The following is a 70,121-nucleotide window of genomic DNA, read 5'->3' on the forward strand; positions in this document are numbered from 1 at the left end:
CCCAGACCCAGACCCCAGACCCAGACCCCAGACCCAGACCCAGACCCCAGACCCAGACCCAGACCCCAGACCCAGACCCAGACCCAGACCCCAGACCCAGACCCCAGACCCCAGACCCAGACCCAGACCCAGACCCCAGACCCAGACCCCAGACCCAGACCCAGACCCCAGACCCAGACCCCAGACCCAGACCCCAGACCCAGACCCCAGACCCCAGACCCAGACCCAGACCCAGACCTCAGACCCAGACCCCAGACCCAGACCCAGACCCAGACCCCAGACCCCAGACCCCAGACCCAGACTCAGACCCCAGACCCAGACCCCAGACCCAGACCCCAGACCCCAGACCCAGACCCAGACCCCAGTCCCGGACCCCAGACCCCAGACCCAGACTCAGACCCCAGACCCAGACCCAGACCCAGACCCCAGACCCAGACCCAGACCCAGACCCAGACCCAGACCCAGACCCCAGACCCAGACCCCAGACCCCAGACCCAGACTCAGACCCCAGACCCAGACCCCAGACCCAGACCCCAGACCCCAGACCCAGACCCCAGACCCAGACCCAGACCCAGACCTCAGACCCAGACCTCAGACCCAGACCCCAGACCCAGACCCAGACCCAGACCTCAGACCCAGACCCCAGACCCAGACTCAGACCCCAGACCCAGACCCAGACCCAGACCTCAGACCCAGACCCCAGACCCAGACTCAGACCCCAGACCCAGACCCAGACCCAGACCCCAGACCCAGACCCAGACCCAGACCCAGACCCAGACCCAGACCCCAGACCCAGACCCCAGACCCCAGACCCAGACCCCAGACCTAGACCCCAGACCCCAGACCCAGACCCAGACCCAGACCCCAGACCCAGACCCCAGACCCCAGACCCAGACCCCAGACCCAGACCCAGACCCCAGTCCCGGACCCCAGACCCCAGACCCAGACTCAGACCCCAGACCCAGACCCAGACCCAGACCCCAGACCCAGACCCCAGACCCCAGACCCAGACCCCAGACCTAGACCCCAGACCCCAGACCCAGACCCAGACCCAGACCCCAGACCCAGACCCCAGACCCCAGACCCAGACCCCAGACCCAGACCCCAGACCCCAGACCCCAGACCCAGACCCAGACCCCAGACCCAGATCCAGACCCAGACCCAGACCCAGACCCCAGACCCCAGACCCCAGACCCAGACCCAGACCCAGACCCAGATCCAGACCCAGACCCAGACCCAGACCCAGACCTAGACCCCAGACCCAGACCCCAGACCCCAGACCCCAGACCCAGACCCAGACCCAGACCCAGATCCAGACCCAGACCCAGACCCAGACCCAGACCCCAGACCCCAGACCCAGACCCAGACCCAGACCCAGATCCAGACCCAGACCCAGACCCAGACCCAGACCCCAGACCCAGACCCGGACCTGGACCCAGCCCCAGCCCCAGGAGGCGGTTTAGACACTGACGAGGTGTTTCCGCTATTTTATGGAAATGCCGGGGACATGAGATAGCCAAACGCTCATTTCCTAAACTTCAAGATTCACTGAGAAGCTACAAGAATCAGGACAGCACAGAGCCAGCATGACAACAGATTAAATAAACCAATGCAACCGGACACAAGGCGCAAGAAACAGACACACGGTTGCACCATCATTTAGAAGTCCAAAATTAACACGGAGGAGGGAGTGATGAGTCACCAAAGACATTTTCTTTTCTTTTCCATTTATTTGTGCCTTGGGGGTTTGCATGCGTGCCTTGGTGCCCAAGTGGACATCAAAGGACAACTTGAAAGAATTGGTTGGGTCTCTGTTTTCACTATGTGAGTCTCATGGGTCAGATTCGGGTCACTCGGCTTGGTCACACGCGCCTTTACCTGCCGAGCCGCCTCTTGGTGGCTCATCAGAGACCTTTAGGAAAGGTGTGTGTGATCTAGTCTGGTTTGTATATTCAAGAAGCCTCTGGCTGCTGGGGAAAAAAAGGGCTGGAGGACAGTCTAGTTAAGCAAGGGGGCAGGCATGGAAATTGGAGCGAGAAAAATCCTGTGGTCTGTGTAAAAGAGGGTGGTAGAGAGTGTGGAGGAGGTGGAGATGCAGAGACGGCAGAAGCTGTTGAATCTCCAAGAGTTCAAGACCAGCCTGGTCTACATAGCAAGTTCTAGGCCTGGCAGGGATACAGAGAAAGAACCTGGCTTTCTTCCTTCTTTCCTTCCTTCCTTCCTTCCTTCCTTCCTTCCTTCCTTCCATCACTTACCTAGATCCTTAAGGAGCCCTGATCTTGGTGTGGGAAGGGGAAAAGTGAAGGTCAAAGGTCATGATGACTCATTCAGGGTGAATCCCTTTGGGTCGTGTTCCACCCAAATTCCAGAACTGATCTGAAGAGGGCAGACTGACTAGATCCAGTGTCCACCCCCAAGGTGGAGGAATGCTGAGAATGTGCCCCTTCCAGGAGCCAGCGTGGCCCCTGCACTTGACCTCTGCCCCCTGGTGCTCATAAGTCAAACTGCTAACAGTTTGGGCTCTCATTTTCTTCTCACTTCATATCGACAGTGCCTATGTGTCAGCCCCCTGGCCTGGAGTCATTTCTGTAGTAGGGAGTAGATGCTCCTGCTGCTTGTGGCCTTGGGATCACAGTTCCTGCCTCTACCAGCTCAAAGCGGAGTTAGAGCAAAGGTTTGGGCCAGAGCTTCAGCCACCAGATTCTGCTGTGCTCTGGATGCGCTGTGTGGCCTTGGGAAAGACGCTTCCTCTCTGTGGTGCAATGCCCGACGGTAGGATGTGGATTAAAAAGTTATGTATTTCAAGCCAGGCATGGTGGCGCACGCCTTAAATTCCAGCACTCAGGAGGCAAAGGCAGATGGATCTCTGTGAGTTCGAGGCCAGCCTGGTCTACAAAGTGAGTCTAGGACAGCCAAGGCTACGCAGAGAAACCCTGCCTCGAAAAAAATTTTATATATTTCATAAAAGGGAACAGTTATGATGGAAATAGCAGATTAACATAGACATTTGCCCTGCCCTCTGGGCCAGCCCTATAGAGAAGAAGCTGAGGCTGCAAGGGGGGTAGGGGTGGGGGTGGGGGGTGGGGCGGGAGGGAGAATGGCCTCAAAGTGGCTCAAAAGCTGCTGTGTGGTTTTTTTCTTGACCCTCACCGGTCTCTAGAGCTGGTCCAGTGAGTGTGCTACTCGCCTCTGGGCCAGCTGTCATAGTCTCTTAACAGGTAGGTGCCTCAGCTGCCCCTGGACGTGTAGTCCCACATGGCGCACTTGTTTCTAACCATCATGGGCCACATTTGGGTTGGAGGACAGGGCCAGCTGCTCAAGAGAATCCTGCAGCTAGAGCTGTGTTTATAGATGTACCTGGCACTTTCTCCTTCCCAGAAGCCCCCACAACTGCTGATTCTGGCTTTGAAAAAATCAGGAGTCAGAGTAAGGGGCTTGGGTGGACCTCAAAGGACACCCAGAGTCTAAGAGCGACGCAGTAAGACAGGCTGGGCAAGGCCTGCGTGTGGAGCTGGCTGACGGTTAGAATCTAGGACTCCCTTAGTGTCGTGGTTCACTGGGGCAGGGGCTGTGCTGTGTGGGCCAGGGCTCAGGCCAAGCTGAGAAGCCTCTGGCACAGCCTTCTGTGGATCACAACCCCCCCCCCCCCGCCTTTCATTTTACAAGCCAGCGGCTTCACCTCTGCAGACGTCAATCTTTCCCACCTTCTGATGGGTCAGCACACCGCCAGACTTTGATTCACCGTTCACTGAGAGCCCAGGGCAGTCTGGGCAGGTGCCAAGCTGAGGAGAGATATTCAGGACCTTAAGATGGCATCCCCGGCCTTCTTTGGCCAGCTCCTTTGCGTTTTCTCCTGTGGACCCTTGGCTCCGGCTTGGGGGCTATCGTTAGGGGAACGAGGGCCTCTGAGGGGAGATGCTTCAGTCACTTAATGAAGTGGGTACACATAGCCTCTGAGCCTAAGCAATTTGCATCTTCACTCTTTGCCTTGAATCGCTTTCAAGGGTTCTTGCAAGACGGCTGCGATCAGTCTGCTAGTCACGCGGGTTCCAGCCTCTGCCGCCCTCCGAGGCGCCACCAGCCGGCTAGGATCGAGGGACCTAAGCTGCAAACGCCCACGCCCGTGCGCCCCCGGGAGGCTGTGCTGGCGCCGAGGGAAGTGGGAGGGGTCAGCAGGGAAGAGAACCGCGGGACACGCCCACCCGCAGGTGGCCGCGAGCTCTGAGAGGCTCCGAGCGGGGGCCGGGCCCGAGGGCGGGGCATGTCGCGCGCCTGTTCCCACGTGTCCCCGGTTCCTGCCCCCTAGGCCCTGTGCTTATAACCCGGGATGCGCGCCTCTCCCGGCCCTGCTCCTCCGACTGCCACTGCTGCTTGGGCTCACTGGTAAGAAGTTCCGGGGCCTCTCTTGGTCTCCACTCTCTAGCCAGGGTCACGTCCGAGGAATCCCAGAGGGAGCGAGCAGCTTCAGAGGGTGGGCACAAGGCAGCCCCTCAAGTGACCGCGGAGTCGGTGGAAGGAAGCCTGATGCCCGGGTTGCTGTGACGCATACATTCCTCCTGCCTAGGGAACCCAGCAACGGGCACAAGTCCCAGGGCCTGGGGTGCAGGTGGAGTATCGAGGCGCCTTCTGGGTTTTCCTTCTTTGATCACCATTCCTGTGAGCTGCGAAGGCTCCTAGTAGAGACCCGGAGAGTTCAGAGGGTTGGGGGGGGGGGTGTTCCGATTCCTGGGTCGGATTCAGCCTGTTTCTCAAAGTGAGGCATGAGATCCCTTAGGGCTTTGGACATGTGGCTTTCTCCTGAATCTGAGGGTGTCCTGCTCAGGTAGACACGCGCCTGCGCCCAGATCCTAGGCTGTGACCTGTTTCCCTTCCCGGTGGGGTGCAGTGTGAGGCTCACTCTGGGTGGGGCTTCTCTAGCCAGGTTTCCTGCTGGCTGGCTGGCTCGCTCGCTGGTTCTTTGGGAGGAGTCCCATCACAGGAAATGTCTGCTTCTGGATTGTTAACGCCTTTGGGCCCCCTTCTCCAGGGAGGCACCATCATCCTAAAATGGAGGGAAATCCTCTCCAGGAGAGCCAGCTGCACTCTCAGTATTCCCCTCTGTAAAGTGGGGGCTGTCAGGCTGCCGACAACTGCAGCGCGGTAGGAGCAGACCTGCCCTCTCCCCAGGGGTAGACTAGGAAAACCCTTCCTTTGATCCCTCCCCTTTGCATCTCCTCCACCTGGCCTGTGACCTGGCAGGTGATGCCTGACGTCAGCCTCCCAGCTCTGGGGCTGCCAGCCTTGTGCTGCTGTCCAAGAGTTCAGTGAACTGTTGTGAGCTGTGGCCAGGGGCTGCTCACTTGCTCACTGGGTCTGGGATACAGACCTGAAAAGACGCGGTCCCTGTCCCCCTGGGACAAGGTGTTCCAAAAGAGGTGGCCAGCAGAGGGAACCAAGAGCTGGGCTTCGTAGAGACTGGAATAGTCTTTTCAAACTCCCCCCACCCCCACCCCTCTCTCAGGGTCTTCCACCACAATCTAATTCCTTGGGCTGCCCAAGGAATTCTGGCCCTACCCAGTGCCCGTAGACTCCATAAATGAAGAGTAACTTCTATCCATCACCCACCTCCCACAGCCTCTCTACAGGGGCCAAGCACTGGGTAGGACCGAACCGGAAGCCTACACTCTTAGCACCCTTGGTCATACACCGTGCCTCCACGGCCAGCCCAACTGCCTGCCTGCTCTGGGCTTAGTGAGCCAGACACTCCAGGAGCCTCGGCGTGGAGCCAAGCCCCGGCCCACCTGCTGCACCAGCGTTTTCTCATGGCCCACTTCACTTACTTTGAATGCCACTGGGTCAGCCAGATGCCTCCAAGGGGCTGTGGATACACACGTGCTCTGCTGAAGGCTTTGGGCTGAGTGGATTTCCCAGGACCTGGCTCCCTGCTCCTTTGAGCTGGTTCCTCCCTAGACCTGAGAAAGGCAGGACACCCCGAGACTCCTTGTTGGTAATGAATGGATCGCTGTGCTCTTTGTTCCTGGAGCTGTTAGCATCAGAACACGGGACCTGGCTGCCCCTGAAAAGCTATGCTCTGCCAGCTCCACCACCCCCACCCCCCACCCCACCCCCGCCAATTAAAGAGACAATTAATAGTAAGACAGGTGAATCTAGCCACGCTGGGAAGAGAGACGAAGAAGACCACCCTAAGCCCACTTTTGGCATCCTGACATAAGATTTAGGTTTAAACAGGGCAAGAGGCATGCATACTTGAGCAACCCTGTTCAAGGTGTGGCCCGGCCATCATCTGATCTCTAGATAAATGGGCAGAGCTGTGTGACATCGGCTCTCGGTTTGCTGGCTTTACTTATTTGTTCTTTTTGTTTGGTTGGTTTGGTTTTTTTAAGACAAGATTTCCCTGGGTAGCCTTGGCCATCCTGGGCTCACCCTGTAGACCAGGCTGGCCTCAAACTCACAGCAATCCACCCACCTCTGCCTTCCGAGTGCTGGGATTAAGTGTGCACCACCACGCGCCCCCCCCCCAACCCCCTCCCTTTTTTTTTTTTTTTTTTTTTTTTGGCTTTTTTGAGACAGGGTTTCTCTATGTAGCCTTGGCTGTCCTGGAACTCACACTGTAGTCCATGCTGGCCTTGAACTCATGGAGAGCCACCTGCCTCTGCCTCCCAAGTGCTGGGATTAAAGGCGCGCGCCACCATGCCCAGCTACTTATTTATTCTTTTTCTTTTTTCTTTTCTTCCCCCCCCCTTGGCCCCCCCTCCAAGACAGGATTTCTCTATGTAGTCCTGGCTGTCCTGGACTTGCTTTGTAGACCTCGAACTCACAGCGATCCTCCTGCCTCTGCCTCCCTAGTGCTGGGATTAAAAGAGTGCGCCACCACACCCGGCTTACTTATTTATTCTTGAGACAAGGTCTCACTATGTGTCCCTGGCTGATCTGGAACCAGGCTGGCCTCAAACCCACAGAGATCCCCCTGCCTCTGCCTTCCAAATGCTGAGATTGAAGGTGTGCACCACCAGGCCTGTCCTCTCTCACAAGTTCTTCAGCTTTTCCCTTCCCCCAGCTTGAAGTTCCTGGGAAATTCTAGTTCCTTGGGGCCCATCATTTCAGTAGTCTGAGAGTCAACAGGATGGATACAGGTGTCTTCACGCCTGCCAGGACAGTTAGACTAGATAAGGGTTTTCGGATCTCTCACCAGAGACTAGTAAAAGCTGCTTAGTCTTTCTACTTGCCTCTTTGGGGCATGAAGGTCAGAAACCCAAATCAATCAAAAGAAAATTTAGGCTGGATCCCGTAGGAGGATAGTGCGCCTCCTGCTGATCAGTATTGGGATTGCAATCTAGCTTTTTTTCCCCCCTTTTTCTTTTGAGACAGGGTTTCTCTGTGTAGCCTTGTCTGGCCTAGACTCACTTTGTAGACCAGGCTGGCCTTGAACTCACAGCGATCCACCTGCCTCTGCCTCCCGAGTGCTGGGATTAAAGGCGTGCGCCACCACCGCCCGGCTGCAGTCCAGCTTTATCAGCCCGGAACTTCGAGTCACCTCAGAGAATCTTCTGGGCCAGGTGAAGTTTAGTGTTTCAAAAGAAAAGTAATGACAAGGCAATGTGGACCTTACGGAAGGTAGCAAGCTGGGAGGGGGGGTGGAGGGACAGCCCACGTTGCTATCTGTTCGGGACAGGAAGTGAAAGGCACAAATTCCTAGGAACCAGGGAGTGGAGGGCAGTCTGTAGTCAGCCTGGGCTTGTTAGTTAGCAAGGTGAGCGACCTTCTCTGTGGCCTCAGCCAGAGCCAACTGGCCAGTGTCCGGGAAACACCCATCAGGCCAGCCAGGGTACTCCTCAGCACCGAGGAGGCTTGAGTAGCTTTTAAATACTAAAGCCAGAGTGACAGCAGCAGTCTGCTACTGACACCTACTCAGATGGAGACCCAAGATGATATGTGCCCAGCTCACAGCCTCGTGGCTTCAAGCCCAGCATCCTTACTGATTTCTAGGCACACGTGTTCGTGCACGCGCGCAGACACACACACACACACACACACACACACACACACACACACACACACACGAGCGTGCGCGCGCACGTGTACACCTCAAGTCCACAGAGACACTTTCTCTGGTGCACACACACTGCAAGCCTGCATGTGTGCTTCTAGGCACACAGCCCTTGCTGGAAACATCCTTCACTGCATAGCCCCAGCTGAGGCTCCCAGAGGGCTTGGCAGGCTATAGTGGACTTAGCAGCCCGCGTTTCAGGGCATCCCAGCCCTTTGTTTTTACAGCAGGGAGCAGACCTTCGAAGAGTAGCACCTGCGTTGAGGTGGTCATTGCCTACTACGCGCACTGTCCCATGCAGCTCATGGCAGAAGGAACAGATTAGAAGTCAGTGGGTTAGCTGGGCAGCACAGGCAGAGAGGCAGGCAGATCGCCGTGAGTTCGAGGCCAGCCTGGCCTACAAAGCAAGTCCAGGACAGCCAGGGCTATGCAGAGAAACCCTGTCTCGAAACCGAGAAGTCAGTTTTGTGAGTTTTGTGCCCTGATGGGAGTAAAAGCTCCACGGAGCCACTGAGGCTGGGCAGGCAGAACAGGCATCCGGCCGGTCTGAATGGAGCCCTATTCTCATGTCACCCTTGGGCTCCTGGTGTCCTTCCTTAGAAGGGGCCGGGAGGAAAAAGTCACCATTTAAGAGCTTGGTGAACATGCCAGCCATCTATAATGAGATCTGGTGCCCTCTTCTGGCCTGCAGGTGTATATGCAGGCAGAATATTATATACATAATAGTAAATAATAAATAAATCTTTAAGAGCTGGGAGAATCTGCAGGCAGTATCCATTCTCCAGACACCTTGAGATGTCTGAGAACTGCCCACCACCCTTTGCCTAGCTCTTCCCCTCTGGTACCTCCAGGGGGGTGTCCAAGCTTGCCCCACAGAATAGATCAATAGGGCACACAGCCCAGTTTATGTGGGCTTGAGGCCTTGGCGAGTCCCTTAGCCTGAGCCTCAATTCCGCTGTCTACAGTGGGGCAAGCGCCTAACAAAAGGATTTGACGTAAGATGCATGGATTTAATATCTGGTCTTGTATGTGAGGGGTGGAGTGCTGAGGTCCACATTGGATGTCTTTCTCAATCTCCACCTTTTCCCCATCTTCATGGATGGGTGAGTCCCATATGCATGCAGTGCTCACAGTGGCCAGAAGAGGGTGCCAGATCTGGAAATGGAGTTACAGATTGGTGTGAGCCTCCATGTGGGTGCCTCCTCTCTACCTAGCTTTGGGTTTTTTTTGGGGGGGGGGTGCGTGTTTTTGGTTTTTATTCGTTTGGTTGGTTTGGTTTTGGTTTTTCAAGACAAGATTTTTCTGTGTAGCCTTGGTTGTCAGGAACTCGCTTTGTAGACCAGGCTCGCCTCGAACTCACAGAGATACACTTGCCTCTGCCTCACGAGTTCTTGGGATTAAAGGTGTGTGTGCCACCATGCCTGGCTCCCACCTTGTTTGAGGCATGGTCTTCCACTGAACTCAGAGCTTATAGATTTGCCAGTGAGCGCCAGGGCTGCCTGCGTCTGCCTCTGGGATTACACGCCACCATACCCAGCTTTTTAAATGGCTGTCAGGGATGTGAACTCAGGTCTCGGGCTTATGCTGCAGGCACTTTGCCAACTGAGTTACCCCTTCAGCTTGTGAGCGCATGCGTGCCTGCCTCTCTGTGTGTGTGTGTGTGTGTGTGTGTGTGTGTGTGTGTGTGTGTGACACAATGGCTTCCCGGGTGATGTTTATAAAACTTGACAAACTGGGTGATGTACATACATGCAGCTAGGGGCTGAAGTGCAGCTCAGTCGTAAAGCGCATGCTTAGCAGACACAGGACTGTGGATTCCATCCGCAGCACCCCAGGTCTCCATCCATGTCTCGGGCAGGCCACTCACAACAAAGTGACCACAGGGGTCTCAAGATCACATTTGCTTTTACAGAGTGGTTCACCCAGCCAGGAAGACAGACTACGGACTCCAGGAACCTGCATCTGCAATCCCAGGTATTTTCCATGCTGGTCCTTCCTGCCTCTCTTCTCTATCCTTCCGTCCATCCTCCATGACCAGTTGCCTAGCTGCAGTTGCCATGGGCACCATCTTCTGGCTTTAGGGTCATGGCTTGCTGAGTCACTGGCAGCCCAGGTCCAGGGCAGCTGGCCGGGGATGGGCAGACAGGTACTGCCTGTTGGAGACCGTAGGCAGGAAGGAGAGTCGGGCCCCTGCACCAACCATACTGTTCCTGAGGTGTTTGTCTCTTTAAGTCCAAAGGGCAGCAAGGCCTGCTGGAGACCTCCTGGGATTGACTAGAGAGGGGGCCTTGGGAGTGGGGGTGGGGGTGGGGGCCCAGTATGGGGACCTTCATAGTCTTTGCTCAAGCTCCCAAGTCCACCTGCAGCTGTGACTAGGCCCTGCAGCTTGACACTGGATGGCCTGGGAAAGCCACTGGAGCCCAAGGGAGCAGTACTTAACATGCTTTCTGGTAGCTATAGCAACCAGGTGAGCCATAGCAAACCTCCCAGGGCTTGTGGAGGACTGCCCATCATCTTTCCCAGAGACATCTTAAGAAGCACCTTAGCTGACTTTGCCCCTAGGGCAGCGGTTCTCAACCTTCCGCCGTGGCCCTTTAATATAATACGGTGCCTCATGTTATGGCAACACCCCCACCCCCACCCCCCGAAACCATAGCATTATTTTTGTTGCTATTGCATCACTGTAATTTTGCAACTGTTAAGAATTGTAAATGTCTGACATGCAGCCCCTGGTTGAGAACCGCTGCCCCAGTGGAAATATGAGACACCGAGGAGGCCTGGGTCCAAATCTGGCCCTGCTACCCTCTGACATGTTATAATCACCGGGGTGGCGGCTGAGTTTGGGACCCTGAGCCTCCTCTTCGGCACGGTGGGCGCTATAATAGCATCTGCTCGCAGGGCCACGCCCAGGGCATGCTCCCGGAGAACCCTTCTGGATGGGGGAGACAGCTGTAATGGCAGCTGACAAGACAAGACAACCATAGCGCCTTAGATGAAGGCTGGGCTGTGGTTTGGTAGCACACCTACTGAGGCTGCAGGGCAAGAGCTCTAGGCTACGGAGAGGCAATCTGCCTGGCTCCCTCCTCTCTCTAGGCCTCTTTCCTCCATCTGCACACAAGAGAATGTGTCTTTGAGGCCCTCTATAAGAGTTGAAATGACAGAGATACCAGTAGTCTCTCAGGTCCCTTAGAGTTGCTACCCCTTGAAAACAGAGGGTGACAGGACACCTGAAATTCCAGGGGGTGAACAAAGGGGAGGAGCCTGGGACCAAGTATCCTATCCTGTGGCCTCCTGTCCACCCAAAGGCGGTGTCAGCATCACTTGCTGGGCACGGAGCCAAGTTCCAAAGGCTTTTCTCCTTGACCTTGAGTCCGTTCGTTTTATGACCTTGGCCACTGACCTCCCTAAAGCCCCCACTGCCCACCTACTTCTGGGGTCCTTGTGGAGGCTCAGGGTGATACACACAGCCCCCACCCCACCCCACCCCACCCAGGGCCCAGCCTGGCACTTCTTACTCTGCAAGAAACAGCTCTAAAGGAAGTATGTCAGCTGCCTGCAGCTCTAGCCCAGGCCGCTTCCGGGCCTCCCACTACACACACATCCCTTGGACGCTGGCCTTGGTCCAGCCACTCATTAAGGCTGGTAGGGTCCAGCTCCAAGATCGGCCTCCTTATCTCTAGCCCCGACTGTTGCCATCAGCGTTCTTGGCTTCCGTGTGGGACACGGTACAGGGCAGTCAGGTCAGGGTCCCAGGAGGGGTGCATGCAGGAAGGTGGACGTTGTGTTCCCAGCATTCCAGTGGTTTATCATCCAAGGGATAAAGTGTCCAAGGCCTCCCCCGGGGTGGGGCTGGAGCCAGGAGGGACTTAGCACGGTTGACCTTCCACACTATACTCACATTGCTTCTTGCTCCCTCCAGACACAATGTCCAGCAAGGGCTCTGTGGTTCTGGCCTACAGTGGCGGCCTGGACACCTCCTGCATCCTCGTGTGGCTGAAGGAACAAGGCTATGATGTCATCGCCTACCTGGTGAGGAGCTGCCCGGCATGCCTGTGGCTCCCTCGGTCCTTCTAGCCTGCCCTCTGTTGCTTTCTGTCCCCTCTGCCCACATGTCACCAAGCCCCGAGCCACAAGGAAAACGGCCTCTAACTCGCTTAGCTTTGGCCGTTCTTTGGCTTTGAGATGCCCCTCAGAGCCAGAGAAGCCTAGCTCTCAGGAAGGTTACAGGAAGGTTACACAGGCATGCCCTTAGTGACGCCACCGTTCTGCCTAGAGAGGGTCCCTGTGTTTTGACATGACATATAGTCCTAGCCTTTCCACGTAGCCACCTCCAAGCAGCCTAGGGCGCTAAGCTCTAGGATGACAAATAGGTCATGAGAGAAAAGTTGTGCTTGGAGCCACTTCCTCATGCAGTAGCTCAGACATCCCTAATGGAGCAGGCTGCAGGCACCATCGTCAGCTCCGTACAATGTTAGAAACTAGATTAACTCCAATCTAGAGCGAGTGAAGACAAAGAACAGCACAACCGGAAGGCGAATCTTGGCTCTCGCGGCAGTCTTCCAGGAGAAGGAAGGCTTCAGGCAAGGCTGGATCCAGGAACCTGCCCTGATCTGCCCTCACTTGGCTTCATTCAAAACTCGCCTCAGGCTCTCTGGCTAGGAGAGCCCAAGGCTCCTCCCACTGGCTGCAGTCAAGCCTTCCAGGCATTCCTCCTTAAGGCAGCACCTTGGGTACATGGGTCTTTCAGGGGAGGGGAGGGCATAGTGCGCTGGCTCCCACCATCCCTGGGCAAAGGATGTCTGAGGAAATGAGAGGAAATGAGTCTTGCTTTGGACCGTGAAGTTGGCCTCAGCCTTGAAGGGAAATCTTGTGGACGGTCAGCTGACCCTGTCATCTGTTACAAAGGACTAGGAGAGTGAGGGGAGGGAAATCCCTTTGCTCAAAGTTACCTAGTGAGTGGCAGGTGTGTGTGTGTGTGTGTGTGTGTGTGTGTGTGTGTGTGTGTGAGAGAGAGAGAGAGGGGGGGGGCGGTCCTAGCCACCTGCCAGACTGAAAGCAAGGCCATCCCAGACGGGGCCTTGGGAAGATCCGGGGCTTGGAGAGCTGCATCTGTGGGTCCAGGTGAGGCCCCGGGCAGGGGGCAGCAGGCAGCGGGCAGTGGGCAGCGGGCCTAAGTCCACAGGCAAAATAAGCTGAGCGCCTCTGATCAGGCCTGCTGCCCACCAGGGAGCTCAGATAAGCTGGTCCCTTCCTGTGCCCAGGGGAGGAATTGTGTGGGCTCAGGAAAGCCTCAGACCTGTGGATAATTACAACACTGTGTCCAGGGAAACCAGTGCCACGTGCACCCAGCAGCGCAGGGCCAAGTGTGAGCTGCCAGGGGCCCCACCCTCTCAAGTCCCCCTGCAGCCCCCTGTCCTTCCTTCTGCCACTTTCTGTGATGGATTGGGGGGGGGGGAGCAGCTGTGTTGGGGCGGGGGAGGGGGCTGGCCAGGTTCACCCAGGGTCCTTACAATCCTCTCGCACCCTCTCTGCCCTGGGTTTACCGGCCTCTGTTTCTGCTCCACAGGCCAACATTGGCCAGAAGGAAGACTTTGAGGAAGCCAGAAAGAAGGCACTGAAGCTTGGAGCTAAAAAGGTAGATGTGGGAGGCGGGGCTTGGGGCTGGAGGTGGGGATGTGGTGGGCGGGGCTTGGGGCTGGAGGTGGGGATGTGGTGGGCGGGGCATCAGACCATGTATCTTCGTGCACATCCCCCTTTAACTGTCTATCCATCTACCTAGCCTCCCATCCTTTTAAACAGACTCAGGAGACTCCCGCTAGGCTCTGTGTTGCTTGAGACTCTAACCTTTGATAGACAGGCCTGTGTTGGGTGTAGGCAATATGGAAGGTGGGTCCCAGATGATCATCTCTGAACTGTTCCCAGTGGGGTGATCTCGGCACCTGAACCCTTTCACTTGGGGACTGAACAGGAGACACTGGTCGGAAAGGCACTAGCCTACCTGCCTACCTGGTTAGAACCGATCCCTCAGCAGGGCACTTGCGGTGGCTTGACACTGCAGGACTCCACCGACAGGTCAGAAGGCAGTGAGGGAGCGAGGGGCATGGACCTGAGCCACCCCCTGGCTAAAGCCTGACGAGAATTCCCCTCTGTAGCACTGCCCAGAGGGGGGGAGGGGAGGATATAGGAGAGGAGGGGAGACCTGCCTCATCCTTATCCAGGCACAAGGAAAAGCACTCTTGAGTATGAAAGGCAAGGGTGAGCTTCAGCCAGTGTCTGCACAGGGACTTGTGTGATGGCCCCACTCCTCAGTTCTTTTGGTCTCTTTACCCCTTTGTACTCCGATATTGAGTTGGCTTGCTTGGACATTCAGATTTACCCGTTGTTATTTTTATGTTGCCTAAATGAAAGCTGCCTTAAACGGCAAATAGCATCCCGGTACATGATGCAATGTGTTATATATTTTAAATTTTATTATGTGTATGGATGCATGTATGTCTGTGCACGATGTGTGTACCTAGTGCCTGCAGATACAGGAAAAAGGTGTTGGATCCCCTAGAATTGTAGTTACAGATGATTATGAGCCATCATGTGGGTGCTGGGAATCGAACTCAAGTCCTCTACACGATCAGCTGTGCTCTTAGCAGCTGAGCCATCTCTCCAGCCCCCAATACAGTTTGTTTTCACTAGTCTCTCTGTAGGAGTCCTCATTCCTCAGGACTGGGGAGTTCACACATGGCAGCTTGGCCTGGACATTTGGAATGCTCATCAGTAAACAGCTTCATTCACTAGCTGTTCTATGCTCTTTCCCCTCACCAAATCCAGCGATTGTAACAACCATATCACCAGGTATTGCCAAGATCCTTCTAGGGATGCTCACCCCTGGTCGACAGCTTCTGTTCCATATCTTAGGGAACACCAGAATTTCGTCATGTTGGGAAAGATGCTCAATGGTATATTGGGATTGATTAGTTATGTCTGCCATGAGCGCAGAAAGGGGACATAGTATGGTTGGCTGAATTAGTGATCTGTACTACAGGGCAGAAAGAAAGGCGGGGTATAGTCTGCTGTGATCTTGCATTGCTGTTAGGATGACTATGGACTCCCTATGTCCATGTTGGGCCCCCCAATCCTTGCTAAGCTCCCTCTCACAGCTACTTTCCCTTTAGGTGTTCATTGAAGATGTGAGCAAGGAGTTTGTGGAAGAGTTCATCTGGCCTGCTGTCCAGTCCAGTGCCCTCTATGAGGACCGCTATCTCCTGGGTACCTCTCTCGCCAGGCCTTGCATAGCTCGCAAACAGGTGGAAATTGCCCAGCGTGAGGGGGCCAAATATGTGTCTCACGGCGCCACGGGAAAGGTAAGGCTAGGGATGGGTAGGAGGCTCTGGAAGGAGGGAAGGGAAAGCGGGCTGCTGAGGATTACAGAGCTGCCTGAGCAGCAATGGCGGTCCTTTTCATCCGGGTGTTGTGAGTTGCCTGTCTGTGCCCAGGCTTCTAATGGAAGCCTTACCATCTGCTTGGTAGACCTGACACGTGGTTACACGCATCAGCCCCAGAAAAAGTCACCGTATATGTCACCGTGGGATGTAATAGAAAGGCCTAAAACGAGTTAGAGAGCAGGGTAGTTCTGAAAGCCAGAACGCCAAGAACACAGTGTAACCTGCTCCTTCCAAAGGCCCAGAAGGGGACTGGGTTCGAGACCATCCCCCCCTCCCCCTCAGCCACAGGGACTCACTGCTTTGCTTGTAGAAGCCTCGGTGTTGTTCCTGAGTCTTCGTGATACTTTTTTGGTTGGTTGGTTTGGTTTTTTGTGGACAGGGTTCCTCTGTGTAGCCTTGGCTGTTCTGGACTCACTTTGTAGACCAGACTGGCCTTGAACTCATAGAGATCCGCCTGCCTCTGCCTCACCAAGTGTTGGGGTTACAGACGTGCGCCACCGTGCCCAACGTGATGTCTGTTTCTATTGTTTCTATCTCTTTTCCTTGGGGAAAGCAGTCTTCCTGGAAAACAGACACTTTTTTAAAAAAAAGATTTATTTATTTATTTATTACATATACAATGTTCTGCCTGCATGTGTGCCTGCGTGCCCGAAGAAGGCATCAGATCTCATTATAGATGGTTGTGAGCCACCATGTGGTTGCTGAGAATTGAACTCAGGACCTCTGGAAGAGCAGTCAGTGCTCTTAACCTCTGAGCCATCTCTCCAGCCCCGAAAACAGACACCTTAATGGCCTCACTGAAGCCCAGTTCCCTCTGTGAAGACCAAAGTCATATTGAGAGATCTGAGATTAGACTTGGTATCTGGCTCTGTGTGTGTGTGTGTGTGTATGTGTGTGTGTGTGTGTGTGTGTGTGTGTGAGAGAGAGAGAGAGAGAGAGAGAGAGAGAGAGAGAGAGAGAGAGAGAGGAAGGAGAGGTTCTCTCTATATAACCCTGGCTGTCCTGGAACTTTATGAAGACCAGGATGACCAGAAACTCAGAGTTTTGCCTGACTCTGCCTCCCCAGTTCTAGAACTAAAGGGATGTGCCACCATGCCTGGCTATGGCACCTGGCTTTGAGGCTTACCTTTGCACATGTGCAGCCCAGGCTAAAGGGGACCCCATGGGGACAGGCGGGGCTCCTAACAGCACTGATAACTCCTAAGATGTGAGCTCTCACATTTTGTGAATGCTGTGACAGCATCCTAGGGCAGGACGCAGCTGCCTAACCATCCTGCCGTCTGTAACCCATGAGGCTTGCTACCTGGCGGACATGGGGCTGGGGCTGGTGGAGGTACAGGAGACATGCCACTGAGGCTGACTTGAGGAGAGCTCACCTGAAGGTGGCCCTGGAAATAGCCAATCACCAGGATGACACCCGGTGTTTGTGAAAGCTTGGATTGGATCACTGTCTTGGATACTGGTTCACCTGGCTTAGGGACAGACTTAGTTGAGTCCTTCAAATCTGTTGCCTGTCTTTTAGAATGACGCCTGATAAGGGTGCCAAAGGGCAGGGGTCAGGAGCCTAGGGACAAAAGGAAGACCATTTCCTGTCTTCATGATGTCTATACTCTCGGTATGAACACAAGTCCACAAACTGCAGAACTGTGTGTCCCTGAGGCAAGAGGCCATGACAACAAATGGCCTTTTGGGGCTCAGAGTAGCTGCAGGTGAGGCAACAGAGTCTGCGCCTAGATCACACTGCTCCCCCAGAGCACACTGGGAGAGCAACTCTCCTGAGTAACAGCCTTGAAGCAGGGGTGGGGGGGGGGGTAGGGTCAGGGGAGTGGGAGACTGGTCAGCTGTCTTCACACCCCAGGAGGGTCCTAGTTTTCACTGGCACCCAGCCTGCTCAGCTGCATATTAAGGGACCAAGTGAGGAGAGGTGGATGTCGCAGGCTATGTGGGCAGCTCGTGTGTGCCCCCTTCCCTAAGATAGCCACGGTAGCAAAGGTGGGAGGTCAGACCCAGGGCTCAGAGCTGTGCTCGGCTCAGATCAAGCGCCATGATTTCCCCATCTGTAAGTGGGAGTGAAAATTGCACCCAGTCTCTGGGCTGTTTGGGGCAGCTGAGTGAGGACAGGCAAAGGCCATTAAGAACAAGCACCTGCAGGAAAAAGCTCTGCGCCGCCGCACCTTTTGAACAGAAAATGAGCTCCCCACCCTAGGAGGCATGCAGGCCGAAGCTGGGGTCAGGACTCTGAAAGTCCATCCTCTGGGGATCAGATGAGCAGCGTTCAAGCTGGTAGAACAAAGGGCGGGATTTCCTTTTGGTTCTGTTTTAAGTGGGGCAGAACCCTGCCCATCTCTGACAAGCTGCAGAGGGGCCACGTGCTGTGCTATATGCACATCGCCACCAGAGGGCACCAGAGGCTTAGGTTTGAGCAAGCTATGGGCACAGGGCACAAAGATGGTGGGGACAGCTACCTGGGGCTTGAGTTCACTGCAGCGGGTTTTTGCAGGACTTCACCAGCAGGGCTCTAGATCTTTCCACATGAGTCCTACAGCTGCTTGTATTGAGCCTGGGGGTGTCCCCGCTGTTCACAAGGGAGACAGTTCAACTTGAAACAATTCAGAGCCCCTAAAACCCAAGCAAGAAGGCCAGTGCCATTTCCGTTGTGCTATCCCTGGTCTGTGTATCCATAGGGGTACTCCTGTGCCCTTCTCTACATGTATTCGGCACCAGATAACACCAGTACTTGGTGGCAGTGTCTGCCTGTCTGGAGCACTTACTGGAGACTGCACATGCAAGGAAGCAGTTGTCCCAAGAGGATGGTAGAGAGGGTGACCAAGATGCAGAGCCAGGCTGGGGATGTGGAGATGCTGAAGGGCTGGCTGAGGCATGTCCCCACGGGACATCGGCAGAGTCCCGCTGAAGACAGGGGACTCCGTGGCCAAGGTGTGAGTAGGGTTGCTAGGGCCCCAGAGCAAAGAGGTCTCTGGATAACCTCCAGAGTGGGTCTCTGGCCTTTGGAGAAGGTTAATGACCAGCTTATTGCTGTCTTGACTTGCGTGGTCTGGGAGCCAAGGCCTGAAATTGTTCTAGCTCAGACCTTGCTGTGTAGACCAGCCTGGCCTTGAGCTCAGAGCCCCTGCCTCTGTCTTCTGAGTGCTAAAATTTTGTTTTTTTTTTTTTGTTGTTGTTGTTGTTGTTTCTGAGACAGGGTGTTTCTCTGTGTAGCCTTGGCTATCCTGGAGTCGCTTTGTAGACCAGGCTGGCCTCGAACTCAGAGATCGTTTGTTTGTCTTCAAGACAGGGTTTCTCTGTATAGCCTTGGCTTTCCTGGACTCACTTTGTAAACCAGGCTGGCTTCAAACTCACAGAGATCCTCCTGCCTCTGCCTCCCAAGTGCTGGGACTAGAGGCATGTGCCATTTCACTCAGATTTTATTTTGATTTTTTATTTTATATGTTCGTGTGTGTGTGTACCTGGGTGATGTGTGATATGTGCACTACATGTGTGAATTAACCCCCAGAGGTCAGAAGAAGCCATTGGATCCCTTGGAACTGGGATCACAGGTGGCGGTGAGCCACCACGTAGGTGCTGAAAATGGAAACTTCCTTGGGCAAGAGCAGCCAGTAATCTTCCCCACCCCCGACTACAGTCCTCTGGAAGCCAGTAATCTCAAATGCTGAGCCATCTCTCCAGTCCCAACACTGAAGGTTTTTTTTTTAATGACTTATTTTTATTTTACGTGCATTGGTGCTTTTGCCTGCATGTGTGTCTGTGTGAGAGCGTCCAGATTCCCCAGGACTGGAGTTACAGACAGTTGTGAGCTGCCCTGTGAGTGTTGGGAATTGAAATTCGGTCCTCCAGAAGAGCAGCCATTGCTCTTAACCACTGAGCCATCATACTGGCCCCAACACTGAGATTTTATATGTGCACCGTCACTCTTGACGTACTCAGTAGATAGTAACCCAGCACCCTGTATGCCGCGTCGTGGTGCAGCCAGCTGGAGGCACTGTGGGACTGAGAAACACCGAGCCGGCAGGCGCGCTGACAGGATGATGTCAAACACCCTGCAAGAAGAGCAAGTGTTGGCCAGTGGCACTGAGAGGAAGTGTAGCCCAGGCTGCAGGCATAGCCTGTGCAAAGAGCCAGCTGCAAGGCAACGCCTTCCAGGGACCCGAAGCCGAGAACCTCCTTAGAAAGGTTTTATTTCTTATCCTTGGCCACTCCGCTGTGAGTGGAGCCCCTGCCTGCCCGGAGAGATGCACAGAGCTCAAGTCCTCAGCCCCTAGATTTGAAAGAAAAGCCTGGAAATATGAGCCTAAGACTGGGGGGTGCAAGGGGGGGCCATTTTGAAAATGGCACCATCTGCAGGGCTATCCCGGGGCAGATGGGAGGCACTCCCCTTTCCCTGCCCTCCCATTCCCATGGGCGCTCACTGGGGTACACGCATGTGGCACGTGCACCAGTGTGTGGACATGTGTGTGATAGGACACTGTCCTCCTCCTCCTCCGCCGCCCCCTACTTGGGGATGCTACCAGGAGCCGCGCCAGCCCTGCGAGTACCAGGGCCCGTCAAGGGAGTGCAGGGCCCTAGGCTCTTCTTGCCTAGGCCAGCGTTTGAATCAAGAAAGCCTGTTTGTCCAGCTTTTCCAAGTTTCTTAGCATCTGAACAGATGGGTGTGCATCCCCCTGCCGTGTCTGGGTCAGCAGACAGCAGCCCAGCCGGGCCTGGCTCGGGAGGCACAGGCTGCCTTTTGTGTTGGTGAAACATGAGGCCGTGGGGAAAGAGCGGCCAGGCCAGGTAGCACTTGGCCGTGGGCAGCACAAATCTAAGATCGTGTTAGAATGTTCTGGCTTCCTGAGGGTGTTGGCGTGTGGGTCCGGGGGGGGGGGGGCGGGGGGGGGGAGAACGCTGCTCTCCTTACCTCAGTGTCCCCATCTCGCCCCACCCCCACCCCCATGGGGCTGCTTCTATAGAGCTAATGGGCTCACTGCACCTACCCAGCTGATAACACTCAGGATAGCTGTGTTTTGCCTGTGTGACCCTAGGCACTGGCTTACCATCTCTGGCCTTTACTTTGTTCATCTATAAAATAAGGTTAAAAGGCCCATGGTCCCTGCGACTGCCATTGTGACAGTAACAGTAGGTACTCGGTGTAGGGACTGAATGGAGACTTGAGGGCCTGGCTGCGGGACACGGGGCCCAGTGTCCGAGAGGCTCGGCAGCAGCTCTCTACAGCTCCCGGCTCCGGGGAGGGGCTGGAAGCAGGCTTTCCGCACCACCTGACAAGACTCTGGAAAATAACATGTTATTCCCACTGCTGCCTGGCTGCGCCCGTGCAGTTTTCACAGTAGGCGAAGGGGGCCTCTATTATTTCACAGTGCCTGAGCCTCCCTCTCTGTGAGTGGCAGAGCAGGCAACACAGAGACAGTAGCCCTGTAGCCTGTGCCCACCCTGCCCCTCTTCCTCTTGCCTCGTGGGCGTTGGTCGAGATGACCGAATACCGGCTGTGGGACCTGTCCAGTGATGCTGAGGCCCTGTGGTTGGGCGTCTGACCCTGCCGGGGGTTGGGGTGGTGCGGGGTGGACGACCACGTTCTCATACTGTGCCCCTTCAGGGCCTCAGTCTCTCTGTGCAGAGAGAGGCTGAAAGCAAAAGGCCCTTCCAGGTCACTTAGCTCTGTTGCCCCCTCCAAACAACCACTGTAGAACTGGGGAACCTGAGCCTCGGGGAGTGACAGGAATTACCACTTTGTGGCTGTGGAAGGTCAAAGCCTGTGGCTGTGGCAGCTTGGGGGCCCGTGTTTTCCTACTTGGAGTATCTGGGATACCAGTCTCCTGGACCAGAGGAGCAGCACCCTCCCACATGTATCCCCTAGGCTGTGCACGCATGCACACACATGTATTCCTCGAGGCCCCCACCCTGTCCCCCACAGCGCACACACTTAGACGTGTCTCTATATGCATGCGCTCCGCCCCTAATTTGAACTATGCCTCTGTGCTGTCACCTGTGCCAGCCTTCCTTACATAAGCATAGTGGCCCATGCATGCTGAGTGGGCCCCTCACAGGAGCTCTCTGGTCTGGGGGTGCCCTGGGTTCCAGTCCTGGCCCCTCCCATGGAGCAGTGCCTGCTTCTTCCATCTCTGTCCTTAAATCAGGCCAGCACATGTCAGAGGCTGCTATGGGGCGAGGAGAAAGCCGTCTGCCATTTTGTCTTCCACCCTCTGGTGCCATCTGGGGCTCTCATTAGCCCTTGTTCTCTGTTCCAGGGCAACGACCAGGTCCGTTTTGAGCTCACCTGTTACTCGTTGGCACCCCAGATTAAGGTAAGACGTGGCTTCTCCCTTTGTTGGGCGTGGGGAGCAGGACACAGGAGGCCAGGGAAGTGACAGGGGCAGGGTCCTTGTGCTGCTGGCTCCGTGGCTCCTGTGGCTTCTGTAAAGAACACCAGTGGACAGAAGGTGGCAGTCTCTAGGAAGGTCGCAATCTTCCTAGCCATTCTCTCTCCCTGGAGGTGCAGTCCGGGCCCTGGGAGGCAGGGGAGGAAAAGGGGGGTGCAGGGGATTGGTGTCTTTGTCATTCTCTGGGCGCGCAGGCCAGAACAGCTCTGAGCTTCAGCCTCCTGTTGCCACCCTTTCCGGATGTTTGTGGCTGACCCCCCTCCGTGTCTCAGACCTTTCCCCCAGGGTCTCAGTAACTGGCTGCCCCTGCCTTTGCGAGGCACCTGGGTTGCACACAGGAGTACGGTCCAGGCCGTTCCCTTCAGTCACCCTTGCCCCTCTAGCCTGCTGTAATAAAAACTGGGCATAGTGATGCACATCTTTAATCTTAGCACTCAGGAGGTACAGGAAGACAGATCGCTGTGAGTTAAAGGCCAGGCTGGTCTACATGCTCAGTTTCAAGCCAGGAGCCTGTCTCAAAAAAAAAAAAAAACAAAACAAAACAAAAACAAAAACAAAAAAAAAATAGAGAGACACAGACAGACAGACAGAATCGAGTGACATAATCATTTAATACTGTGTTGAATCCCATGCGTTCAAACGTTATTCAACACGGAAAATCAACATTTCTCAAACTGCTAAAGAAGGTTTTGTGTCCTTTCTTGGTTCTGATCCTCCAGACCCGGTCTCGTTGACTGTGGCTGCGTTCTGATTTACACAACCTCGAGTTGTGCGCCTTGGGAAAGCCCAGGAGACCTAATCCTCCCCCTCCCCCTCCCCCTCCCCCCTCCCCCTCCCCGCCCCCCGCCCCTCCCCCTGGGCTTCTTCATCTTTCCCTGTCCCTTGCATGGACGGCCAGCTGTCCCCAGCCTGGGGACGGGGCTGGCCTGGAAGTGAGCTATAATGAGTTCTGATACGTTTGACCTCTACAGGCCAGGCCTCCAAAGGCGACTCCCAGCACAGTAGCTGGGTAGCTGCGCCGCAGGGCCTGTGGCAGAGCCCGGCCCCTCCTTCCACCTTTGCTTGGTGTTCCCACGGCCACTTGTCGGGGCTAGCATAACTATTTTCTGGGTCTTCATTTACAGAGGCCAAGCCCAGGGGCTGTGGCGGGCTAGGGGCAGGGGCCCCAGCTAGTTGTCTCTGGGAGCCCCTGCCGAGCAGCGAGTATTCTCACGGCTGAGCCTGATCGCCTAAGGCTGCTGGGCCTTGAGAAGTGTGCCCACCCACGTACCACGACACCAGTGACATTGCCCTGGGAGTTCTGTTTCTTGGAGACCTGTCCCTAACCCTGCGTGCCAGCGGGGGCCCAAGCAGAACGGGTGTGGCTGGAACTCTCCCTCTCTGACCTGCCACAACTCTACAGGAGGCTGCGGCGGCGGTGGCGGCTGCGGCGGCAAATGAAGCTATGTCATCTTGCTTCTGCGCTGTTCAGTTCGTTCAGGGTCGCTGAGCCGTGAGGCTTCCTTACTTCAGACACTCAGGGCTCAGCTGGAGAAACTGAGGCCCAGAAGGATGCATAGCCGTTTGGTCACGAAACACAGGCCTTTCTCTACGACCCAGTACTCTTTCCGAGGCCCCTATTTGCTCCCCAGATTAAATCTTCCCAGGTTTCACAGCAGGAGACTCCTTACCTAGAAAGGTGTGTGGCTGGCCCCTCCCAGGTCCTGACCCCTTTGTCCCGCCCCCAGGTCATCGCCCCCTGGAGGATGCCTGAGTTTTACAACCGGTTCAAGGGCCGAAATGACCTGATGGAGTACGCAAAGGTAGGGTCTCTTTGCCTTTGCTGAGCTGCCGGGGCTGTGGGAGCCAGTGGGCAAACTGATCCCCACCGGATACAAGATGGAACCCCATCCCGACATCAGCCTTGTAGAAGTGTGGTCGTTTCCCGGTGGGCATCCCAGCTCACTGAGCCGCTTGCTACCATCCTGAGGGAGATAAGAATCCTGTGTGCTACTGCCAGAGCATGGAGGTGTGAGTCCCCAGGGGACTGCCAGGAAGGGGGACCCTGAGCAGAGATGCTGTTCTCCGCACCTCAATTACCTGGCCGCTAACTGTCCCCAGTGCTTTCTTTGGAGCAGGTAGAAGCTTCCAGGCCAATGTCTGTCAGACAAAGCCTTTTGTGGTGCCAGCCTTTTTTTTTTTTTTTTTTTTTTTGAAATACAAGTTGCAATAAAACATATTAGAAGTTTTACATCAAGATCCTTAGCCGCTCCCCAGGGCACCTTTCTTTTTAGCGACTCGATGGCAGCACTTGACAAACAGCCTCAATCAATCAGACAGGGGGAAAAGCAAGTCTGTGCACACACCAGAAAATTGCTCAGGTTTTTAAATAGCAGTCGCCGGGGCTGGCTGTGCAAGTTCGCTGCAGCCAAGGTGCCGCGTGGTAGGGGACGCTGCGGGGGGAACACAGGGCTGCAGGGAACGCAGCCCTGCCCCAGCCCCAGCCGCCAGCATCCCATTAGGCCCCTGAGCTCTGGGAGGGAAGGCGTCCCCCACCCTCCACCATCTGTTGTTTTATTATTAAGAGTCGAGTTTACAAGAGCAAACCCATATGTTGCCAAACAAATCGTCAAATAGTGGTGCTATTAAGGGAGTGGAGGTTGGCGAGGCGTCTTTCCCCCCCCCCCTTGTCTCCTTGATGAAGAGGAATATGAACCAGGCCCCGTCTTTAGGGATAATGAATTACAAGCCCCGCGCTTGGCCTCGCTCCCTCCCTTAGTCCAGTTGGAAGCAAGGGCCAGGCCGACCTCCCTCCCAGCCCCACTGGACAGAGAGCAGCCCTGGCTTTCCCCTAGCAAAGCTAAATTTGTGTGGTTCCTTTTTTATTTTTGCGGGGTGGTGGTGGTGGTCAGGGGACAAAGTGCTTGGCTTCTGCCACCAACAACTTTCAGAACAGGAAAAGTTTGTTGGGGAAGATTGTGACGCCCACCCTTTTCCTGGGAGCTAGGTTTAGGTTGGGGCTATGGGAACGCTTTAGCACATCCACCCAGGAAATGACCAGGAGAGCCCGAGTAGCCAGGAGGCTTTGTGAGAAATTCACAGCCAGGCAGGGTCTGAGACAGATGAGGGGGGAAAAAAAATCAATGGGGCTTTGAAAAAAATCTCTGCTTTCAAAACCCTTAAGTAGCCAGGGTCAGAGAGCGCTCTGGAGGCCCGGGGAAGCTTCTCTGCCTGGCTTCTGTCCCTCCCCAGACCACAACCCAAGGTTCGAAACTGTCCCATCATTATCGCTATCACAACTAATTAGAAATAGCAAGGACTTGATGGTGCTGACATAGACTCCCAGTACTGAGAGTGCGGAGACAGGAGGATCTGGAGTCCAGGGTCTGCCTGGGTAAACCAGTGAAGGTTTGCCTTACATAGACGAAAGGGGGCTGGAGACTAGTTGCTCATTTAATGTGGTGAGTTTGACCTTTAAGAAAAAAAGAGTATTAAAAGTAGCTGATGCCAGCACTCGGGAGGCAGGAGGCAGGCGGATCTTTGTGAGTTCGAGGCCAGCCTGGTCTACAGAGTTGAGTCCAGGACAGCCAAGGCTACACAGAGAGACCCTGTCTTGAAAAACCAAACCCCCCCAAAACAAAACAAAACAAAATAAAAAGCTGATGTTAAACCAGAGTTCAAGGTGGTCACTGCAACAGCATCTGCCCGCCTCCCCCTACATCTCCCCCCTCCCCCCGCTACAATTACCCCCTCCCCCCTGCACCAGCCCCTTGTCACCAGCAGGCAGTTGTTTTCTATCCTTAGCTACCCTGGGAGTCTTTGCTCAGGACAGAGTGGAGTCAGGTAGAGCTCCCCAGCCTGTAATGTGCACTAGCTGCCATCTATGGCTCTGCTGGGCATAGCCACCTGCCCTGCCTGCCCTGCCTGCCCTACCTTCCTCCCCTTGCTCTGGAATGGAGCCTAACTGAGAAGGAGAGTGAGTGTCCCACCCACACCACCCCAAAAACAAAGGCTCCAGGGAATCTGGCCAACCACTTTCTTAGCAAAGAGTTGCCATCAGGTGTCACTTGCACTGTCTTCCAAAGTCTTGGTCCCCAACCTGTCAGCACCACATGTAGAGCAAGTGTGGATATTGGATCTGGATGGTTTTGTCTTTTGGGGGGGCATTGTTTTGGGGGGTTTTGTGGGTGTTTTGTTTTGGTTTTTGACACAGGATTTCTCTGTGTAGCCCTGGCTGTCCTGGACTCACTTGTAGACCAGGCTGGCCTTGAACTCACAGAGATCCAGCTGCCTCTGCCTCCCGAGTGCTGGGATTAAAGGCGTGTGCCACCACGCCTGGCTAGATCTAGATAGATTTAGGAGACACATTCCCCTCAGCACTGAGCAGCTAGGAGATAAAGTGCTCTGGTTGCCTATACTGTTTAAGCCAAAGGCCAAAAATTTCACGGGCAACTGTGGCTTTGCTGTGGGGGTCATTGCTGTCGGGGGGCTTACTACACAATCTGATCCGACATTCATCTTCCTGCCTCGGCCTCCTGCGTGCTGGGGTTCCCACATGGACCACCCAACATCGCTTTTTTAAGTTTTTAAGTTTTAGGTTTTTGAGTTTTTTAAGTTTAGCTAAAGGGACGGCCCAGGGGGCTTTCCTTCTGTTCTTTTAGCATCACGTTAAGGTTAGGACTATAATGAAGGACTCTCACCCAGCCCAGCCCTGCCTTAGAATCTTAGGCACTGGCCTGTGAGCCAAAGAGACAGTCCCTGAGTGGTGCCAATGGAGGGGCTTGAGAGACACTGTCTGGCCTCGTAAATTCAGGAGCCACTAACCTGAGCTACTTCCTGAGCTCCACGCCCACCAGAGTCCAAGGGTGTAGCAGTTTCTAAGCTAAAGAAACTACAGTCAGGTGTCTGGACCAAGGGACAACTAGGACAGCCACTTCCTCTTTGCCCTGGAAACCGAGCAAGATAGGCCTTCAAGGGTGGGCGGCCACTGGCTGGCCTGGAGTCTGGACAGATCTCCTTCGGCGGTGGTGAGGGTCATTTGGAGGGGGTTGCTCCCAGGAGTCACTGTGATGGAACCTTCTATGAGGGCCCCTCCTTTCTTTCTCCCCCCCCCCTTTGGTTTTTTGAGACAGGGTTTCTCTGTGTAGCCTTGGCCATCCTGGACTCACTTTGTAGACCAGGCTGGCCTTAAACTCACAGCGATGCCCCTGCCTCTGCCTCTCGAGTGCTGGGATTAAAGGCGTGCGCCACCACACCCAGCATGAGGGCCCCTCCTTTCATTAGGTCCACATGAAGTGCTGCAGGCTCAGGATAGATGCCTCTGGTCCATTGTGGCTACGTGGTAATATTAAGGCTATTATAACCCCCAGCTGTTAGGATACGGTGAGTATCCGTAGCAGGTGCCAAGAAATGCTTAGCCAGTACCTGCCGCAGCCGAGGGCTTCTGAGGGCCCGGGAGTGTGAGCCGGTGACATCTTCCAGAAGAAACTCCAAGGTTAGCCTCCATTCTGCTGACTTGTGGTTAATGAGGGTCATTAAGGCCCTCCCTCGAGGGGAGGGGGACACGAGTGGAAGCCAGAGTTGGGGGCTAACTGGCACCTCCTCGAGGGATCCCAGGCTGTGAAGCATGACCTTCATGTGCCCTTCCAGGTGCCTCACCCTGTCCATTTTGCCTTTGCCTACAGCAACATGGAATCCCCATCCCTGTCACGCCCAAAAGCCCCTGGAGTATGGATGAGAACCTTATGCACATCAGGTGAGTCCAGTCCCTCCTAGGACTGAGGAGACGGTCCAGGGCTGCTGCTGCCCTTTTTTTTTTTTTTTTTTTTTTTTTTTTTTGGTTTTTCTGAAACAGGGTTTCTCTGTGGAGTCTTGACTGTTCTGGACTCACTTTGTAGACCAGGCTGGCCTCGAACTCACAGCAATCCGCCTGCCTCTGCCTCCCAAGTGCTGGGATTAAAGGCGTGCGCCACTGGCTGCTCTTGCAGAGAACCTGGGTTTGGTTCCTAGTACCCACATGGTGACTCATAGCCATCTCTAATTCCAGGAGATCTAGCGCCCTCTTCTGGCCTCTATGGGCACTGCACATATGTGGTGCACATACATACATGCAGGCAAATGCTTATCCACATAAAATAACAATAAATCTGGAAAGAATGAGAAAGCACAGCCCCTCTGTTCCTGGGCTTGACTTTGCCATGCTCTCTCCCACTCCTGTGTGTAGGCAAGTCCTCCTATTGACCTGGCAGGCCTGGTTTCCTGAGGTATTAGGAACAATTTCTCAGAGGACAAAATCCTCAAGGATGAAAAAAGGCCTGCTGGGCGTGGTGGCACACGCCTTTAATCCCAGCACTTGGGAGGCAGAGGCAGGTGGATCACTGTGAGTTCGAGGCCAGCCTGGTCTAGAAAGCGAGTCCAGGACTGCCAAGGCTATGCAGAGAAACCCTGTCTCGAAAAATAAAATAAATAAATAAATAAATAAAATCAAAATTTTAAAAAGAAAGAAAGAAAGAAAGAAAGAAAGAAAGAAAGAAAGAAAGAAAAAGGGCCTAATGGGATGAGTGTTTGAGGTCCCCATGTATGGAGTCCTAGGGCTGCACCCACAAGACTGAGTTGGGGGGGGTCACCCACCTGTTCCTTGTATCCTGCAGTTCCCACAGCTAAGCCGGGTGGCTCAGAATGTTCTGGGTAGGATCGGCAGCGGGTGCTTTGGCAGACAGAAAAGGCAGAGCGAACTGGGGGCAATCCACAGGATTGGGGGGTGGGAGTGCGTGGTATTATTACGTATACTCAACTCACCTTTCCCCTGCAGCTATGAGGCTGGGATCCTGGAAAACCCCAAGGTAAGCCCCTTTGCCTGCAGTATGCATGCTATCTGATGGATGTGAGGCCTAATTTGAAATTTCACAAGGAGCCAGAGTCACAGCGTGCTCTGCCTCTCAAACTCTCCCCACGGGCCACTCTGCCTGCCCTCTTCATGCTGCTCTCTGAGCCCCATTCCCTACCTCTGCCTCCCCACACACCCCACTTCCACCCTTGCCTCCCCCCCCACCCCTTCCCTGGCATTCTTTTTCTAATTGCTGTAGAGATGTGTGGTGGAAGGGACCATTTCAGGGAAGCGGAGAGAAAGTGATTGAAAGACAATGAGGAAGTGATTAAGCAGATGAGGCACTTTGTGGGAGGGCTCAGCTTGTGCCCACCAGCTCTGGGCAGGCGCTGGGCCACACTGGCTGCCTGCATTGGGGGTGAGGCTAGAACCCAATGACCCATGATGCCAGTCAGCAGCCTCCTGGGTTGGCCAGGGTGAGCCTTGTAGACCCACTTCAAATTTAAGGTTTCTCTCCCCGGAGGCTGTGTCATCGCCTTCTGCCCACTGTAGGAAAGGGGGCGGCGGGGGGGGGGGGGCGGGCAGGCTGAGCGAAGCTTATCGCTGGAAGAGAAAAATCTCTTTGTCCCCAAGGAATGACTCCAGTTCCTGGCACAGCCCCACCCCCAGGGTGGCTGTTTTGGGGGGTGGGTTTGTCTGCCTGGAAGACACTGGGGAATTTGGGCAGTTGGGCTTTGGGGGTTCTGAAGGGTGTCAGGCAGATTAGGGCAGGAGCTGCATGCCAAAGTGCCTGGGTGCCCCACCCCCTCCACCCCTCCAACCCCCTCCCCTCCCCCCACTTGCCCAGGTCCCTATGTTCCTTGCCCTGGCTGCACCGGGTCCACCCACCAGTTCGTGATGGCTCTCTCACCCCCAGACCTGGCTCTGGCATTTTCCTGCTTTGGTTTCCTTGGATTCTGAATGAGCAGTCTCATTCTATGGGTGGGAAAACTGAGGCCCAGCGCAGTGACTCACCCTTCATGCAGCTGCTGAGCAAGAACTGAAGCCGGGGCTCCCAGTACCCCTGTTCTCCACATACCCACAGGTGGCCACCCTGTCTGAGCCCCCAGTTCCTCTTGCACAAAGAAAGAGAAAGTGCGTAGGATGGCATGGGACAAGGTCTGAGGCAACGGCATGGGGGCCTGGCGCCCTCCTCAGGCCACAGTTAAAATTAAGTGTCCTAGGTCTGCTCAAAGCTCCCCATTACCCAGCAGTCAAAACAGGCTGGACTGGCTACCAGTGCAGAGGCGATGGCATTGCTGAGCCCACGCTTGTCTCTAGGGAAAAGCTGGTGCCCTTGCCCCCCACCGCTCCCCTGGGGACTGATGGGCCCATGGGGCTGCTGCCTGCTGGCCACAGGTTTTTCCAGTTCATGCTCTGCTGACCCCATGACACTCAGGCCAACCACTGCTCATTAGCCAGTCAGTCACACCGAGGGGGGCCCAGGACTGAGCACTCATAGGTACTTTCAGGCTGGGCTCCTGTGGGCCAGGTACACTGGGGAAAAGTCCCCGGCCTTCACTCAGCAGCCTGTTGGCTTTATCCTCACTAGAGAAGTAACACCCCCAAATTGGCCACCCCAGAACTGGGGAGGCAGAGCTGAAGCCACATGAACAGCCTGGGGGCCTGGTGTGATTACCATGGCTGGGTCAGATCTGGGTCCCAGGGCTAGCATGTCTCCATCTACAGTACTGCCAGGGGCTCAGGCCCCAGAGAAAAGTAGGTCCCTAAAACTCTGCTTCTCACTGTTGTACACTCTCCAACCAGTCTTCCCTAACCCAGGACTAGGAACAGAATGGGGCTGGGCTGGGTAGGAGGAGTGCAGATGCAACAGCTTGGTTGCTGGGAGACACCCAGCATCCTGGCCAGGGCGACCGACAACATTGTCCTCTCTGTTGGCTTGGTCATGGAGGGCTTTCCCCCCACCCTCCAGCACCCAGATGCTTCTGTGTCCATGCAATGTGTCGTGTCCTCCCCGCCCCCCCCACCTTCCCTTCCCTCCTCCCACCCTCAGAGAGGAGCACTGAGAGCTTCAAGGGGCCCCTCCCCCCCCCAAAAAAAAAGACCCGAGGTCTGCGGAAGGGAGGGTTTGAGGCAGATGGCTGAGCCATTTTCTGCCTCCGCCAGAGCTGATTGAGGAGCAATGAGGCAGCTAACACGAAGAAAGATAGAAATTTACTTGCTTTAACTTCATACGGCCCCACAGTGAAAGAGTTCATTCAGCCGCCGGCCGCCATATCTGATGGGTGAATAAGCCACCCTCGCATCCATCATGACTCTACATCATGGGTTAGTTCATGGGCCATTTGCCGCAATCTCTCCTTCTAGGGCCCTGTTTCATGCTTTCTTTTGCTGCCCAACCCCAACTCCCATCTCTCTCTCTCTCTCTCTCTCTCTCTCTCTCTCTCCCCATCCCTTCCCCCACCCAGATGACATTGGAAGTGAGCCCTCCCGCCGGGGTGGATAAATGGCACCAGATACTCCTCAACGGAACTATTTGTCATTTGAACTGGGCTTTTAGGACTGAGAGTTAAAAAGAAGGCAGGCAGCTCAGAATGCAAAGCAAACATTGGTTTATTTCTCTTCAGTTATTCGATGGCCACCTCAGCCAGCACCCCCCCCCCCCACTACTGCTGTTGGAGGACAGGACGTGAGCTCGTCCTCTCCTCAAGACTTTCCTGTCCCTTGTGTCCCTTCCCAAGGCGTCCGTCTTCTGCTGCCAGGCAGTGTGTCCAGAGAAAGGACAGGCTCAAACCTGAAGCGGCTGCCATCACTACAGCCGGGCATAGCACAGCCAGCAGCGGGAGGGGAGGTCTGAGTTAAGCCAAGGCTTGGGGAGCTCTGGGCAGGTGGGGAAGTACCGTTGTACCGCTCGCTCATCCTGAGGTCCAGCCTCAAATCATTTAACCTTCGAGCTGAGTGAGCCTCAGACCTTTCTATGCCCAAGGAATGGTGATCTTTGCATTGCCCAGAGGGGGATCTGGGAACGTGGCATTTCTCCGAAGTCGGCTTCCTGGTGAATGGTGTGACACTCAACCATAGGCATCAGATTGTTTCTCGGCCCAGGTTACCATAGCAGCTGAGAAGCAACGTGAGATGCTGGAAAGAGCACTAAGCTGTGACTTGGACCAGCTACATCTCTGAGCCTTACTTTCCCTCTGCTTGCTGGAGGGGTGTTTCTTAAAGGACCCTTCCCGCCTCCCTAGGTCTGTCCTTCAGGCCACCTTGTGTGCCTACCACACAGAGAGCACTTTAGGAGGGTATGGCTGCCAGCCCAGCGTCCCTTGGAGCTCAGTTGTAGAGTGCGAAGAGTAAACCTTCCCGTTGGGTGTGGCACCAAGGATTCTTAAAATATGGCACTTCTGATGTTAAATCCAGAAGGGCCCAGGGGAAGAAGACCATTGGCCACTCCAGCACAGAGCTGATGGGTAAAGTTGGCCCAGGGTACCTTCCTGTGGCCTCTTTTAGAGGGAGTCACAGCGCCCGTCACCAGGCTGTGTCTCCACCTTCAGAGGGAATGACCATTCACACCAGGCCTTGCTTAACATGTAAGTGTTAATTAAGACAGTCAGGGGTAGCCGGGCCGTGGTGGCGCACTCCTTTAATCCTAGCATTGAGGAGGCAGAGGCAGGTGGATCGCTGAGTTCGAGGCCAGCCTGATCTACAAAGCGAGTCCAGGGCAGCCTAGGCTACACAAAGAAACCCTGTCTTGAAAAGCCAAACAAACAAGACAGTCAGGCACAGACCCTTTCCCTAAGTGGAAACTGAGGATCAGAGAAGTACAGCCACTTTCTGAAGGCTGCACAGCCTGTCATCTGGCTTAGGGATATTTCCCCCATTCTAATACAGTTGAGTCAGGTGGGTAACCCCAGCACTTGGGAGTTAGGGGCCAGGAAGATCAGAAGTTCAAGGCCAACCTGGGTTACAAAAGAGTTCAAAGCAAACTTCACCACAGTTGTTGAGGTCCCACATGCTGGGTGGCCAGGAAGGTTTTGGGGCTGCCATTGTAGAGCATGGTTCGCGCAAAACTCAGCAGTCAACAGTGCCTCCCTGAAGCGTCCGTTTCTGTACCCCATAGATGGGGTAGTGGCATTTGTTCCTACCAGGCAAGGCTGCTTGGAACTCCAGATGAGCAGTGGGGTGTGAACGGGCTGGAGGTTTGGACAGAAAGGCGTTGCCTGCGGTCCCCAATGTCAGCTGGTGGACAGAGCAGCTGGGCACAGGATGCCCCCCCACCCCACCCCGGGACAAACTTGAGCAGTCAGGCCCAGCCATTCTTGTCCTTATGGTGGCAAGTATCCAGGCTTCAGGCCCAGGTTCAGGGGGAGCTGGAGCCTCTAGAGGCGAGATGGGATTTCGAGTTAAGTCCTTGGGCAGCGAGCGGCCCCTCTGCCTCCGAGCTAAAGAAGAGAGGCCCATTTTCTAACGCACCCAAGAAAAAATATACATAAAGGTTGATGTGTTTTCAAATGGTTTTTGCTTTGTTCTTCTCTTTTCTCCCCAAGAGTATTAACCTCAGGGACCCCAGGGACGGCTCGGCCCGCTAGAGCACCTGCTGGGGTCACGCGCAGTCATTAGCTTTGCGGTCAGTGCAGAATAAACCCCAATTCCAGGCACTGACGCGAGCGAGCGAGTGTGCGTGCGTGTGTGTGCAGCTCCCGGGAAGCCTGTGCACCGCAGTCCTGCGGAACTCACACTCTTTCCTGCCTGACTTGTTTCTCTCCTGCTATTCTGCCTCCAGCTGTGGGGGCGTCAAAGAAAAAGATGAGATCAAGTTGAGGGGAAAAATTGTCTGATTTCTTGAGCCCTTTGTTTCTCAGGCCCCTGGCAGGCGGGGCTGGCTGGGAGCCGGGAGTCCTCTGGACCCTCTGGCTTGATAGGGAAATGCCAGGGGCCAGCAGTCCTAGACAGGGGCGAGGAGGGCCAGGTCCCTGCGGGAGGTAGGAGGCAGGTGCGTTGCTTGGTGCAGCTCATGATGACCCAAAGCCCTACTCCTTTCTCTTTTAGAATCAAGCACCTCCAGGCCTCTACACAAAGACCCAGGACCCTGCCAAAGCACCCAACAGCCCAGATGTCCTTGAGATAGAATTCAAAAGAGGTACGTGCCCACCCATTGAGAATGAAAGGGGAATCCAGGCGTGGTGGCGGCGCACGCCTTTAATCCCAGCACTTGGAAGGCAGAGGCACGGGCATCGCTGTGAGTTCGAGGCCAGCCTGGTCTACAAAGGGAGTCCAGGACAGCCAAGATAACATAGCGAAATCCTGTCTCAAAAAAGCCAAAAAGAACAAAAGGGGGTGGACTTCCCAGGCCCTCGAACCCCTTGGATTCTTGGGAGCTAGAGTACAGGCAGGGTCTTTGAAAGTTCTCAACAGTATGAGACTCCAGGCCACTGACACTGGATCTTGGTAGAGAGCCTTCTGTCCCAAGGTAGCTGATTTTGTGAAAGTCACTCTGTACTTCCATGAGCCTCAGTTTCCCCATCTATAAACTGAAGGCGGGAGTGAGTGCCTCCTTTGAGAGCCTACCCAGAAAGCTTAGCTGCCTGGGGTCTCCAGTTACCTGGACTCATAGTCGCCGCTCCGGGTCCCTCTCCCTTGCCCTGGACGAAGAAATGGGCCATAGTTATGCCTGCTGATTGGAGCAGAACTTCACTGAGAGGGGGGATGGGGATAAGAGGGGCAGACTCTGCCAGGAAGGCTTCCTGCAGGAGATGGTACCCAGTAGAAGCTAGAGGACCCACGAGGCAGCACAAACCCAGGCAGGGAAGCCAGCCCGCCACTGAGCAGCCACCAGGTCCCAGCACAAACAAGAGGGACTCTGATGTTCAGACTCTCTCCAAATTGGAGGACAGGGTGATGGGGGGGGGGGGGCGGGCAAGGCTGGAGATCAACCCCAGGCATCCGCTGGCTGCAGTGACCTCACAGAACTTCAGCTTTTGGGGGGCTGAGGTGTACATGCCTGTAAAGGCCATGAAAAGGCCGTTTGCAGGTACCTAGCTTAACGGGTGGCTAGAGTGAGGGTTTGGTACTGTATGGGTCTTGTACCTCTTGCCTCTCCCAAAGGGCTGTCTGACCTGCCAGTGCCTTCTTTGTGCCTCTTTAACTGTATCACCTTACGTGTCACACCGCTCAGGGACCAAGGAGACCTTGCTTGGGACCCCAGACACAGTGGAAGCCTTGGTCCCCTCTCTCAAGGTCTCTCTCTGTTGGGAGCAAGGGGCCTCCTCGGAGCTTTACTCTGAGCAGATGGTAGGATGGGCCACGCCACAGTGCAGGCTTCTCTCAGAGGGCCCTCCCACCCCTGGGAGCTGGGAGAGAGCAGAGGGTGGGAGGTAAGGAGGAGGTGGCAGAGGGTCGAAGGCACAAGCCCTCCAGAAGCCCATCGTGGAAGAGCAGGGTAGCCCCAGGCAGAGTTGAAGAAGAGCCGGCCTGTCTGAAAAAAAAAAGGAGAAGAGGGAGGGAGGCGCCCTTCCCCTCACCGAGTCCTCATTCACTCTCTAGTTAATTTATTTGAAGTTTTAATCTAATTATTAACTATTTTAAAAGCTAAGAGGCTTTCTCCGGCGGCAGCCCCAACAATGTCCACCTCTCCTCCCGGGCAGGCCCCATCCAAGGCCCCAGCGTAGGGTGATAATAGAGCCAGGGGAGGAGAAAAAGAGAGAGGCGAGGGGTAGGGGGTGGCGAGGGGGGCTTAAGGTTCATTATTGGGCCGACTTACATTTAATAGCAATTTACAACCAAGTTATAAAACCCCTGGAAATGGGGGGTTAAGAATGGCGAGCCTGTCAGCACCCTGAGCCGAGCCCCCCCCTCCAAATGGCGCCTGGCTAATAAAGATTCCAAAGCCGCTATTGAGCCCTGATTGGCACCCGATGGCTCGCTACATGGTAATGAGCCAGGCAGATGGGTGGGGGATTAGCCGCCAACTTTGAACAGCTTTTCTTTGTCACTGTTACGGCTCTCTTGTTAGCCCCCTAATACATTTATTGCCCATTTCACACCGCTCGAGAAAGTGCTCCTTGCTATTCAGAGTCAACCCCAAACCCACCCACTGCCCCCTCCTCACCGCCCCCCTCCACCCCACTGCCCTTCCCTGCCTGAGCCTTGGCCGGCTCCCTCCTGCCACCCCAGACAACACATCCCAGAACTCAAGGGTGTCTGCTGGAGTGGGCATCACCCCAGCTCATCCATCAGGTGGCTTTCTGAAGGCCTGGGTTGGGTACAAGGGTGGGGCTGAGAGGCCCAGATCCACTTGGCAAGCATAACAGAGCTGCTTAGATGCGCGTGTGCACGCGAGAATGTGTGTGTGTGTGCGTGTGCACACACACGCCTGTGCGTACTCACAGGGTTTGGCTGCACCTCGGCCAGGCGGCCCCTGGGTAGCTGGTGGGGACAGAAGGTGCTTACTGGTAAGACAATGCCGAAGCGTGAAATTCAATTAGTTCAGGGCCTGGTTCCAATTTCACAGCCCCTAAATGCTAAAGGGGCAGAGAGAATGGGAGGGAAGGGGCGAGCGTTTTTATTGCATTTTTCCCTTTCATTCTGGGGGGCTCTCTCGCCCCCTCTCTCCCCACAGCACAGGGCTTTGAAGGAGTCATTCGGACTCCATATCTGTCACATCCATTTTAGGCGATGTGGGTGGAGGAGAGAGGGTGGGGTGGTGGGTACAGGCCGCTCTGCTGAGCCCCAGCCTGGAGGCCCACTGTCCTCTCTTTCTGCCCCAGGGGTCCCTGTGAAGGTCACCAACACCAAAGATGGCACTACCCACCGTACATCCTTGGAGCTCTTCATGTACCTGAACGAAGTTGCGTGAGTGTCCGCAGTCTGCCTGGTCCCGCCCCAGGACTGTCACCTTGGGCAAGCACGGGCCTGGATCTGTGTGGCTAATGGTCACAGCTGAGGTTCATGACATGGAGGACTGGCTGTTTTGGCCCTGTGGACATAGAGTCCCCACAGAGCAAGGGTGTTGGTTTGGCAGGAGGATTCTGGTAGTCTCTTTAAAGCTACAGCCCATGAAACCAAAATCCCCAAGGCTACCACCACCTCCTATGGTTGGTCCAGCGGTGACTGCAGGCCTTGGGCTGAGCTAGGCATCAGGACAAAGAAAGATAAGTCCTTAGTGAGGGCTGGGACCCAGCAAGTCCGGGTACAGAGGTAGCAGTTGAAGCAGGTGGCACCCAGAGTGACCCAGACACTCCCTTTTCTTTCAGGGCCTTAGTTTACCCACCTGTCCACTTGGGCCTGTTTTCCTGGTCCAGTCTTAGAGCCCATAGGTAGCTCGTCAGCCAAGCCTTGTGGCAGCACCTGAGTCCAAGTGACCCGTTCGTTCCATTCCAGGGGCAAACACGGCGTGGGGCGCATCGACATTGTGGAGAACCGCTTCATTGGAATGAAGTCCCGAGGTAAGTGCGTTCGGCACCTCCAGAGAGACACCTGTAGAGTCTGGGTATCTCCTTTCACCCCCACACCATCACAGCTTCCCCTTCTCTATCTCTCTCACACCCCATGAAGTGAGGACCGCGATGAAGGGGGACTCTGGCTTTTGCCCCCGACTGACTTCCAAGGGTGCTGTGAGATGACCTGCTTCTAGAGTTGGGAGGGGGTCTGGGAGAGAGGTCGGCCTGGAGGTCAGGCAGTCTTGTGTCACAGGCGGGCCAGGCAGGTTAAGAGGCGGACCATGCAGGGCCAATTTCGTGGTCATTAAAGCAAGTTTCTAGCAGCAGCAGCAGCAGGCAGGCAGGCAGCAGGGCGGGGCTCCTGCCAGAGAGGGCGCTGTGAGCTGTACACAGCAACCCTGAACAGGCCAGGCCAATTCAGGCCTATCTCCAAAGCCTTTTGCTAGGGACAGATAGGCCCCACTTTTCTGTGGCATGCCTGCCACTTGGGCTGGTCTAGGCTGCCACCAAGGGACCACAGGACCATCAGATCCCCTTCTTGGCAATGGGATGGAGAGCTGGTTCCAGGGTTATGCGGAGTTGGTCCTCAGGCAGGTGCCTCTGTTTTTTCATGACTCCCTGTCAGTCATGTGCCATTTTGCTATCCACACCCTTTTCTTCCTCAGCTTCCTTATCCATTGAGCATCTCTCTCCCAGGTCCCTGCCAGTCCTGAGTGTGTGTGTGTGTGTGTGTGTGTGTGTGGTGTCTGCCTGTGCATGTGCACATGTGTGTATCTGTATCTATGTGTCTGTGTATCTCTCTGTGTAAGTATGTGTGTGTGTATTTGTATGTACTTGTGTATGTACTTGTGTGTGTCTATCTGTGTGTGAATGTATGTATGTGTCTGAGTGTGTCTGTCTGTCCGTGTGTCTGTATGTATGTGTGTGTGTGTGTGAATGTGTGAGTGTGTATGTATATGTGTCTATCTGTGTGTGTATGTGCATGAGCACATGTGAGATCAATGCTGCAGTGTTTTTAGGGGACTCTCATAACTTTGGCAGTTAGGGCCCCTGAATGTTTAAATATCAGGGTTCAGCACCCACACACCCCATCTTGGTCCTTGGGGGCATTTTAAAATTGAGATGCCAAGTCCTGGTAGAGCGGATGGGCAGATGTTAGAAAAGATGCAGATCCCGGAACCTGGCCTGGTGAGCTTGAGCTGGCGCTCTCTGGGCCTCAGTTTCCCCTGTGGTATCCTGGGCTTGCCTCTGACGGTTGGGGTGTGCATGTGCATGTGCAGAGCTGCCTATTCCCAGGGTTTCCTCCCCCCACGCTGATCACCCGTGAGAATCCTCACAACTGCAGCCCTCTTGAGAAGGCCTTAGGAAGAACAATACACTAATGAGCGTCTCCTTTTATTCCCTCTCTACCTTTGTCTCTTACCTATTTAACATCTGATTAAATGCCCCTTTGTCTCCACCTGCCCTTGGGAGTCGCACAAAGGAATGCCTCCTAGGCAGCTCAAGGGGCCTTGGGAGAAACTAGCACCCAGTTCTACAGATGGGGAAACCAAGAAGGCCCTGAAGGGGCAAGGGCTCACTACAGGACCACCCAGGGAGGCACGGGGAGAAGGCCGAAGAGCCAGGCTGTGGAGGCGGACAGCTTGGTTCTGACCCAAGTGAGATAGTATAAGCAGGTTCTGTGGGGGTGTTTCAGCAATGGCTTCTGGTCCCCAGGGGAGTTCTGGGTAAGCACAAAGGCGGCCTTAGGCCATCTGGGACCCAGTGAGACTGAGACATGTCCGACACCAATATCCTTCCTACACCAACCGTGGTGGGTGTCACTGATTGGTTCCCGGCACTGTCCTGTTGACTCCAGACTCAGAGCTGCTGGTAGATACTGTCAGTCTGACAGGAGAGTTACCACCTCTACTGGGAAGAGAAGGGCTGCCCAGACCCGACGGGGAAATGTCATCCTCCTGGGTGGAGGAGCAAAAATGCATAGGAGGAGGTGAGAGGTGGTGGATATGGGCCTAGACTGCAGTCATCAGCAAAGACAGCCTGGAGAAGGTGACAGTGACTAGCTCCCAGATGGCTGACTGTGCGATGCAAAGAGAGAGAAGAGATGGGCAGGGGTGCCCAGCTGGCATGGTGGTGGGTCTCTGAAGACCTGATTTGGGGGGGTGTTCAAGACAGCGTTTCTCTGTGTAACAGCCCTGGCTGTCCTCGACTCACTTTTTAGACCAGGTTGACCTCGAACTCACAGAGACCCACCTGCCTCTGCCTCCCTGAGTGCTGGGATTAAAGGCATGTGCCACTGCACCCGGCAGACACCAGTATTGGGTTTGTTCGGTTGGTTGGTTTGTTTTTCGAGACAGGGTTTCTCTGTGTAGCCTTGGCTGTTCTAGACTCACATTGTAGACCAGGCTGGCCTCGAACTCACAGAGATTCACCTGCCTCTGCCTTCCGAGGGCTGGGATTAAAGGTGTGTGTCACCACCACTGGCTGAAACACCAATCTTAAAAGGGAAGGGCCAACCCAGGAGGTCTCTCCAGGAGTTTTCACGCTTGGTAATTTTAGGGTGTCCTGTTTTTATTTCTGCACTCCAAACATTGCCGTGTGAAAAAGCAAAAGCAGACAATTAATGAGGGCACTGTGGACTCCCCTTGAAGAGTTTATTAGGTGTACAGTGACAGGGGCGCTGTTAATCGTCGATTATGTTGAGGGCAGAGCTGGGGTTTTCAGATCTTGGTGTATGTGGGGGAAATGTCATTTGTATTGATTTTACAAAGCTGGTAATTGACATTCATTAAGAGCCCGTTTTTTTTTTCCTTGGGGCGGTGGGTGGGGGTGGGGCAGGAGCACGGGGAGCATCCACACCCTGGGTCTGGGTGGCCTGGCTGGCAGGCCCTCGTGGGGAGCCTCGGGGTCAGAGACTGAGGCTCGGGGGAGCGTCAGCTGGAGTGCCTTGGCTGTATTGTGGCTGTTCACATCCTCGGTAGCACATTATCTTTTTAACTCCGGAGGGGGGCTAATTAAAGTGAAGTAAATGAAATCAGTGGGGAGGAGAAGGCGGGAGGCTGGCGGGAAGGGGCCTCCTGCCTGCCTGTGTGTGTCCTTTACCTCACCTCACTCTTCTCTGGCCTTCTTCATGGCTGCCCACCCACACTCCTCTCCCCCACACCGGCCCTGGTCAGCTCTCCTCCCTTCCTAGGCTTCCTTCTTTCTTTCATCTTTCCATCCTCTTCCCCCACTTGCCCCTGAACTTCACTTTCAAGAGTGTAGTGCCGCAAGCTTGCTCTTCATTATCTAGCCTCCCCGCTCGCCTGGCCAGCCCTCCCGGAAGCTGCACTGGCATGGAACATTACAAATGGACAGCAAGGGGGAAAGCAGAAGATGGTGGTGGCCGGTCAGGGATGGTTTGTCTCAGAGACCCAACCTGATCCACAGGATGGGCCACCCGGGCATAGGAGCCTAGAGAATAGCTTAGACTCCCACCCTGACTTGCCTCTCATCACCATAGCAACCACCTCCAGCCTTGGCCCTGGTACCTAAGAAAGGAGCCCTGGGGCTCCAGTCAATCTGTCTATCCCCATCCATCTTTCCAAACCCCCTCCCCCCCCACTCCCAAATGCAGAGCCTTGGGTCCAAGTACCCCAGCCCCTAGCCTGACTCTCACAGGCTTGCTAGAGTCTGTTCAGCTCTACCAAATTTCTCAGGCCAAGCCAAGCGGCAGTCTTGGCAACCGGCGAGAAGGATTTGAGCTGCTGCAGCTGTGTAGTCCCCACCTTTTCCTCTTGGTCCACTCTCCTCCCCCCTCCCACCACCCTAGCTCCTTGGCCTCCTCAGCCACCGCCACCCCCTCCTTCCCAGTGGTAATTAGGGTGTGATTGAAGCTGCTCCACACAGGGCTGCTGACACCTCTGTCTTTCCCGTAAACACGGGGAGATGAAAATAGACACTTGGAGCCGCGGTGCGTGTCACTCTGAAGATGTCTGTTGTCTATTCCACAGCGGCACCAGCTCAGCTGTCATTTCCCCCTCTTTGCGCGGCAGTTTGTATGCCGACTGTCAAAAGCCCCAAACCCATAGTCTTTTAGAATCAGGTTTCTGTCACTGTAAATTTTTTTTCCCAGAAGAACTACACAGAAATCATCTGTACCCCTACTCCTGCCAAGAGAGGGGACAGCTTTAAAACACGTGCAAAAGAGAGCTGAAAACAGTCCTTTTGATCAGTCACAATTAACTTTCCCACCCCCTGAGATGGGATCAGGAATATTTATTAATTGTGCCGATGTCTCTTGGCTGGGGCTTCGCTGTAAGCCTGTGACTTCCCAGTAGCCGCTGACAACCATGAGGCTGGTGCTGAGAGCTCTAGAGGAGGTGGCCTCTGCCCTCCCTTCTACCCATTCTTTGCTGCTGGTGCCACTGGCCTCGTTTTCCCAGGGGATACCTGCAATGGGCAACAGCTGGCAGGCCTTAGGCAACTAGAAGATCTTTCTAGAACTCAAGATGCCACCTGTGTTCCCCTTTCCCTGGGCCACTAGGGGTGATGCTGCAGACACCTCAGTGTTGCTGTCAGGGTACCAGGACAGGGTGTGACTGTAGATGCTTGCTCTCGGGGACCCGTGTAAGATCCGCAGTTACTTAGCGACTTCCTGTTTTCCCCTGTCAGGCTCAGAGGAGATGCTGAGAGAGACCAAGGCCACACAGTCAAGCCAGATACAATGTCAGGTGGTTACGATTCCAATTCCAGCTCTGTACAGACAACCTAGCTGTGTCCCCAGCTGGCTTGGGAAGGCGAGAAGTACAGAGAAGGTTTGAACCTGGGTCCCTAGGAGTTGAAAAGTGGGATACGGCCACTGCCACTATCTACAGCCTTTGTAAGGACAGGCTTCTCCAAGCTGTGTAGACACGGATCGTCACAAGAACTGCGCTGTCAGTGTGAGCAGCTGGGCTGTGTCCAGAGGTGGCCAGCAGGCCATGGAAATCTCTTTGTCATGCTGTTGGTGTTCCCAGGGTGACTGAGAACCCGTCTTGAGCCTTATTTTTACCCCTGCCATTTTGAAGGCCCCACCCTGCCCCAGGGAGTGGCGTCAACCTCTGCCGAGGAGGGTGTCATTGTTGGCTTTTACATTTGTTTTAAGTTGGGTTTTGTGAGACAGAATCTCAGCTAACGCAGGCTGGCCTTGAACTCCCAACCCCCCTCCTACTGCCCACCCCCCACCCTCAGCCTCTACCTCCAAGCCACCTACGAGCTGGGATTACAGGTGTGGAACCACACATTCAGCTCAAAACATTATGGGATTGTTGGAGAGCGTGACGCAGTACCTGGAATTGAACTCGGGGTGTGTGCTAGGCAGCTTTGTCATTGCTCCCCCCTGTTGTTATGGTCTCGGGTCATGGAGGTCTTGGGTTCCTGCTCTGGAGCTGTCAGCAGTGGCTCTCCCTGGTCACCCTGCCTGTCGCTGCCTCTACACGCCTTTCTGCCTCTCTGGACTTTGCTATGCAGATTATGGGCCTGTGGGTCTTGTGCACAAACTTAAGGACATCAAGGGGTGTGTGTGGTGGGGATCAGGGTTGCAGAAAGATTCTGGAAGGTGGGCGAGATTGCCTAGAATGTCAGTGTCACAAGGAAAATGGGGTAGGGGCATATGTGTGTGTGTGTTACTTCTACGGATGTGTTCATATGTGTTTTGGGGTGCATATATGTTTTCAGGCGCACTCCACACGTATGCATGTATGGAGGCCAGAGGTCAATATCAGGTGTCTTTCTCAGCCTTTCTCCCCCATATATATTATATATATTATTATATCATTATGATATATTATATTATTATAAGATATATATGTGTGTGTGATATGTAATATCATACATGATATATAATCTATTATTATAATATGTGTGGGGTGTGTGTGTAAGAGTCTGGCATTGAACTCGGAACTAGCTTGCTGGTTTGGCTAGACAGGCTAGCATGTGAAATCCAGGGATCCTCCTGTCTCTGCCCATCCAGCACTTGGGCTAGAGTTACAAGAGCCAATTTTTCTATGGGAGCTGGGGATCTGAACTCAGATCTCCATGCTTGCCTGGCAACGCACTTTGCCTCCCAGCCCTGGGATCACTTTTACATGGCATATGTTGCCTGAGGGCCCATGCCTGGGTGCTTTCTTATGTTCTGGTGAGTGCTGACTCACTGGAGAAAGGCCCTGAGAGGCAACCTGGAGCCAAGACTAGGACCCTGATACTGATCCTATTTCCCTTTGAGGCATGGTAGCCTTGGACAAGTCACTACTTCCTGTCTGTAAAGTTGGCTGTTGGCCCAGTTCAAAGTCCTAAGGCCTCCTGAATTATGCCAAGGGTTGGCAAAGAGACCCCAGGACTCCAGCCACAGTTTCTATCCACACCCATTGAGTGTTAGGTGGGCCACACCTAGGAGAATACAGCTAGAATTGGTCCTAAGGGGACTTTCCCTTTTGAGTTTCCCAGACCTTAAAGATGGAAACCTAGCCAGCTAGGTGGCTCAATGCATATAAGCACGTGCCTTTTTTAGCCTGACAACCTAAGTTCAGGTGCCAGGAACTGAAGGTAGAAGGAAAGAATCAGGAGACAGCCTATGTCGCTTCAGCTTTGGGCTTTTGTGAACAGTGCCGGTGTACACATGAGCAGTCTTCTGAGGTTTGTGTGTTTCTCTGTGTAGCCCTGGCTGTCCTGGAGATCACTCTGTAGACCAGGCTGACCTCGAGCTCACAGAGATCCACCTGCCTCTGCCTCCTGAGTGCTGGGATTAAAAGTATGTACCGTCATCCCTGGCTGTCTCTGAGTTTTTTACGTGTTAGTGTGGAAAGGTGGTGGGGAGTTGCCAGGACAACTGAGAAGCTGTCTCTTTGGCATCATTGTGGAGGGAAGGACAGGAGCTTTGGGATCAAATTCATGGGCACGGCACTGCCCCTGTCCGTCCTCTGTACCAGAGCAGGGCCTGGCACCAGAACAGGCTCAGTACTTCCTCCTGCTGCCTCTGTGCCCCAGACACAGCCTGCCACTGCCACTGCCGAGGGGATCTTCCTCTGGTTCACAGCTCAGCTAGGGCTACCCTGTCACTTTGGAGACCTTCTGGCCTTAGCAGGTTATACTGCAAACAGGTCAACTAGGCGAAATGACAGGAGGGGATTTGAGCAAGCTCCTCTCTCCCCTGGCCTGGGCTTTGTCCTCTGTGGCCAGCTGGCCCACAAAACAGCAGGCCATGCCTATCAGGGATCCAGGGGCCTGGATGCCATTCCTTCCTTTTTCAGGGCCTCAGTTTCCCCATCTGTACAGTGGAGCCAGGGCTCAAGTCCTAAGCAACCCCAGCCATCTCTAGAAAGATAGCACTGCCCATAGCATGTGTGTACTTTGTGTGTGTGTGTGTGTGTGTGTGTGTGTGTGTGTGTATGTGTTTTCACGCACAGCCATCCCTCCCTCCACCCCCACCCCACCCCCGACTCCCTGGTAGAAGGGAAGAAGGGATATTTGGGGCCCTGGGCTCCACCGTAGTTGGTTTAATTACAGGTTTTCAACTGCAGGCCGGTGGGCATGCATTGGGGAGGGGGTACGCTGCTCGGAAACCCTGTCATTTTCCCGAGGCTGAGGGCCTCTTCAAAGGGGGGCATCTAGACATTTTCTCCACAAGCTGCAGAGTGGACTGTCGTGGCCCCAGCATGAACATAATGACAGACGCATTTTGCAGCAAGCTGGGAGTGAATGGGTCCGACCGGCTTGTCTCCTGTCAGACGAGTCATTATTATTTTTTTCTTTCTTTCTTTCTTTTTTTTTTTTTTTTTTTGTCATTTGCTGACAGTTTGGGTTTCATGTGTTTCTCTCTCTCTTTTTTTTCTCTTTTTCCCCCTGCCTGGAAAAATGGCTAGGTATCTACGAGACCCCAGCAGGGACCATCCTTTACCACGCTCATTTAGACATAGAGGCCTTCACCATGGATCGGGAAGTACGCAAAATCAAGCAGGGCCTGGGCCTCAAATTCGCAGAGCTTGTATACACGGGTATGTACAAGTCACAACTGTCCCTGGTGCTTCCCACCCGCCCCTAGGTCTCAGATGGTCCTCCCATCTAGCTCCGCCCACCGTCAGCTTCCGCAGAACCCAGAGCTTCAGGTGAAAGGGGGTCCAGGTTGGACCAGGGGTGAGGGAGAGTGGGTCACCCTCCGGAGGTGTCCAGATGTGTCCGTTACAGTGTCAAAGAGGGACTGTGCATCATTCCCAGGGTTGGCCAGCCTGAATCCAGCAGGTACCGGGTACTCTGCAAGATACAGGGCTCCGGACAACCTGTATGGTTCTCACAAATCTCCCAGGTGGCCTACAGCTGATGTCACAGATGAGGAAACAGGCTGGGAGGCGGCAGGGAGGTGGGGGTGGGGGGTGGGGTGAGGGCCTTGCCGGATTGGACCCCGTTAGTCCGTCCATATCAGGCAATCCTTACTAACCTCCAATACTGTGAGGCAAGCAGAGAGGGTCCGCCCAGCATGGGCAGTCACGTCACATCTTCCAGACAAGCAGTGCCTGCTGAGGGACCCAGACCAACTGACTTCATGTATAGTCTTCACAGTGACAAGCAAGGGTCCTGCGCCAAGGTTGCTGGTCAGACCCAGCCTGATGTCTAGTTTTCTGCAACTTGTGAACTAAGAAGCATTTTAAGCTTTTTTTTTTTTAATGGTTGGAAAGGAAAAAAAAAACTTCTATGACATGGAAATTAATAGTTCTAAGAGACACAACCTTCATGTCCCTGTGGTGTGTAACCGCTGTTTGAGCTGCAGTGGCAGGCCTGAGTCTATTCATTAGAGACCGGAAGGCACACCTAAACAGTGACATTGGTACAGGCATGGTGACATATGCCTGTTGATCCCAGCACTCTTCAAGGCAAGCCTGGACTACACAATGAGACCCTGTCTTTAAAAGACCAAAACAGGGCTGAGTATTCTATTGTATACCTATAACCCAAACACACACACACACTCACACACATGCATGCGTGCGTGCACTTTTTCACACTCGGTTTTAGGAGACATTTTCTGATCTTATCTATAATATCTGCACCTCCCTAGTTTGGAGGACTCTATCTGGCAGCCTCTTGGAAAACACACCGCTGCCTACAGCCAACCTTGGCAGCTCTGAGAGCCGGAAGTCTGGGTGTCACCTGGCCGGGCGCTCTGGCCACGCCTGTCCCCAACCCCCATCCTCCTCCCAGGCCTGCTGGAATTCATGCCAGGGTTGGCTGGCATCGCTCCTGACTGCCATTGTTCGCAGCTCTGAAGCTCAATCTCCCCCTCTCCAGGTACAGACAGGTGTTTAAATATCACTGCTCCCTACTGGCTCGGCGGGACTTCAGTGCTAAAAGGTGGATTCTGGTTACAAAGTGGAATTGACATTAAGATGTGGCAGTTGTGTGGGGTACAGGAGTAGAGAGCACCTGGCCCGAGTGCCCAGGAGGCATCCCTGAGGGCTGGGCCAGGCAGAGGACAGACAGGCCTTCTGGGGGGTCCTACAATGTCAGCATTTCCCCCTGTCCTGCTGTCTCGCTGGCACCGGACTAGGCACCTGATGGGTATTAGCTAACCTTAGTAGCACAGAGGTGGGGAAACTGAGGCTCAGGCAGATGAAGATACTTGGTTTTATAGCTGACAAATGACGGATGGTTGAACCTCAGAAAGGCTGGCTTCAAAAGTCACTCCCCCCCCCCCCCCGGGCCTGGGAAGCTGCTAGCAAGGAATAATTTGGGGGTGCCATGGCAGGCACAGGAAGCCCTGGCTATAGGCACAGTGCCTGGGCTTAGCCCCTGCTCCGTCAGCCAGCGTTGAGCCCTGTAAATCCCAAAATGAGGCCGAGCGATTAGGAGCTTTCAAAGGAAACAAAACCTTGGAGTGAAGAGAGGAGCAAGGCAGGGAGCGAGGCTTAGAGCAGGTCGTTACTGCTAATATTAACTCTGCCTGAGTCCTGAGATATCCAGGAGTCCACAAAGGTCAAAGCCAGCCCTCTGGCAGTCCAGAGTGCTGCTTAATTGGTCCCTTAACAGAAAGGAGACCTACTGTAGGCCTGGCTTAGCCGGATGCTGTCGCTTACCCTGCCTGCTCCTCAGCTGTCTCCTCTGAAGAATAAGAATGGCCAGGCCTGAGGGCTGGGAGTGCGGGGGGGGGGGGGGGTGGGGTGGGGAGGGTGGGGTGGGGTGGGGGGTGGAATGGGGGTGCATGGATGCGCCATGCATCTGGAGCGATGCCAGCAAGTGCTAACTAGTGTGCGGGCTGGAAGGCTTGGCCTCAGTTTCCCCTCCTGTAAATTCCAAAGGTGCCATGCCTAAGGCATACTGAGGTCTCGCTCCCGCCGCCCGTCCCCCCCCCCCCCCAGGTCTGCCTGGCCATCTCCCTCTACTCTCCCCATATCCAGATTTCCCTACTGGCTGCATGGGGTTCAGGGAGACTCTCTTTTTCCGGGTCAGCCTGCCAAGACTCCAGCTTCAGGACCCTGAAGGGGCCTGATGGAGCATTTTATTTGGTGGCTGTAGCTCACCTAGGAAACACCCTGTCCCCCGCATGGTGAGTGCCTGTCTTCAGCTTGAAAATGGGACCTAAGTTGGGCCTGGGCAAGGGGAGCCCTCTGCAGCTCAGCCCCAAGCCCCACCCGCTGTGCACCACAGGCCTGGGCATGCAGGGTCTCCCATGAGCCGTAGGCCCAGGCCTCACAAGCCCGTTTCAGGCAGGATCCACTGGGAAAAGAAACTTGAGCCAAAGACCCCTGTGGGCTAGAGACACAGATCCCAAGATAAAGCCGGGGCCCTTGGCTCCTGGCTGATCTCTGCCCTTTCTATCTCCATCTCCATCTCCACCTGCCTTCCAGCCCCGGAGCACAATGGCCTAATTATCCCAGCTGAGAAACCAGAGGGCCAGGCAGGACACAGAGGTGGGGGAAAGGGTAATTGATGTCCACCTCCCCAAGAACCTGATGGCGGGTCTTAAAGATCCCCGGTTCAGATCTGAATTCTGTCATGGCCCTGCTGTGTGACTCGGGACAGGTTTTTTTTCCTTCTCTGGGCTGGTCTCCCTGTATACAGTAAGGGGCTGTCAGAGGTCAGTGTGTGAACAACAGAGCTAAGTGCCCACCGAATTCACAAATCTCTACAGAGCAGTTAAGCAATCATATCTTGCTGTACATCTGGGGAAACTAGGAATCCCCGTGAGGTGTGTCCTGAGTCAGAGTAGAAGTGGAATGTAAACTGACATGGCTGGACAGTGGAGGCTAAAGATCTAACACCATAGCCGGGTGGTGGTGCAGGCCTTTAATCACAGCACTTGCGAGGCAGAGGCAGAGGCAGGCGGATCGCTATGAGTTCGAGGCCAGCCTGGTCTACAAAGTGAGTCCAGGATAGCCAAAGCTAACACGGAGAGACCCTGTCTCGAAAAAACAACAACAAAAGATCTAACACCTTATCTCTCCCCAATTTCTACAAGCCAGAGCACTACACACACACACACACACACACACACACACACACACACACACACGTGCACATGCGTGCACCAGATTGAGCCTACCTCTTCCCTGTGGTGCCCCCTCCAGGCCTCCAACAGTAGCCGGGCCCTGCTGACACCTTATCAGAGCAGGAGATCACAGGCCATCTGGCCCCACAGCTGCCCAGGTGGGCTCACCTTCCTGGCTCTTTCAAAAAACCCTGTGCTGGGCCTGCCCCTCCCCCAACCCAAGCTCTGGCCACCTGCTATCCCTTTGGTGGGAGGGAGCAGTGGGGATGGCTCTGCTCTCTCCTAAAGGAATGGCTGTCCAAGGGGGCTCAAGTGTGCTTCCCATGTGCAAATAGAGGGTCCCCTGGTCATAAAGAGGAAGGTACCTGTCATCACAGAAGACAGTGACCCTGGCCTCTTCCCCCTCCATGGGTCACAGTGCAGAGAGATCAGTTCAGGGCCTGCTGGGGTGCCATTCAAAGCCTCCCCACATACCCAGGGCTCATTGGGTGTGAGGGCTTCTTCTCAGTGCCTCTGTGTTATTCCCACTTTGCAGGAAGGGAGACACGGAAGCCCACAGAGCCCCATGGCCTGTCTGACCACACACCAGGCTGGCCTTCCTCGGTACCCTCCATTGCTTAGCCCCATGGCCTGTGTGTCTAAGTCCTATCCGAGGTCTCCTATCTTCCTCAGCCAAATGGAGCCCTCATGGGTCAGGGCCAGGGTCTTTCTGTGACTCTTGTGTCTGAAGCAGGGGTACGTCACCTCCTTCTCACCTTTATGCCTTTGGGGGACAAGGAGGTCACTTCTTGACTCACATATCTCTTGCAAGATTATGAGATTGGGACACAAGAGTGGGTTCTTCAACTTGTTAACCCCAGCCTATCACAGGGTACGGCCTAGGGTTCCCATCCGGGGCCCTGGCCTGAAGTCCAGCAAGAGCTATACCATGACTCCTCCATTTTTTCCTCAGGTTTCTGGCACAGCCCTGAGTGTGAATTTGTCCGCCACTGCATCGACAAGTCCCAGGAGCGAGTGGAAGGAAAGGTTCAGGTGTCTGTCTTCAAGGGCCAGGTGTACATCCTTGGCCGGGAGTCTCCGCTCTCACTGTACAACGAAGAGCTGGTGAGGTAGGTTCCCGGCGCCTCCACCTGTCTGTTCTTGTCTGGGCAGCTTTCCCAGGCACATCTTTGCTGAACTCATGGGGGACCAGAGAGATGATTATATTATAGCTGTAATGCCGTGGAACCTATAGACTAGTGAAATAATAACTGTGAGCTATGGATGTGGCTCAGTTGATAAAAGTGCCCACCTAGTGTACATGAAGTCCCGGGTTCCAGCCCCAGCGCTGCATAAGCCAGGTGTGGTAGTGCACATCACTGGAGCACGCAAGGGTAGAAGCAGGAGGATCAGAAGTTCAATGGCATTTTCTGATGCTTAGTGACAACAAAGGGGGGGGGGCTAGGAGAGATGGCGCAGAGGTTAAGAGCACTGTCTGCTCTTCCAGAGGTCCAGAGTTCAATTCCCAGGAACCACATGGTGGCTCACAACCATCTATAATGTGATCTGATCATACTGTATACATAATAAATAAATCTTTTTTTAAAAAATTAAAAAAAAAACACAAGGAGCTAGGGGAAGGAAGGAAGGAAGGAGGCAAGCTGAAATACAGAATAAGGAAAACTTAAGAATTGGAAAAGGAGGAGCAAGATAGTCTGGCTGGGTATAAAAGTTAGGCTGTGGAGTAGCTTTATTGACTGGAGTCACCTGGAGAGTTTGGTGGATTTTTAGGGGCAACGCCTCTGGTTCTGAGCCCTGGGAAGGTTTGGAAGAATCCAGGCATACAATGACACCAGGAGGGGAGACCGAGCCAGAATGTAAGAAGGGGAAGATCAGATCTTCAGGTCCTTGTGGCTGGCTGCTCTGAAGGATGGTTTTCATGGAGTGCACACTGGTGAGGGTGGGCACTGGCAGGGGTGGTCACAAGGGCGACCATGAGCAATGCTGGCAAGCTGGACTGGATTGGTGATTTCAGAGAAGCAGACTGAGTCGACCCATCTTTAGGACTTGCACTGGATGTGGAGGGGGATGTCAGGGTGCAGGAACAGTCTGGGGGTGAGGGGACATGAGTGGAGAGGCGGCCATGTTTTCCCTCAATGGTGCTGATTGAATCGGGGGCTGGTGTAAGTATCTCTGGCACAGCCCAGAACCATTTTGTCTGCTTTTGGATGATGAGTGCAGATGAGGTTGACATTGGAGGGTCTCAAGTCTGTTCTCTGAGGTCGTGGACAGAAGAGGCCACCTAAGGCAGAGGGAGATAAGCAGGGAACCCAGATGGAGCTTCCAGGAGCTTCCTTCTGGGAGGACCGAGCAGAGGGTGACAGACATGACAGGCAGGAAGCTGGCTAAGCTGGAGCCACCAAAACCGTCCTCCATCCATGCCCTGAATTTGTTTTGACTTGAGAGATACAGGAGACACAGGGTTTACTTGTGACTGAGGACAACCTGCCCTGAGAAGACCAGCTGTCTCCTCTGGGCATCACTTGGCCAGGCTGTGGGTGGGGACAAACCCACAGGGACAGGCAGAACTACCTGAAGAGGACCCTAGCCCCAGCTGGCTCAGGCTGAGGCCTGCCCTGCCCTCCCCGGGGGCCAGTTGGAATTAAAGTACGAGTTTTGTTTGGCATTCAATATTATTTTTTTCTCCTTCCCTTCTCTCTGCCATGTTGAGTTTCTTCCCCCCCACTTCAATCTTTCTAAACACTTTATAAGCCATAAATATAACCGAATCAGTTTAGATCAGTCGGGGTAAATGTCAAATTATCTTCTCTCTTTCTCTCTCTGGCTCTTTCTCCCCTCCCCCTCCAAATGAACAGCCTCTAATAATCTGCCCAACCCTTCATTAAACCTTACAGTCTCACTCGGGGAGATTAAATGAATAAAGTAAAAAGGGAAAGGGGGGGAAAAAGGAGAAAAAAGCAGAGGCACTTATTCTCACTGTGTCTCCGACCATTTCCCTTTTCTTTTTGATTTCTACATCGCTGACTTGAAAGCCCTTGAGTGACAGCGTCACAGGGACCAGCGAGGAAGCTGCGAGAGGTAGCAGAGCTGGAAATGCCGGGCGCAGTAGGTAGAAAGTAATGTAATTATAGAGCAGGTCAGAGCCACTCGAATGAGCAAAAATAAAAGCACAGAGGTTTTTCTGTAGACCGTCAGAGGAGGTAAAAAAAAAAAAATCATTGTAAACTCTGTTTCTACATAAGCCCCCCCACCCCACCCCCCACCCCCCAAGCACTGTTTGAAACAGAGGTTTTTCTGTTCCCAAACAAGATCCTCTTGGGACTCTGGGCAGCCTCATGGGGCAGGTCTGTCCTTGATGGCGCCCTCTGAAGGACTCCTGGAGCTGTCTGTCCAGCTTGTGTGGGAAATGTGGATGGGGGAGGGTGTTGCTATTTTGCTTGTTTGTTTTTGAGACTAGGTCTCTCGTAGCCCAGACTCTCCTCAGGCGCAGTATGAGGATGACCTTGAACTCCTGTACTTCAGCTTCCACCTCCAAAAGTGCTAGAATTATTAGTGCAGTTTGTTTTGACTTGGGGAGACGTGGAGGTGGAAGGAAAGGCGGTGAGGGAAGGCTCAGTGAGGGAAAGGCTTGACCACCAGCCAGCTGTCAAGACTGAGCACAGGGATGCCTGTAAAGGCGAGGAGGGCTGAGGACAGAGGTGAGGCTGGGTTTCCAGGGCCTGCTTGACAGGAGGTAGGGAGCAAGTGACATTGAGCCTTGTGTGTTCCCAGGATCCACAAATGCACCCAAGCAAGCAAGGCTTGTTGAATATGGTTGCACAAGTTGGTACCCTAGCCTAGACCAGCCTTTCTTAACTACATAGGCACACAGAGGGGAGCCCGGTGCAAACCTGGCATCTTTTCCCCAGGAGCATGCTGATCACTGGTCAGCTCCTGGTGTCGTCAGGACCCAAACCCCAAAGGGAACTCTGGAGAAGAAGTGGAAAAAAAAAAAAAACCAGGAGAGAGGTCATGGAAGGCATAGCATGGAGTGACTTCAGGATCTGAAAAATCATCTAGGTCAAAACTCAAGGCCCCCGTGGGACATGTAGGGCGCTGAGGGTGGAGAGACAGAGCTTCACTCTGCAGCCTAGGCTAGCTTTCCCCCTCTCAACCCTGGGGCTAGGGTCTTTCTGTGAGTGCCACCCATCATCCCTGGTTCCCATTTGTTCTAGGAAAAGGTCTACATTTGAGCTGCAGGCGTGGCTCAGTGGTAGAAGACTTGCCTCGAATGTGCAAAGCCCTGGGTTCATTCCTCAGGGTCACCAAAAAAGTGTGGGTAGGGTGTTCCCCGAGAACCAGAGGCATGGTCACATGATGGTAGGCCCTTCTTGCCTGCTTTTCGGTCTTACCTCTTTGGAGAGGGCTCCTGAGGGGACAGGCTAACCCCCTTGCCCCCGAGAACTTTGCGACTGCTTTGTGGTGAGGTTGCCACTGTGTCAGGTTAAAGACGAGGCATTGTTGATTAAGAGCAAAATGGAAGTTAGGGGGTGCTGAGACCACAGGGCCCCAAATGCCAAACATACTGAAGTGCTGGGCGAGTGACAGTGCTGTTTGCGCCTGCGCTGTACTTGTCATATGTTTGCTTTCTCTGCCCTGGCCCAGCTGGCCCAAGAGTCCATAGTGAATGCCCAAATGGATGGATGAATGAATGAATGAATGAATGAATGGCAGTGGGATGTCAGTCACAAAGTGCTTGCCACGTTCCAGCTCTGACGTCATACCTTTGACAATGGTGAGAGCCACTCCTGTTTACACTCCATGTTCAGTCCTGGGAACATGCATGCATCCCTAGGCTCTCTGAGTTGGCAGGCACAGTCACCAGAGCCGGTTGGCTGCTGAGGAGGATGGCTGCCGGGGTGGGCAGCTATACTGAGGCCAGCAGCAGGTGACTGGTAACTGTCAGACCATGGGTGCCTGCGACAAACCAGGGCAAAGGTGACTCTGTGGGACTCCATGCTGTAAATACCTTCCAGTTTTCCTCCACACCAGGGAGCCCAGCAGCTGGCAGCTGCTCCAGATGTAAATATTGGATGTCATGGGCCGGTTCAGGCCCTGGCTCTGTGGAGGATCTCCTTTTACAAATGGCGGGAAGAATTCAGAGCCAGGGTTAGCTGAGCTGGGACCCAGGGTAGAGGCTCGGTGGGGGTGGGAGGGGCAGCTGCCTAGGGCGTGGCCTGGCATTGCTAAACACTGTGCTTTTTCCCTGCAGCATGAACGTGCAGGGAGATTACGAGCCCATTGATGCTACCGGCTTCATCAATATCAACTCGCTCAGGTGAGAGACTCTGGGTCATGCCGATCTTCAGAGGCCTCCAGCTCTGGGAAGCAGGCTCTGATGTGAAGCTGCCCCTCACACACCGTGTTCCTGTCCGTTTGCCTGTAGTTCCTCAGCACCTAGCTGGCTTCCGCTCTCAGCAGGGCCTGAGAGCCAACAGATTATGAGAGGCCTGGACATTTGACCACGCCCCCGCCCTCCACCCCCCTGCCTGGATCCTGCCCTAGGCTCTAACAATTGCTGTAATGCCTCCAGCCATGAGGACACTGGGCTCCTTGCCTGTAAATACCAGTTTAAGAAATGACTTGAGGAGTAATAGCATCTTTCTGCCACTGTTCCAGAGCTGGAGGAAGGTGGGGACAGGCAAGTCACTGAGGCCTGGGGGTCGTATGCAATATCTGAAGTTTCTTGGACCTGGAGGACTCAGACCCCTTCCCAAGTTCCAAGAGGTTTAAGGGAGGGTGTGAAGTAAGCGTGGGAATCGAGCTCACAGCTGAAGGTGCCCAGGGACGTATGCTCAAAGACACAAGCAAGGTCATTGGTTACAGCAGCCTCCATGGCTTAGCTGCCCCCAGAATCTTTTCTAGCTTAATTCTTTTTTTAAAATAAATTAAAAAATTGCCGGACGTGGTGGCGCACGCCTTTAATCCCAGCACTTGGGAGGCAGAGGCTGGCAGATCGCTGTGAGTTTGAGGCCAGTGTCTGGTCTACAAAGTGAGTCCAGATCAGCCAAGGCTACACAGAGAAACCCTGTCTCAAAAAACAAACAAACAAAAAATTATTACATTTATGTTTTTAAAATATATTTTATTAATTTATTCATATTACATCTCAATTGTTATCCCATCCCTTGTATCCTCCCATTCCTCCCTTCCTCCCATTTTCCCTTTACTCTCCTCCCCTATGACTGTGAATGAGGGGACCTCCTCCCCCTGTATATGCTCATAGGATATCAAGTCTCTTCTTGGTAGCTACATTTATGTTTTAACATATGCTTTTGTATCTGGGAGTCAGAGGACACTTTTGAAGGTCAGTTCTTACCTTTCACCGTGTCGGCCCCGAGGATCGAACTAGGTCCTTCATGCTTGGTAGCAAGCACCTTTACCCACCGAGCCATCTTGCCAACCCCTAGGTCACCTTAATTCTTACAGAGATTTGAAATTTCCCCAAGACGCAGGCCCGGAATAGTTAAGAGACTTTCCTGGAGCCACACAGAGAGGAGTCGTGGTACCCGGAATAGTTAGGAGACTTTCCTGGAGCCACACAGGCGGCCTGAGATGGCCTCTCCTGGCTCTGGCAATGTGCTGTGGGCTCCCTAGAGCCATCCCAGGTCTGCAGAGAGACCTCTCCGTGGCCAGACCTCCCCAGCCCCTCCACCCGCTGCCTCCCGCTTGTCTGTGCCTTAGAACCCCACAAACCTTTTGAAATGGCCCCGGAACATAATGGCCTCTTCATTTCTCCTATTGCCTGTTAAATGCTTTATCTTCAACAATGACAAACAATGTTTTCCCCTCTGATAAATTAATTACATTATCCTGATTGGAGGAGCCAGGGGAGGCTAGGGCAGGAGAGGGGACCAAAGAAAAGACAACTCCACACACACCTTAACCAGCAGCTGCCCCCACCGCTCCCCATGCTGCTGGAATTAATTGAACAGAGCGCATGTTGTTATTGTGAAATTACATTTTTCTTTGTTTTCCATCCGGTTTACAGGCTGAAGGAATACCATCGTCTTCAGAGCAAGGTCACCGCCAAATAGACCCTGACAAAGAGGAGCGGGCCTCCCCACTCTGCAGCTCTCCCAGGCTTCAGCATTAATTGTTGTGATAAATTTGTAATTGTGGCTTGTTCTCCCACCACCTGACTGGGGCTGCTGTGTGCCGCCCCCCCCCTCCCCGCCCCCCCCCCCCCAGGCTTTGTTCTCTGGTCCCCTATAGCCTACAAAAGTGGTCATCGAAGGGAAGGGGAGGGTGGCAGGCAGCTGCAGAGAGCATAAAATGACAATTAAAAGAAGTTACTTCAGTCTTTTATTTGTCTTTTATTTGTGTGTGCCTGAGTGCTCGTGCCGGGCCTGACCTTTGTGCCTTCCTTTAAACAGTGTCTTATATCATGTATATGGTATAATGTATATTTATATATTATACGGAGGGGTGCGTGTGATTGCAGGTGCCCACAGGACCCTGAAGCACTGGGTCTCCTGGTGTTTGAGTTACAGGCCACTGTGAGCCATCAGACATGGGCGCTAGAACAAAGCTCGGTCTTTTGCAAAAGTTGCAAACACTCTTAAGCTCTTATCGCCCAGCCATCTCTCCACGTGCCTCCAACTTTTGTATTTTCTTTTTTTGTTGTTTTTTGTTTTGATTTGATCTTTTTTTCCCAGACAGGGCTTCTCTGGCTGTCTTGGACTTTTTTTTTGTAGATCAGGCTGGCCTTGAACTCACAAAGATCTACCTGCCTCTGCCTCCCAAGTGCTGGTATTATAGACGTGCGCCACCACGCCCAGCTCCAGCGTTTGTATTTTCTAAGTGTGGTGGCAGTTCACCTGCTTATCTGTTGGGGGATGGGAGTGGATCCTCTTTCTCCTCCTGCAAAAAAACAGGAACCCAGAATAGCCTCCTGTGGCAGACATTATCACCCAAGCCCCCTGAGGTTCTGTCCCCTCTACTTTGGTTATATTTGCAAACATGTTGCCCCCTACCCCAACCTTTTCATATGAGACTCCTATATACGGCGACTACACCCGGGGAGATGACCTTGTGCACGAAGTGCTTGTCCTGTAAGTGGGGGCTCTGAGCTCATATCCCCAGAGCCCAGGTAAAAAAACCTGGCAGCCTGCCTGCCATCCCAGCACCCAGGAGGCAGAGACAGGAGGATCCACAGGGCTTGCCGTAAGTAAGCTGGAGGAATGCCCCACCCCAGATTATTAGTCACCCTGGTGTCTCCTCATCTTGGGTAGGGAGTTTATGCTTGTTTCTACCCAAAACATCCTTTTAAAGGTTTACATTGCCAGGACATAGTGGCACACACATTTAATCCCAGCACTCGGGGAGGCAGAGGCAGGCGGATCACTGTGAGTTCGAGACCAGCCTGGTCTACAAAGCGATTCTAGGATAGCCTAGGCTACACAGAGAAACCCTGTCTTGAAAAGCCCCCCCCCAAAAAAAAAGTTGTATTTTTTCTGAGGGGATGCGATGCTCTCATGTTACAGTGTGCATGTGGAGGTCGGAAGACAGTTTACAGGCGTCAGGCTTGGCAGCAAGTGCCTTTGCCCCCCCCCCCCCCCCGAGCCATCTCGTCAGTCCCCAAAGCATCTTCACTCAGAAGACTCCAATCCCAGCTGCTCTGAGGCCAGCCTGGTTCTTGGGAACCTCCACACTGCTGCCCTTGTCCATTAGGGTTCCTTTCAAACTTCCTTGCCTGCAAATGCCCCCATCAACTATGAGTGGTCCCATCACCACAAGGCATCCCTCTGGCAAACCCTGGCTGGGTGTGGTGGTGGGTGCCGCAATCCAGGTGCAGGCAGGTCACTCAGCTTCATCTCACCGCATTGTCACACCCGGCATCATGAGCTAGATACTCTCGTCTCTTCCCTGCAACTACAAGGCAGAGAGAATGACTTGCCCGAGCGTACTCAGCCAAGCATCAGAGCTCAGCTCACCCCTGCCTCTCATGTGCTTAGATGCTAGCTTACCCATAACCCACTCACAAAGGCTGCTTACATGTCCCCTGTCCCTTTTTCATTCACATTTGTTCTACTTTTTTTTTTTTTTTAGATTTATTTTATTTATTATGTGTACAGTGCTCTTCCTGCATGTCCACCTGCAGGCCAGAAGAGGGCACCAGATCTCATCATAGATGGCTGTGAGCCACCATGTGGTTGCTGGAAACTGAACTCAGGACCTCTGGAGGAGCAGCCAGTGCCATCTCTCCAGCCCCTTGTTCTAGTTTTTCTTTCTTTCTCCCCCACTCCCCCCCCCCACCTGTTTTTTTGAGACAGGGTTTCTCTGTGTAGCCTTGGCTATCCTGGACTTACTTTGTAGACCAGGCTGGCCTTAAACTCACAGTGATCCACCTGCCTCTGCCTCCCAAGTGCTGGGATTAAAGGTGTGCGCCACCACGGCCGCCTTGTTCTGCTTTTATATAAAAAGATAAATATATTTCTAGGGTTGCTGGGTATTGAATTCAGACTAAACTCTACTGCTGAGCTACGTACCTAGCCCCACCCATTAACACATACAGACATATACACACACACACACACAACACAGAGTACATTAACAGACAAGCAGGTACACAACATACATAAAAACGAATTAATTAATTAAAAATAAAATCTGTCCATCAGATGTGGTGGTGCATGCCTCCCAGCACTTGGGAGGCAGAGGCAGGCAAACCTCTGTAAGTTCAAGGCCAGCCTGGTCTACAGAGTGAGTCCAGGACAACCAAGGCTGCAGAGAGAAACCCTGTCTTCAAAAACAAAAACAAAAACAAAAAAGAAATCTGTCTTTTCCAAACTAGACATGGTGGCAGGAATCTGTAATCATAGCACTTGAAAGACAGATTTGTGCAATCTTAAATTCAAGACCAACCTAGACTGCTTTATAGGTCAAGGCCAACCTGCATCACAGCGAAAACTGTCAAACCACCTTTGTATCTTTGTGAAAAATCAATCAGCAGCCAGCCAGGTGCGGCAAACAGCTGCAATCCCAGCACTCCGAGGCAGAGGCAGGCAGAGGCTGAGTTCAAGGCCAGCCTTGTCTACAGATTGAGTTCAAGGACAGCCAGCAAAGCCCTGTCTCAAAAAACAAAACAAAAAGTTAATCAGTATCCTGGCCATGGGTCCATGTTTGGATTTGCTATTTTTCTTCACTGATGTACACTGTTTCTGACTGGCTGCGGCAGTTTGATGGTGAATCCTGAAGTTAAGAAGCATGCAGGTCCAACCTTATTATTTGTCAAGATATTTTTTTTTATTATTCCAGATTCTTAGCTTTTCCATATAAATGTTAAGAATACACTGCCAAATTCTTCAAAAGCTGTCATAGGATTTTGGTTGGCATTGCATTCAAACAATGGGTCATCTGAGGACAGTTTTTGTACGTTTCCCAATCCATGAACATGGTATACTTCATCTTTTTTTTTTTTATTACATATACAGCACTCTGCCTGCATGACAGAAGAGGGCCCCAGATCTCACTATAGATGGTTGTGAACCACCATGTGGTGCTGGGAATTGAACTCAGGACCTCTGGAAGAGCAGTCAGTGATTTTTAACCTCTGAGCTACCTCTCCAGCCCCCATTTATCATTTTCTTTTCTTTTCTTTTTCGAGACAGGGTTTCTCTGTGTAGCCTTGGCTGTCCTGGATTCGCTTTGTAGACCAGGCTGGTCTCGAACTCACAGTGATCCTCCGCCTACCTCTGCCTCCCAAGTGCTGGGATTAAAGGCGTGGGCCACCACGCGCGGCATTTATTGTTTTCTTTAAACTCTCTTTAATACTTCAAAATTTTCAGAGTGCAAGTCTCACATAAATATCTTCTGTTAAATTTGTTACCTCTAATTTCATTTTATTTTTAAGGATTTCCCTTCTTATTTTCAGTTATGTGTATGTGTGGTGTGTGTGTGTGTGTGTGTGTGTGTGTGTGTGTGTGTGTGTGTGTGATCACCAAACATCCCTATGTTGACCAGAAAACAGCACAAATTTTTGTTCAGGTCTAGCATGCACTCACCTCACCTGTATGTACTTAACACGTGAAAACGTGTACTCAAGCACACACTTTCACATGCATAACGCACAAACACATACACACCTGCACATGCGTACTGTATGCACATATACACACATGCAGGCAGTCAGCAGCAGGCACAGGACTTGGGACAGCTGGTGGATCTGCACCCAGGACCTCTCCAGTGTCCCCGTGGGTTCCCTGGTGCTGTGGACTATTTTTGAAACTGATTAAAGAAAGAGAATAAAAGGAAAATACTTCCCTCCACTCAGAAATGCAGAGGAGCATGCGGGGCGGGGCAGGGGGCACAGTGGGCGGAGCCCAGCATCCCGTGGCAGGGGCTCTTGCTTATCAGATGCAGGTGGTAGGGCTCAGTGAAGGAAGAAAGGGAAGGAGGGAGGGAGGGAGGGAGGGAGGGAGGAGACTATGCCCACCTCCAATCTCCTCAGTTGTACTAAAAAATGAATCTGGGTGCGGACTCACACATGGACCACATGTCCAGCCTTGTGCAGAGGCAGACAGCCCTGTCCTCAAGGGCCTGCTGGTTCCCAGGACATTCTCCAGAGCATCCTGTCCTCAGGGTCAGTGCCAGGATTCTGAATGGAAGCCACATAGTTAAACCGGGAGCCACCAGCCCTGGGCAGTCCTGAGGTGGGGGTGAATGAGATTCTCTAAAAGACCAGGTTCCACCCCACCCCCACCCCCCAAGTAATGGCACCCTCCCTTCTGTCCTCCCTCTGTACTGGCCATGGCCTCCCACATCCTGCAACGAGGATGCACATGGAAGGTGCAGCTCTGGCTCTTCCTACAGCATTGCCTAGCGTGTTCTAGCGCATTCTAACACATTCTAAGTTCCAGGCTCCCTCCCCTGCCCCCCCCCTGCCTCCCCCTGCATAAGCAGGTGTACCGGTGGAACACTGGGAAGGTGGAGGCGGGGATCAAGGCTTTAAGGTGGGCTTGGCTGCACAGCAAGTTTGAAGCCAGGCTGAGACTGAGAAGGAGGGAAGGGAGGGGAGATAGAGAGGAGGTGGGGGAAGGAGGGAGGGAGGGTGGGAAGGAAGGAAAGAAGGAAGGAAGGAGAGAAATGAGGGAGGACGGGAGCAAGAAGAAATGGTAGAGAGAAAGAAGGAGGGAAAGAGAGAAAGGCCAGAAGGCGAGAGACAGGGAGGAAATGATTGAACAGAAGGAAGAAAGGAGAGAGCGTAGGAAGGAGGAATGAAAGAGAAAAGGAGAGAGAGAGAGAGAGAGAGAGACAGAGAGACAGAGAGAGAGAGAGAGAGAGAGAGAGAGAGAGAGAGAGAGAGAGAAGCACAGAGCCAGCCCAGCCCAGGCCAGTCCACCTGCACAGCCAGCCAGCTCCACCCCAGGGCCCAGAGCTCCTCGCAGCTCTGGGCAGCAGGCCCCAGGGCCTTGATGCTGGAGCAGCCGGGGACAGAGCTGATCTGCAGGCCTCCCAGGCTGGGGAAAGGGCTCGCCTGGGGTCAGTGCAATCGATATCTCATCTGCAGCTCTCCTAGCGGAAGTGATGGCTATTGGAACAGGGTAATGGGTGTTGTCTAGTGGAAGAGACTAATCTTCCCAGGCTGTGGACGGCTCCGCAGGTGGCCTTACCGCTCAGTGCCTCACCGGTTCTCACTGGGGTGGTCCTGGCACTTTTAAAGCCACAGTGGCCTCTCCGCATGCTGGCATCCACGCAGGCTCTCCAGGGCACAAAGCCTTGGAGGAGATGATTCTGACTCACCCTTCCAGGCTCAGTCAGGGAAACTGAGGCTAGCTTTTCCCCCCAGAGCCTGGCACTCAGCAGGATCAAAAAGCCCACACCTTTCTTTAATCTCAGCACTGGGGAGGCAGAGGCAGGTGGATCTTTGTAAGTTCAAACCCAGCCTAGTCTACATAGGGAGGCACAGGACAGCTAGGGGCTTTATAGAGAGACCCTGTCTGAGAGAGAGAGAGAGAGAGAGAGAGAGAGAGAGAGAGAGAGAGAGAGGTGCTCTCCACATTCCCCGGTGCCATTCTTAACCACTTCCAGCCTCACTCATCTCCCCACGTGGTGGAGACTGCACCCCTCCTTCTCTGTGGAACAGTGGGTTGTGGGGAGGCTGGACCATCCTCCTCACGCCCCGTGGCCTCAAGCTTTTTTTTTTCTTGATATGGAAACTCCACCGCATGAATGCAAACTGAGCGGCTGGCCCTGAGGCTGGGACAGCAACCCTGACTGCCTGACATGGCTTCTCCTCAGAGCCTGGAGGACCTCAGCCTTTGGCCATGAAACTCCCAGACTCCCGTCCCTGCCGCTTGGTGTCAGAGGGAAGCCATCGAACTGAGCTGCCACAGGCTTACTGTATGACCCCAGGCAGGATGTTTCACCATTCTGCCCACACTCCATCCCTGCACACACCCCCGCCCAGGTCACAACCCCACTCCTCCCCATACCCCCCCACCCTGCCCACACCTCCCACCTCTGTCCAAATCCCACCCCAGCCTATAAGCCTGTGTTCACCAGTCTCCCAGGATCAGAGTCTCTCAGGCCTCTGAGGAGCCACAGACAGGTGTGGAACCACCAGTGAGGAGTCCTTGGTTAGGACCCAGGCAGAATTGGAGCAACTGAATGAATGCTTCCTGGCCAAGCTCAGTCTTTCCATCTGTAAAATGGGCTCAATACGGTGCTGATTCTATGGGCTTGCCTATGCTGGAAAGTGCACACAAAAGGGTTAAAGTGGGGTAAATCCATAAGCCTGAGAACGACTGACTCACTCTTGTGCTGTATCTCTCACTCAGGCAGCACCACACACACACACACACACACACACACACACACACACACACACACACACACACGCCTTCTCCCTTACACCCACACGAGGGCTCACAGGAACCCAGAGGCCCCTTGGTTAAGGAATAAGAACACTGTGAACATGAGGCCTTTGCCACTGGCTGCTAGCCCCACCCTTGCCTGAGCTGAGGAAGTTGGGGGGTGGGGGAATGGGGGAACAGCCGTTAGTCCTTCCCTGGTGAAATTGTTTATGTCCTTGGCACTGCTTGACAGTCCCACTCACATTCTGTTTATTTTCACTTCTGTCCCTCTGCACCCTGTCATCCTGCCAGACCCTACTCCTTAAGACAGATAACCCCATCCGAGAGTGTGACATGGGAAGAGACCAGGGTTGGGGCATGGAGGTCCCCGTTAACTGTATGGAAGTGGCCCCCCCCGAAGGTGGCACGCTATAGCCAGGGACAAGAGATCCTGAGCTCTGGGACGCTCCGGACTATAGCTCCTGAGGGCCCAGGGTCAGCTGCTCTGGTCACTGGCTACATAGTGAGGTCCTGTCTGAAAGTGAGTGGAGGAGGTAATCCGCATGTTCAAAGGCTGGAAACTGCGGGCATGGAAACTGCACAATGATTTAGGAGAGAGACCTGGAGAGCAAGACTTACTCCAAAGAGAAGGAAGCCAGGGATGCCTCTGGTGACTGAGAACGCCATCCCCAAACACCCCCTCAGGAGCCTAGGAGTCCCAGGGCCCTGAACACCACTCCTGCCCTCGCGTGCCTGGGGCTCAGGGCTCTGTGAGGCTAATGGCCTTGCCCCTGAAGCAGCTGGCCCATGCACCCTGGTGAGCCCCTAAGGGGAAAGGTCTCCCACAGAGTGGGGTCCCCCGCTTCTCCAGCCCCTCTCAACAAGGCAGCTTTGTCTGGCACTTCTGAGGACCCCTGGTGCCTCTCTTCAGCACCCCCTCCCCTGGGGCAGCCTACACAGGGCTCTGAAAAGAGGCTTTATGTGTGTCTCAGGTCAGATCGCTGGGAAGCCAGTGGCTGGGGATGGCCCGCAGGGCAAGCAGCAGGCAAGGCCCTGACTTCTGGGGCAGCAGGCAGAGAAAAGCTGAGACAAAGCCGTACTCTGGGGGCAGGGTTGGGGAGGGGGGCGCTGCAATCCAAGCCCCCTGCGGAGGAAGACAAGAGAAAGCACACAGGTGCCCTGCAGCCCCAGCCCCACAATCGGGTCACTCGATCGCAGTGGTCAGTGACATGCTCCTTTGTGCAGCCTCTGTCCCGTGGGAGCAGCAGGCAGGTAAACTGGGATTCCCTGTAACGGGATCTCCTGAACTACTTTCTGTCTCTGTCCTGGGAAGCATCAGGAGGAGAGACTGTGGAGGAGGGCTCGCCTTGCCAATGAAAGAGGTGCTCTAAGGAGTACAGAGAGAAAGAAAAGCAAGAAGAAATGTCCCAAAGGTTCATGACACTACAGCCACATCTTTCTGGGGTCGTGGGAAGTTGGGTCTCCAGGGCACCCTGCTCAACCCTGTTAATGTGGACAATGCCACCACAGTGGTTGGATTATCTGAAGTCCCTGTGGATCGGCTGGGGTAAAGAATATTTTTTTAAGTATTTATGTATTTATTATATATACAATGTTCTGTGCCTATACACCAGAAGAGGGCACCAGATCTCATGATAGATGGTTGTGAGCCACCATGTGGTTGCTGGGAATTGAACTCAGGACCTCCGGAAGAGCAGCCAGTCCTCTTAACCATTGAACCATCTCTCCAGCCCCAGGGTAGAGAGTTTTGGTCTCTTGCACAGATACAGTCACAGAGGCACAGGGAGGCTAACCCAGGACTCAGCCCAGGATGCCCAATTGCCAAGGCCAAGTCCTAAACTGTGGGCCTTCTGGGTCACTGGGTCTACTGAACATGCCGGAAGCCGTGTGTTCAAAGCCCCACATCTGTTCCTCCATCCAGATGGTAGAGGGCTCCCAGGGGAGTCAGACCTGGGAGTAAACATCTGTAGCCACCTGGAACTGGAGAGACTAGGCACTCACGTGACCACTCACAACCGCCGGTAACTTCAGTCCCCGGGAGGATCTGATGCCCTCTTCTGATCTCTGCATATGGTGCACAGACATGCAGGCAGGCAAAACAGCCATACGCACAAAACAAAATTATTTTAAAATGTAGTCCCAGTACTTGGGAGGACGCAGCAGGAGGATCGGGAGTTCAAAGTCAGCCTCAACTATACATGAAGTTTCAGGACAGCCTAGGATACATAAGACTCTTTCTCAGCAACTTTTTTTTGTTGTTGTTATGATGGTAAATTTTATCTTATTTTTATTTTTTGGTTTCAAGACAAGGTTTCTCTGTGTAGCCTTGGCTGTTCTGAACTCGCCTGTAGACCAGGCTGGTCTCGAACTCACAGCTATCGGCCTGCCTCTGCATCCCGAGTGCTGGGATTAAAGGCGTGCGCCACCGTGCCCGGCGATGGTAAATTTTTTATTAGCAGAATTGACTAGGCTGACTAGGATGACCTTGAATTACTATTAACATTTTCATTTTTATTCAGTGTTATTGTGTGTGAGAGAGTAGAGGTGTATGTGTGTGTAGGTCTAAGGAGTGGGCTCTCCTCTTTCACCCTCGGTTCTGAGGCTCAAACTCAGGCCCTCAGGCTTGTGAGACTAACATGGTTACCTGCTAAGCCATCTTGCAAGAGGGCCTGACCTAGCCAGGCAGTGGTGGCACATGCCTTTAATCCCAGCACTCGGGAGGTCAGAGGCAGGTGGATCCGCTGTGAGTTCGAGGCCAGCCTGGTCTACAAAGCGAATACAAGACAGCCAAGGTTACACAGAGAAACCCTGCCTAGAAAAAAATTTTAAAAAGAGAGGGCCCTGACCTTGAACTTCTGATCTTCCTGCCTCTACCTCCCAGATGCTACGATTGCAGGCATGGGTCACTGTGTCAGTTCTTAATAATTCAGGGCTGGGGGTGGAAGCCAGGGCCTCACACGTGCCCACATTTCCCTAACACCCTGAGACAAGATGAGGGAGAACTCAAAGTGTCCGTTTATCACGGCAGAGTTCATCCCCTTCCTAACTCCTCTTTGGGGTCCATCAGATGTGCCTAGTGCATGCTGGGTAGGGAATGCCAGTCAGGGTATACATGGGGGAAACCAAGGCTTAAAGAAAAGGCAAAGCTGGGCTGGGACCTGTTAATGTGCCATACCCCAGGGGCTACCCAGGTCCTGGGAGGACCCCTTTGACCTTGTCCCCCCCTAGGAAAGGGACAGAATAGATAGAGACGATCTTGCCCAGCATCCCCTGTCTGTCCTTACTGTCACCAATGTCCCAGAGGAGGAAGAGCCATCCCAGATTTACTAGGCCACGTTAACCATGTGGCTTGAAGCCATCTCCAAGGTCAAGAGGTCATGGCAGTTTCCCAGCGATCTATTTGTCCCTCCCTGGGCAGGAGCCCTTTGCCTTCCACTGGCCCCCAGAGCCATATCGAACTTTAGCAAGTTCTCCTGAGCCTCAAGGAGTCAAAACATGGGGCCCTGCTCTTAAACACAGCCTCCAGGCAGCTTACCAGCTGGGATTCAGGACCCCTGACCCCTGAGATGTAACACATCTTCCTGGGCTAGCTAGATCGATGGCCCCATGGAAAAAAATGGCCCCAGGTGGCCTGGGTGGGACAGCAGTGGTGACCCCTCCCCCACCAGAAATCCCCACAGTCACAAGCTGGGAGCCTCATGCTCAAGCAGCCTCAGATGTCCCCCCAGGCTAGCCCACTGCTAGCCAGAAATATCTCAGGCACAAGCCTGGGGGTCAGAAGGGGAAACCAAGGCTGGGGACAACATGGGTCACAGAGAAAGCTCAAGGGGTCTCTAGTTTTTCCTACAACGAGCTCCTTGCTTTGTGCATCTGTGTTCAAGGGGGAAGGTGATGGGTGACCAGCCTTGGAGAGCACAGTCGTGTCTGAGGTGCAATTGGAGTCCTAGAGAGTCATTTTTGTCATCGTCAGCATCATCCTTGGGGCAGGACCACAGTGGGCCATCAGAGGAAGAACCCTGCTTAGAAACGAGACCCTATTGGCAATACCCTGGCTCAGGGGCAGCCTAAACTCAGTCCCTTCTCGCCTCCCCATCACCAAAGGGACTAGTCATCTTTAGGAAAGGAATTAGCCAGAATGCAGGGTGCCAAGCCCTGCCCATCTTCTCCATCCTCCTAAGCTGGCTTAGTAAATCTTTCTTGACCCTACTCCCAGTCCTGGAAGAACAGCGTGCCTTGATGGTTCCTAGGAACCCAACAAAGTAAGAGAACAGTGCCACCAGGACATGGAGCTTTTTTGCCCCCAGACCTATTGGCCACCATCTGTGCTTCAACAGCATCCTGGGAGGTAAGGTATGGAACCTCCTACAGGAAGGGATGTTCGTGTGTGAGAACATGTGTGTGCATGTGTGTTTGGGCACATGCACACACATGTGTGTGACGTGTGTGTGTGTGTGTGTGTGTGTGTGTGTGTGTGTGTGTTGAGGACATCTATAGACAAACCAGGAGACTTCTGGGCAGAGGTTCTCTCATTTGTTTGTTTGTTTGTTTGTTTATCTCACTACTTTAAAATCTTTATCCTAAAGACAGAGACCCAGAGATAAACAAAGAAGAAAGGAAGAGAGAAAAGAAAATTACCGGAGGAAGGAAGGGTAGATGATGATGGACAAAAATTAACATCAGACTCAGCACTCAGGATGTAAACAAGGGATTAGAATTTTGAGGCCAGCGCTGGAGAGATGGCTCAGAGGTTAAGAGCACTGCCTGCTCTTCCGGAGGTCCTGAGTTCAATTCCCAGCAACCACATGGTGGCTCACAACCACCTATACTATGATCTAATGCCCTCTTCTGGTGTGTACGCATACATGAAGGCAGAGTACTGTATGTATAAAGAAACAAATAAATAAATCTTTGAAGTAATAATAATAATTTCGAGGCCAGTGTGGCTATGCAGTGATCCCAAGGTCAGCCCAGGCTCTGTGAGGCTCTGTTTCAAAATGCCAACAAACTGGTGTTGGGGATGTAGCTCAGCTGGGAGAGTGCTTGCTTATCATGTACAGAGCCTTCAGTTTGATCCCAAGGACCACACACACTAGATGTGTATGCCAACTCCCTTGCGGGGTGTTGGTGAGAGGAGACGAGGGCTACTCCGCTGCCCAGGCTTCTGAGGTACACCTCCCCTGCTCCCCCCTCCCCCGCCCCGAGCCTCTCTGACCTCAGTTCGCCTTCTGGCTCTGTATATTTCTTCCAGCATAACTTCAAGCAAGGCCCTCAGTAGAGTGCAGAGACTCAGAATCCCCATCCATGAGTTTGGGATGAACTCGTGTTGCCTGACTGAATAGCTTAGACCTCAGCATCTGTGTCTGGCTTGGCACAAATGGAGGCCTGGAGGAGAAAAGGCCCACCCCACCCCCACCCAATTATGGTAAGTTAGGCAGGCTGTAACTGCTAAACTACTGCTTGACTGCTTGAAGGGGTACAGATTCCTTGTGACGCCCCTGTGTTGCCCTTAAGCCTATGTGTATGTAAGGACTCAAAGAGGGCAGGGGCGAGAGAGCGGTGATGTCAGGAAACCCAAGGATGTTTCTTTTTCTTTTTCTTTTTTTTGGACAGTCTCCCCTTGTGGCCCAAGCTAACCTGGAGCTTGGAATCCTCCTGCCTCAGCCCCCACCACCACCTCCAGCTGCAGTCAAAGGACCTTAATCTGAGTTAGGGTGCTGCGGGCCTCAGGGTGTTCTGACACTGTGCCAGTGGCCAGGGGGTCCCAGGCCCTCCTAGCCACCCTAGTGTGCTCAGCCCTAGGTATCTCTGCAAGGCGGTTGAGAGGACCTGTTCATGGAGGGGAAGTAGGGTTATCCCAGTGAGAATGTGCAGCCATTCCAGTGGGCAGAGATGGCTACTATGACTGGCCTCTGTGGGGATGGGGAAGAGATACATCATCATTTCGGAGTCTCGTGGCGGGCGGGGGAGGCCACTGGGGCGCTCCAGCCAGCAGGAGCTGGGAGATGAGGCTGATAATGGCCATTCAGAAGCAGGATGCACAGGGCATGGTGGCGCACGCCTTTAATCCCAGCACTTGGGAGGCAGAGGCAGGCGGATCGATGTGAGTTCGAGGCCAGCCTGGTCTACAAGGAGAGTCCAGGACAGCCAAGGCTAACACAGAGAGACCCTGTCCTGAAACCCCTCCCCCCAGAAAAAGGAATCCCGGGCCAGGCCTGGGTCTGAGATGGAGTCCCAAAGGGGAGCCACCGGGGATGGGTGTGAGCCTGGATCTAGCTGCCTTCTGTGCGTGTCACCTGCGTGTGTGCATGCACATGTGTGTATACTCTTGAGGAGGCTAGATGCTGGCATCAGGTGAGCTCCGCAGTCCCTCCCCACTTTAGTGTTTGAGACTGGCTCTCTCACTGAGTCTGGAGCTCACTAAGTCAGCTAGGGTAGCTGGCCAGCTGATTTCAAGATGTTTGTCTGTCTTCACCTCCCCCCCCCGCCCCCCCGCCCATCTAGGCCACCTACCTCCCCCCCCCCCCCCTCGCCTCCTCCAGTGCTGGATTACAGACCTTGCCTGGCTTTTCTGTAGATGCTGGAGACCCAAGCTCAGGCCCTCATGTCTATGTAACAGGCACCTTATGGACCACCACCACAGACCTCATGTTGGGAGCACAGCACAAAAAGTCCATGCGCCCACAGCTCTCCAGAGAAACCAGGAGTGTTAAGCATACAGGGTTGTCCTTCCAATGGGAAAGATGTAAAACAACAACAAAAAGAAAGAAATAGGGCTGGAGAGATGGCTCAGAGGTTAAGAGCGCTGACTGCTCTTCCAGAGGACCTGAGTTCAATTCCCAGCAACCATATGGCGGCTCCCAACCATCTGTAATGGGGTAACTTTCTATTCTGGTATGTGTGAAGACAGAACACACACACACACACACACACACACACACACACACACACACACACAATATTTTGAAAAAAAGAAAGGAAGGGAGGGAGGGGGAAGAAAGAAAGAAAGAAAAGAAAGAAAGAAAGTCTGTTCTTCTATCCAGAAAACTGAGAATTGGAAGTGAGAAACAGCCCTGCGATCTTCATTATCTGTTGGGCCAGGCCATACCAGGCCATATCAAGTTCCTACAACCAGGACCAGATGTGGCTAGTAATCTAAATGACCCTGGGAGCCGGGCCTCCGAGGCTCCCAACCAGGACCAGAGGTGGCTAATAGCCCAAATGACCTCTCTGCTGTCTGGATGACCAAGACCAGGCCAGAATCTCCCCTAGGCCCTTAAGACAGCACAGGCAGCCCCCCTCTGGAGCCCATCTTCTTGGAGGAAATGGCAGGTTCCCTGGGCTGCGTTTCCATGTAATTATGTTTCCTTGGGCACTGGAGATTGTATTATACCGGGGAAAAATTTTCCCCAAAATTATACTGGGCTTAAATATGTTGGGACTAAACTGCCTGAGATCAGACTCTTTAGAAGTCTTTTCTTTTAAGGTAATTTTTATTTAATATACATTGGTATTTGGCCTGCCTTTGTGAGAGAGTTGAATCCTCTGGGTTTGGAGTTACAGACAGCTATGAGCTGTCTTGTGGATGCTGGGAGTTGAACCCTGGTCCTCTGGAAGACCAGCCAGTGCTCTTAACCGCTGAGCCATCTTTCCGGC

The 70,121-nt window shown here is 53.8% G+C and overlaps 1 protein-coding gene across 1 annotated transcript; it reads left to right on the forward strand.

Annotated features, from left to right (window-relative positions):
- The first annotated feature begins 4,240 nt into the window (after positions 1-4,240).
- ASS1 (argininosuccinate synthase 1) lies at positions 4,241-55,949 on the forward strand. Its single transcript, XM_084799976.1, has 16 exons — positions 4,241-4,383; positions 9,960-10,021; positions 11,967-12,076; positions 13,614-13,682; positions 15,214-15,402; positions 21,744-21,800; positions 23,603-23,677; positions 27,539-27,609; positions 28,666-28,696; positions 33,727-33,817; positions 36,444-36,528; positions 37,057-37,121; positions 44,996-45,127; positions 49,565-49,721; positions 53,864-53,929; positions 55,643-55,949. Exons 3-16 carry the CDS (start codon positions 11,972-11,974, stop codon positions 55,686-55,688), a joined length of 1,239 nt encoding a protein of 412 aa, XP_084656102.1. The 5' UTR covers positions 4,241-4,383; positions 9,960-10,021; positions 11,967-11,971; the 3' UTR covers positions 55,689-55,949.
- Positions 55,950-70,121: the final 14,172 nt, after the last annotated feature.

This window comes from Acomys minous, assembly GCF_964271855.1.
Source record: "Acomys minous genome assembly, chromosome: 10".
In the NCBI taxonomy this organism is placed as follows: Eukaryota; Metazoa; Chordata; class Mammalia; order Rodentia; family Muridae; genus Acomys; species Acomys minous.

Bases quoted from the DNA above. Each gene is read 5' to 3' on its own strand.
- ASS1 (XM_084799976.1), top strand. From the start codon at position 11,972: ATGTCCAGCAAGGGCTCTGTGGTTCTGGCCTACAGTGGCGGCCTGGAC. The intron at 12,077-13,613 runs GTGAGGAGCTGC...TCTGCTCCACAG, and splicing joins ATGATGTCATCGCCTACCTG to GCCAACATTGGCCAGAAGGA. The intron at 36,529-37,056 runs GTGAGTGTCCGC...GTTCCATTCCAG, and splicing joins ATGTACCTGAACGAAGTTGC to GGGCAAACACGGCGTGGGGC.